Here is a 59,529-nt window from a genome sequence, read left to right on the forward strand (position 1 = left end):
CGCTGCCCATCACTCCACCCCTCACGCACTCTCTCTTTCACTTACACTGGCCTTCTTTACTCCACACTCCAAGCTCCATCCCCCATGTTTTGTTATTTATTAATGCATCAGAAACCACCCAAAACAACAACAGCACCCATATCTGTCTCTCACAATTCTCTGGGTTGCCTGGGCTCAGCTGAGCGGTTCAGCCGCTCCATGTTGTGTTGGCTCCAGTTATAAACGGGCTGGAATGGCTGAGATGGCTCACTCATGTGGCTGGCAGCTGAGAGCTTCTTACCTTTTGAATTATTTGCTGTGCAAGAGTAATGTTGAAGGAAAAAGTGTATCCAGAATCCAGCTCCCCAACAAATCAGGTTTTTCCAGTTTAATGTGTCCTTTGCAATTCTTGTCCCTGTGTACTTAAGTTATGTATAGTTGTTTAGTGCAAATCTCATTTTGAAGTGTGATTTTTTTTTAACTTGAGACCTCATAGACCTTCTTTTTTCTATGATGTTATATACACTTCATAGTAATTTTATTGCTACGTAATATTATATCAAATTCTGGATTTGATATATTCCACATTATACCAGCCCCATTGTAAACTTTGGTGTTTGATGTTGCCCCTGTTACCTATGTTCTAATCGTTTTAATTTTGCACCACCTGGGTTTGCAATTTAATCGCATCTTTTGTTTGTGAATTAAGTGTCAGGATATCTATATTTCTTGTATTTAGTCATTTTTGCTTTCTCCTTTAAAAATATATGATTTCTTAATTATGGATTTATGAATGCATTATCATCTTTCCACAATCCATCTGAGCCTCTGAATTCCTATGGACGGGTGCATGTGTATGTATGTGTGTGGTTTAGATGCTCAAGTCATACCCTGAGTGTCTGATTCATTGGGTGTGCAGTGGGACTGGAATGTCTTTTATTTTTAACAAGCCTACCAGGTGATTCTGAAACACTAACCACATGTGTATCCATATGTTTATTAATAAGTGCCAACGATGAACCTGGCTCTCTTTATATTTCAATATCAAAATAGGAATACTCAGGCCAGAGACTTGGAAATCATCTGATTCTTTCTCCCTTTCCCTAGCACATTCAGTCCACCAGCAGGTCATATTGGTTCGACTTTGAAGCTGTCTTCAGTCTGCCTGTTCCTGCCACCCCCTCCACCCATCTAAGCCAAGTCACCACCAGCTTGTGGGCACTGCTGGCCCTCAGCCTCCTCCCTGGGTCTCCCGCTCCCAGCCTTGCCCTCAGTAGGATATTAATTTCTGTGACTACAGAATGTTGTGTCTCTCATCTGCAGCTACATTCTTGGGGCTTGACAGACTGAAGTGTATAGGCCTTTAGTAGATGTTTCATAGATGAATGTTGATTAGAAATAACTCCAGTATTTAATAATAGGCAAATTATCATGCATATCAGGCCAGTGCTTCTTACACTTCAGTGTGCATACACATCACCCAAGGATCTTGTTAAGTACAGATTCTGATTCCATAATTCTGGGGTGAGGCCTGAGATTGCACATTACTAGCAAGCTCACAGGTGATGCTGATGTAGCTGGTCCACAGAACACAGGTTTTTAAGCATGTAGACATTTCTACCCGCTGGTATATTTAATGATTGTATAAACATAATTGTTTTGGCAGGAAGCAAAAATTTACTCAGAAGTTTTATCCATTGTTCAGTTATCTTTCTAGGGTATTTTCTGATAGCGTTACCTTGTTCAGGGCTGTCTTTTGGGTCTCGCTTTTCAAGTGAGTTGTGTTTTAAAGCTAAAGCTACTTCTCAGATTCAGTTTCCTACTGCTTTCCATGCCTTCAGTACTGCAGCACTGTCCACTAAGCCTGACACAGGGAAGGGGCTGTGCCCACCTGGGCATGTGGAGATGTCCTGAGTGCCTGGCTTGGGAGATCCCGGTCCCTGCTTGCCTGTAATCACTTTAGCAATTAGCTAATGTCTCTGAGACTTTGAGTCACCAGAGCCCATCTGTGTCCAGTGAGTTTCCGTGGGCAGCCTTGTTGTCTGGCCTCTGTCCTTTGCATCCACATTTGTTTGTCTCCTTCCTTGAGACGCAGGAGTGATGCCCAGCAGATCCAGTGTATCATGCCTTCCTTTGCCTCCGGGGTTGGGCACCGTGGCTTTGGCTGTGGTTGCTCATCCCTGTTTCCCTCCTGCCCGCCCTTCCTTCTGTCTGTCCAGTCATACATCCTTTCATTAACTAACATGTTCAACATGAACATGTTTAACATTAACCTACATGTCCACTGTGCTGAAATGTATAAAGCAAAAAGCTGTAGCTCCCCACCTAACACCAGTTTAGCTCTCAGGGGTGACCAAGCACTGTTAACAATTTGCTATCTTTTCTATGATCATGAATGAATGAATATAATTCATAAAATATTTTTTGTTTTTGCAGAAAAGCCACACCATACTCTCCATGTCGTTTTTCAGTCTGCTTTTCTGCCTTACTGCAGAGCAAGACAGTCTGCAGCCATCTGACCTCCAAGGTGGCCAGACTCAGGTCGGGGTAGGTGGGGTGGATTGTTTGAGGGTCCCTGGAACAGATAGGGAAAGTACCAAGGAAGCAGAATCAGGGGCACCAAGACTGGTTTCTGTCTCCCCAGGAGAGTGCCTGACCGTCCTGCATTTGGCAGTAGTCACCTTGGAGTCCTCTTCCTGTGTTGCCACACCCAAATTCCTTCCTCTCAGAAGTCAGTGCAGCCAGATTCCAGGGTGCTCTGAGCCCCCAGGGTGGGCCATGAGCTAGATGCCGGTGTTCTAAAGGTTAGACGGAGTTGAGGAGGCGTTGCTTAGCAAACGCATCTGCATTGGGCCGGAGGCTTCAGTGTTTAGTGAGCGGCATGTGAGTCACCTTGACGGGAACTTCCAAGGAAGCCAGTTTATTCTCCAGCTACTTTAATGGAAGTATGGTATTTAGGGTGAAGGAGAGGACTGTTCACCAGCCTCTGGGCTGGGCAGACATCAGGTGGAGTAATGGCCTCATCTCTAGTCTGTGCTTTCTGAGGACCAAGGCAGCCTGACTTGGGAAGAGAAGGGTCTGCCCTGAGGGCGGATGGAGTACAGTGAAGCTATGTAGCTGAAGAAGGGAGCTTTGTTTCAGAATCTATAAAGCATTGTAGTCAAGCATTGGGGTCAAGTAGAATGTACTTCCATTCACAGGTTGACCTTGGGCAAGTTACTCATGTTCTGAGTCACAGTTTCCTTAGCTTTATAAGAAGGCACTTTGAAATGTGATTTCTAAGGCTAACCCTTGTTTGAGCATTGCAGATCTGACTTTATGTCTGCTCTTTATTGTCTCCCAGTGACAGCGCTAGGAGCACTGAACCTGGCCAAGCTGAATGGTCTGGGGGAAGGCAGGAAAATGTACAGCCTGGGTTTTGCAAGTTGAAGGACTTGGCTTCCTTCTGGATTACCCATGGTTGTCAAATCAGGAAAAGCAATCAGACAGAAAATGTAGATTCTGTATCTTGTTCTAGAGGTTGGAGCAGAGCATAGGTTTCCTGAAGACATGTAGATCTTGACTTTCCCGAGTAGTAAGATTGTTTCAAGCTGACTTTGTGAACTTGTGTCCAACTTTTCTGAGCAATAACAAGTGAGTTTGTATTAAATAATAATAATAGCAATAATATGAAAGACTTACATAGCACTAACTGTGCCAGTGCATATTATGAACTCAATTAATCCTCAAAGGAAGTAATAGTATTATTAATATACCTATTTTACAGATGAAGAAACTGAGGTGGATAGAGGTTAAGAACTTGCCTTAGATCATCTGGCTAGATTACGATCTCTTCCTGCAGATTGAAAGCTGATGGAAAAATCAAACAAAGGAAATCCCTATGAAACAGTATCCACATTGAATTAATATAGAAGCACCCCCTCCAACTCCATCCAACCTCCTCCCTCCAATCCAGCCAAACAGTAGCAGAACAAGAATGATCTCTGGGAAGTGTGGTTAGCGCCATTGGAAATAACAAAAAACGCTTTCTGTAATCAAACAAAGTGATTGAAATTCTTTTCTGCAACTGGCTTTATCAGTTCAAGGACTAAGTCAAAAAAGATAAGTCTCTTCTCTTAATCTTTCACCCTATTTTTAATAGTGTTTATATAAATGCATCTTTTACTGTAAATCTTGGAGCCTTTTAGGAAGCTGACAGAATGTAAGTGATGAACAACTGGAATATATTTCATGTGCTCCTCTGCTTTGATCCTGACTAGAAATCTATGAATTTTTTTTTTCTCAAATCGTTCCCAGTTTAGAGATACCACTAACAGACTTCATAGATCAAATGCTTACTAAAGTTAAACTTTAAACTTTATGTACATTATCTTATTTAATTGTCATAAGAACACCATTTTACAGTTAAGGAAGTGAAGGTTGGGCGGAAAGAACTGACCTGCTGAAGTTCATACCCGGGTCTAGCTGCTTTTGACCTCTCTCTCCAGTGGTACCCTAGTCCAGGCACCATCCTTTCTCTCTAGCTGCTGCAGTAGCTTGTAGCGGGTCACTCTGCTTTCACTCGTGACATGTGTGTAGATTGCATCATTGGCCCCCATTCTTTACCATTCCCTGTATTCTTGCTCTTTGCCTGGACTTTGCAGTTGTTCTCACTAAAGGAGTGGAATATATATTTTTTCCCCATGACTTTGAGTTTGGTCATGTGACTGACTTTAACCAATGTAGTAAGGCAGGTCCTTAAACAATCTGTCTCCGCTTGACCTCTTGAGCTTTTGCTGTCACAAGAGAAGGATGTCAACAATAGTCTTGCTGGTCCCAGGAGAAGGATCCAGCCAGTCTCAGCCTAGATCAGTCTACTCTCAGATAATTCACAGATGCATCAGCCAAAGAATGGACTACAGATCCCTTTCAGGGGGTCTGTGAGTTACATTTGTTTTTATAATAACAGAAGACATTACGTGTCTTTCTCATAATGTTGAAATAGACACTGATTTTTTTTAAAAAGCAATGGCAGACTATATAAGAAAACCAAGACCAACTATATACTGATTACAGGACACATACTTTAGATTCAAAGATAAAATAAGTTGAAAGTAAAATGATATAAAAAATACATAATACACATTATGCAAACACAGCAACTATAAGAAAGCTGGACGGCCTGGGGTGTGTGCAGGAGGCAACCAATTGATGTGTTTCTCTCACATCGATATCTCTCTTTTTCTATCTCTTTCACTCTCTCTAAAAATCAATGGGAAAATATCCTCAAGTGAGGATTTAAAAAACACACACAAATAAACAAAAAAAGCTGCCGTGGTTATACTGATATCAGACAAATAGATTTTAAGACAAAAGTTACTAGAGATAAACAGGGATATTCTATAATGATGAAAGAAATCCATCAGGAAAATGTAACTATTATAAACAGATGTGCACTGAATAACAGAACCCCAAAATACATGAAGCAAAAACTGACAGAATTGCCCTAACTGGTCTGGCTCAGTCGGCCTGCGGACTGACGGGTCCCAGGTTCGATTCCGGTCCAGGGCATGTACCTTGGTTGCGGGCACATGCCCAGTAGTGGGTGTGCAGGAGGCAGCTGATCAATGTTTCTCTCTCATTGATGTTTCTAACTCTCTATCCCTCTCCTTTCCTCTCTGTAAAAAATCAATAATATATATATATATTTTAAAAACTGACAGAATTGAAGGGAGAAATAGGCAATTCAACAAAAATAGTTGGTAATTTCAACAGCCTAGTTTCAATAATGGATAGAAAACTAGGCAGAAGATGAACAAAGAGATAGAAGACTCGAGCAACATTATAAACAAACGAGACCTAATAGATACCTATAGACTGTTCTTCCCAACAGCAGCAAAATATACATTCTATACATGGCACAGTTTCCAGAATAAACTATGGTAGGCTATAAAATAAGTCTTAATAAATTTGAAAGAGTGGAGCCCTGGTCAGTTGCTCAGTGGTTAGAGCATCAGCCCACAGAACGAAGGATCTTGAGTTTGATTCTTGGTCAAGGGCACATACCTCAGTTTCGATTGTAATCCCTGGCCCTGGTTGAGGTGCATGCAGGAGGCAATCAGTCAATGTTTCTCTCTCTCTTTCTCTCCCCTCCTCCCTCCTTTCCACTCTGTCAATGGAAAAAATATCCTTAGGTGAGGCGTAAAAAGCAAAAAATTTAAAAGGGTGGAAGTAATAGAGTATGTTCTCTGGCCACAATAGAATGAGTTCAGAGACCAATAAAAAGGAAATTTGGAAAATTCACAAATATGGGAAAAGTAAATGACACTCTCAGATAACCAGTGGGTCAAAGAAGAAATCACAAGGACAAACAGAAAATACTTTGAAATGAATGAAAATGAAGACACAGCATACCAAAACTTGTGGGATACAGTGGCTTCAATATGGAAGTTTTGGAGTTCTGGCCAAGATGATGGCATAGGTAAATGCGGTACTCAGAATCTCCCACAACCACATCAAAATTACAACTAAATTACAGAACAACCATCATTCAGACACGTGAAATATAACTGAACAGAAGTCCTATAATTAAGGATAAAGAAGAAGCCATTGCCCTGGATGGTGTGGCTCAGTTGAGCATTGACCCATGAACCAAGATGTCCCCGGTTCAATTCCTGGTGAAGGCACATGTCTGGGTTGTGGGCTTGACCCCCACTTGGAGGCCTGCAAATGGTGGCCGATCATCTCATCAATGTTTCTCTCTATTCCTCTCCCTTAAAAAAAATCAATTAAAAAAATCCTCACCACGGATATGTTTGTTGATTTTAGAGAGAGATATGGGGGTGGGGGAGAGAAACATCAGTGTGAGAGAGAAACATTGATTGGTTGCCTTCCATACACACCCTGACTGGGGATCAAACCATCTAGGTATGTACTCTGATTGGGAATTGAACCTATAAGCTTTTGGTGTATGGGACAGTACTCCAACCAACTGAGCCACCCCGCTAGGGTGCCATTGAGGTTTTGTGGATGTTTGTTATGTAGTAGTAGCTAGCCCATGTACTGTCTGTGGTCATTTGTCCAAGTAGCATAGTGAACTTTTAAAAATACCTGTTGGGTTTATCAACAGATGAATGGATATATACCTCTCTCTCTCTCTCTCTCTCTCTCTCTCTCTCTCTCTCTCTATATATATATATATATATATATATATATATATATATATAACTAGAGGTCCGGTGCATGAATTCATGCACCAGTGGGGTCCCTCGGCCTGGCCTGCGGGACTGGCCAAAACCGGCCCTCCAACATCCCCCGAGGGGTTCCAGATTGCAAGAGGGCATAGGTCAGGCTGAGGGACCCCACCGGTGCACAATTGGGGCCGGGGAGGGACATGGGAGGTTGGCCAGCTGAGGAGGGACTGCGGAAGGGCTCCAGGGCATGTCCGGCCCATCTCGCTCAGTTTCGATGGCCCGAACCCCAGCAGCAAGCTAACCTACCAGTTGGAGTGTCTGTCCCCGAGGTCAGTGCATGTCATAGCGAGCAGTTGAGCAGCCTTAGCGTATCATTAGCATATTACGCTTTGATTGGTTAAATTAACGACCGGATGACCGGATACTTAGCGTATTAGGCTTTTATTATATAGGATAGAACAGTGGTCGGCAAACTAGGGCTCACGAGCCACATTCGGCTCTTTGGCCCCTTGAGTGTGGCCATAAAGTTTCAATCGCACTGTACCGCATGGGGTATTTTGTGGAAGAGCCACACTCAAGAGGCCGCACTTTGCCGACCACTGGGATAGAATGCTATTCAGCCATATAAAGGAAGGAAATCTTGCCATTTGCAACAACATGGATGGACCTTGAGGGCGTTATGCTAAGTGAAATAAGTCAGAGAAAGACAAATACTCTATGATCTCACTTATATGTGGGATCTAAAACAAGCTAACTAAATTTATAGAAAAAGAGATCAGATTTATGGTTACCAGGGGCAGGAGATGGGGGTTCAGGGGATTAGATGAGAGTGATCAAAAGGTACAAACTTCCAATTATAAGATAAATGCTGGGGATGTAATGTACAGCATAATGACTATAATTAACACTGCTGTATAGTGTATTTGAAAGTTGCTAAGAGTAAATCCTAAAAGTTACCATCACAAGAAAAATTTCTCTCTTTCCTACCTCTATTTCTTCCTTCCTTCCTTCCTTCCTTCCTTCCTTCCTCCCTTCTTTCCTCTCTTCCTTCCTTGTATCCACATGAGATGATGGATATTAACCAAATTTACTGTGGTAATAATTTCACAATATATGCAAATCAAGTCATTATGCTGTACACCTTAAGCTTATACAGTGCTGTATATTAATTAAATCTCAATAAAACTGAAAGAAGAAATAAAACTGACTCTACCCAACACCTTATTCTTGGATATATAGTATCCAGAACTGTGAGAAAACAAATTTCTGTTGTTTAAATTTTAAAAAATTATATATATGTATCTGTATCTATTGGATTATATCATTACTGTGTTTAAACTTTCAATGGTTTTCTGTTACACTTAGAGTGAAATCCAAACTCTTTCCCTGGCCTGTGAGTCCCTACAAGATCTAGCTCTTGTTGACATTCATGACCTCATTTCTTACCACTCTTCCTCAGTTCACTCTACTCTGGCCACATTGTCCTTCATATTATGCCAGATTGCTGCTGCCTCTGGGCCTTTGCCTTTGCAGCTATCTCTGATCTCTGTCAAAAGTGTTCTCCCAGATCTTTCCGTAGCCTGATTCTTCTTCAGTCAAGTCCTTGCTCAATGTTACCTCCTGAGATTGGCCTTCCCTGACCATCTCATCTTGAATAGTAGCCCAAGCCTCCTTACCTTGATTTGTTTTCTTTAGGGTACTTACACCTCCTATTATATGAATGCTCTAAGTTTGTATTTGTGTCTATCTGTCTCCCCCACTATAGTGTCAGCTCCATGAGGGTAGGGACTCTGTCTATCTTACTGAAAGCTGAATCTTTAGGGCCTGAAGCAGCGCCTGCGGCATAGTGGGAGTTGTGCTGTGTTAACACGTGTTGCGTAGATGCGTGCTGTGTGTGTGGAGTTTATATCCCTGGGAGTTCTCACTAGGCTATACGGTAAATCCCTTGTAGCCAGGGTTGTGTTTTACTAAACACCTCTGTGTTTGTGGAGGAATGGGGACAATGATTCCTGCCTGTGGACCTCATGGGGTTGTTTTGAAGTTCCAACAAGCTAATAGACCACGGAATGTGCTCTGAGGAACAAAAGCAGGACAAGTACTGGAGGTGGTTCTGATTTGGCCTTCTTTATAAAGCATATTTGGCTCCCTGCAGACTCTGAATTTTTCAGGCTCAGAGGAGCCAGGCTTTGTTTCCAGGTTCAGTCCTCCCTGTCTACAGCCTCATCTGTATGCCAGTGGTGGCCATTCCCTCTCTGGATACCCTTGGCATCTGTTGGTGGTGACCTCATAATGCCAGACAGGACCCTGGGTGCCGCAAACCCACCTGGGAGGACAAACCAAAGGTAAAGTTGGATGAGACAGCAACCCTCATGCTACTTCTGTGCCTGTGGGTGGTCTGTCAGGGAGTGATGGCTCCCCTTCTGTTTTGGTTGACCAGGCCACTTAATGATCTTTTCATTGAGCCTGAACTTCAGGAAGCTTCAGGAGCAAGAAAGCTGGATAAAGCCTGGGGCAACTCTGTGTGTATGGGTAGGGTGGGTATGTACCTTGCTGCTCTCAACACTGAATGTTAGTTAGATTAGAATTAGAGTTTCGGCTAAACCTAATTTAGGCTAAAGTTAATTAATTTAGGTGAAACATTCTCCCCAAAGGCAACCTGGTGTAGAAGAATGTGACCTGAGTTTGAACTAGCGCTAGCTGGATTTGAGCCACGCCTCTCCCACCCACCAAACTATGCCTGGCAGAGGGGTATTTTGCAACCCAAGTTAGTATCTTAAGTCTCTCTTTAGGTGCATGTCCCTCAGGAAGTGAAAAATGCATGCAGTCTCTAACCCATCAGTAGAAATAAGTGAATCTAAGAACTTCCTTGAATCCCAGATAAATCTAAGGGCTTCTTCCTTGAATCCCAGATAAATCTAAGAACTTCTTCCTTGAATCCCAGATAAATCTAAGAACTTCTTCCTTGAATCCCAGATAAATCTAAGAGCTTCTTCTTGAATCCCAGACACCTGGGGGAAGGGGTGTGAAAGAGAGGAGGGCTCCCTTGATGTCACGTGCCCCGGGCCTTACAGTGTCCCTCCACCGACCTTTAAGAGACACTGAACATCTGTCTTGTGCCAGGCGCTTTTTATTTCATCTCACTTAAGCCTCACATCTGTTCAGGAAAGGGGTTCTTGTCATCTTGTTATACTTGAGGAGACGTCCCTTTTCCCCTTACGACTTGCCTGGCACACTGTCAGTCCTTGGATTTCCGTGTATGTGGCAGGCATTGGTTCATTAGCCAACACTTTCAACATGGGACCGGTGTGCACGCAATGTGCTAGACAGGGATATAACAGTGAATGCAACCAGACTCGCTTCTGCCCTGGGGACAGGCATTAGTCAAAACCCACACAAACTTTGGGGAGATCACACATGTGGAAAGTGCTGAGAAGGAGAGGTACAAGAGGTCCTGATGGAGTGAGGTGGATGTGGTGGTTTGCTGGGATATGAACTTGGCCAGGCTGTGGGGGCGGTGACTAGAGTGCAGAGTACTGGAAAGACAGTTTGGCCCAGGGCTGCACAGGCCCCCTGGGTGGGCCAGAAGGCACCCGACTGTCTTTGCTGGCCTGGAAGGCATCGGACCTTCTCTGGAAGCTGTGCTGAGTTTCCACTGGCCCTGCAGCTTGCAGAGGCTTCTGTTCTCATTTCTAAGGTCTCATTTGCTCAGTACTTTGCATCTCATTTAGGACTGCGTGATTTCTTTAGGACTAACACTGTAGGCTCCTAACCTGGGACACTGGGCAATGATGTTGGGGTGTGATGCATGTGATGGGTATGGGGTGGGGGCACATGGAGAACTCACTGACATGGTCTTCCAGTGCTCTTGTCAGGGGCCCCTGGTTCACTCAAATTGGGGTGACTATAAAGTGGACCTTAAGCTTTGTGGCTTTGGGTACAGAGGACCAATTCCAGCTTGATCTTCTGACCGTTGAGCATGACCATTGCTTCCTAACCTGTGGTCCCCAGACTATGGGCATTCTTGTAGGCAGCAGCCACCTAACAGCTGCTGCTTACTGATAGCGACCATGTACCAGGCACCAACTCCCTCACCTCTTACTTTGTTGACGCTTCCTGAACAATTCAGTGACATGGAGTGATTGTGGATTGCCCAGAATGGCACAGCCATGCCTTTGGTCTCACACACTCCCAGTGCCTCGCCACTCCCTGCAGGAGCAGTCTTTTCTCCTCCCTCTGAACCTGGGGCCTTGTGGAGTAGAAGGTGGTGGAGGAGGGATGCAGTCTGACTCCTGAGGCTAAGCTCCAGGAGAGAATGGCCTTTTCCTCAATCTCTGCCTGTGTGTCTGTTTCCTCTGTCTTTCTCCTTCTCAGTCTCTGTTTGTTTCTGTCTGTCTGTCTGTCTGTATGTCTCTCTCTCAGGATGCTTGCCTGAGTGAGGCAGCATAGGGACCCACTTGTAGGTACTCTGACCCATAGCCCCAGCTTGGGTCCCAGCCGGAACTGACTGCTTCTGTGAGAGATCAGTCAATCCTTCACAAACCCAGGGTGATTCCAACTCCCAGCCTTCGAGTTTCTTCGATTGATGGTGAATGGAGCAGAGGCAAACTGTCCTTGCCAATCCCTGCTCAAACCATTATTTCATGGGCAAAATGTTGTTGTTTTAAAACACTACATTTGGGACAATTTGTTTTGCAGCCATTGTAACTGGAGCATGTGGACATTATCATCATCCTCCCTGGTTAGCACACTAGGCACAGAGAGGCTGGCAGTGTCTCTCAAGCATCAAGGTTGAAATCCAGGCTGGCCTGGCTCCTCCATGCAGTGCTAATTCCAGGCGCAGGGCATCTATCCAAGCGCCTGCATGAGCCCTTGCGTTGAATACTCCTCTGCCATCCTTGAATTGTTAGGGTTTTCCAAAGGCAGGAAGAAGGAGACTGTAGGGGAGCTAGGCTTCAGGATCATCGATTTTGGAGGGAAGGGGATGCCCACTCTCTGGGACCCTAGTCCGAAGTCCAAAAACACACAGTTCTCAGAAAAAAAGGTAACAGACTAGGAGAAAGTCAGGCATCTGATATGATATCAGTTAGTGGGGCAATGTTAGGCCCCATGTTGTGAGCTATTTCTCTATCTGTAAAGTGGACAAGGTATGGGATTTAACAGAGGGACACAGGGGGCACTTCCAGTGAGGAATGGGCTGAGCAAGGACATGGAGGTGGACTGTATAGGAGGGTCCGGAGAGCTGGCTGGGTAGCCATACCTGGTACAGGTACCTGAGTGGTGTGGGTGAAGAGGAGGCTGACAGATGGGCCGGGGTCTCAGAAGGGGCTGCGGGGTGGGATTAAGAAGATTCTGCTAAGGACTGGGCATTTGTATTGGAGAGATAGCTCGGACAGTAGGGAGTTTAATCAGTACCAAGTCTGGTGTCCTGGTCCAGCTCAGCCCCTCTTTCACTGGGTGACAGCGAACGAACCTTTCTTCCTTTCTGCACCTCAAGTTCACATGTGTGAAATGAATGTAGGTGTGTGTCCATGTTCCTCACAGTCCTCATGCTCTAGAACCCTGGGTTCCAGGTCCGCTCTGGGATGTTGCTCATTCTGGAGAGAGCTCCAGCTCCGGCATGTGTCTGCCCCAGGAACGCAGGTGCCTTGGCGGTCCTGCCCAGGTTTGGTGCATCCTTTCTGTGAGGACCTATTGTTGGAGGGGGCCCTTTAGGATACTGTTGATGAAGTGTCACAAACAGCCCACTAGTGGAGAGAATGCACTGCCTACAGCCGAGGAAGAGCTGAGAGTAAGGAAGCAGCCACTCTGTTCTCTCTGTGGCCTTCAGAGGGGCAAGCTGCTCCAGGACCAGGACCCCAGAAAAACTCCGCCTCCCGCTTGGCTGCCCAGCCCCACTCAAGTCAGAGCTGGCTGAGGATGCCTGAGAACACTTGCAGGAAGGCCCTGACTTCTCCAGCATGTTGGAGAAAAACACTTTCCATAGTGAAGGCAGAGCAGAAAGTGGAGGATGGAGATATGTTGGTCAGTCCTGAGGCTTTTGGGATTCTCTCCACACATTGCAAAAATAATCCATATGCACTATGAAAATCAGAAGGTACAGATAATAAAAATACTTAAAACCATCCATAACCCTACTGTTACTGAACTCCAGGGGTTTGCCACTTGGGGTGCTGTATTAGAAAATGAGACATGGTGGCTGCTAAGTAGTTTTATTTAATTGCAGTAAGTAAGTTAAAGAAGGAGATTCATACCCAAAACTATGCCTCCTGGGAAGGGAGGCCTACCCATTGCTTATATACGCTATTTGGTCAATTACATGTTGATTTCTTCTTTGTAGTTGGCCCTGTCTATCCAGTTCCCTTCCTGTCAGCTCATCATGTTTACTGCAGTATCTGCAAAATAGTGTGCTGCATTTTAACATTTAGTAAGAAATAACATTTACAACTGCCCAGACCTTGAGACCCATGTCCTATCTAACACTGCCATCCAGAGATAACTGCTAATTTGTTTGTAATATCCTTTATAGACCAGTCTCCCCTCCTTTCCCCTCCTCCGTTTCCTCCCTTTTACCATCCTCCCCCCCTTCTTCTTCTTCTACACACACACACACACACACACACACACACACACACACGTACGCGCCACCTTCCATGTCAGTTAACACAGATCCACCCTATCATTTTTAACTTCTCTATAGCTTTTCACTGGATGTGCACAGTACTAGTCTTGTTCCACTCATCCCTTTTCACTGTTACCAACAATGCTTTATTAAACCTGTATACCTCTCTTTGCTTTTTTGTCTAGTTGTTTCTTTAAGTTACATCACTTAGAAGGGTTAATCGCTGTGTCAATAATTATCCATGGATTCAGGCTTTTGATACTATTGTCCAGTTTTCTCTTATGGAGGCTATTCCAAAATACATTCCCTTCAGTCAGCAATGTTTGAGAGCATCAGACCCTCTGCCCCTCTCCCCTCCCCCCGGGGCATTTTCCTTTTTCATTTTCATCTGTCTGCTAGGTGAAAAATGATAATATTTCACTGGCTGGACTCACTCATTCTATAGAGTGTGTTAGCCTTTCCCATACAGCACATACTCATTCTTTCTGTTAGTGTTTATTGAGTACCTACTATGTGCCTGAGCCTCGTTGACACTGAGGATGCTTCATTTGTCTGTTCTATACTCACTGCTTCACCACGTGTGTTTTGCTGCCCAGACTTAGAGGATGATAGGAAGCAAGAGCTGTGAGGGACCGTAGAGATTGTCTCATTTTAAGGAAAGAAAATGGGGCCAGGCAGGCATGGGCTTGCCCATGGGCCACAACAGGCAGTGCGTTCCTGGTGGCATTGTAACTGAATTCAGGCAGAGATTCTGGTCCCTCCCCTTGCCTTGATTTTCTCACCCGGCTCCGGAGCACTGGTTGGTAGAGTTCAACTCTGGACCCACAGCACTGCCTTTCAGGATCACTCCACTGGGCACCCAGCAGGTGCTTAGGAAATATGTACATAACAGAGCACAGGAAATAGTACAAGGTGGTCAACATCCCAGGCAGACTTCTGTCAGTTACCCCTCTGGGAAGAAATATCTTTTCCCTTCCTCTCTCTCTCTTTCCCTCTTTCTTTCCTCCTTCCCTTCCTCCTTCCTTTCTTTTTTTAATAAAGAAGAACAATGAATGGTTGTTGGAATTGGTGGAGGAGGAGAGGTGGGGCTGCCTGAGGCTTGGGACAGCTTTGTATTGAGAGCTGTCAGGTCACTGTAGTTTCCTGCAGGTTCCTTCTCAGTCCTATTAGGAGCTGATAGAAATGGGCAGGAGTGTTGACAGAAGAGAGAGCTTTGTTTTAGTTGCGTGTCCTGTGTGCATCTAGACCAGCGGTTCTCAACCTGTGGGTCGCGACCCTTTTGGGGGTCGAATGACCCTTTCACAGGGTTCGCCTCAGACCATCGAAAAACACATATATAATTACATATTGTTTTTGTGAGTAATCACTATGCTTTAATTATGTTCAATTTGTAACAATGAAAATACATCCTGCATATCAGATATTTACATTATGATTCATAATAGTAGCAAAATTACAGTTATGAAGTAGCAACGAAAATAATTTTATGGTTGGGGGTCACCACAACATGAGGAACTGTATTAAAGGGTCGTGGCATTAGGAAGGTTGAGAACCACTGATCTAGACTGATCTCACATGATTCCAGGGGTCTCTCTTATCCCCTTTCCTCAGCCGCCCTCTGCTTTACCAAAATGTCTTTCCAGCGTTCACCTCCAGAGCCTCTTTAATGCTGCTCAGGCCTTTCATGGCACAGGGGTGGCTGGGTCCATGGACAAATGCGAGTGTGGTCTAGTTTCACTTGTGACACTGGGCAAGTCCTTGCCATGTGGCCCCGGGCACCACCCTATTCAGGCTACCTCTATTCTCAACAGCTTCTTAATTGATTTGCCTGCTTCCGATCTGTGCCCCCCACCCCCACAATGTAAATGCTTATCACTGATCACAGCTCTCCTTAAAAACCCCAAATCTTCCTGGCACCCTGAGAGAGAAAGAGAGAGAGAGAGAGAGAGCAAAGTCCCCACCATGGCTCCCAGAGGGGGTGGTCTGGTTCTCCCACCCTCTCTACATTTGCCTCATGCTTCATGCCAGCCATGCTGGCCTTCTTTAACCAGTTGTGTGGCTGTGGGCAAGCCCCCTTCCCTCTCTGAACCTGTTTCCTCCTCTGTGAAATAGACATGAGAATCACAACCATTCTGCTTGTTTTGAGATTTATGGCCACTTTTAAATGACCCTCCACTCTTCCAGGCCCTAATCCTCCAAAAGAAGTCACAAATTCAAAGATCCTGACTCTGAATAAGGCTTTCCATCTGCAATAGAACAGCCTGTTTTTATTCCAAGGTCTGTGATTACTGAAAAATGCTTTTCTCTCTAGTTATGTCTTAACCTAGGCCAACAGTGTCTACCAAGGGAGAACATTTTTTTATGCCAATTTCTAAATAGTTGCGCTGTGACATCCACTGTCAGTGGGCATGTTTGTGGAATTAGAAGCATCATGCCTTATCTCTGTCATCACGTCCTCTCTGGAAGAATGGCACATATGCATGAGTAACATGCTTTCTCACAAAGATTCCTCCTCATCTTGATTTCCACAGAAATACTGTTCTGGGAAGCACAGGTTTGCCCCTGGTGACTAATTTGTTGAGGGATGTTCTTGGGTAGTCCAGCAACCATTTTCTCAACATATTTTTATTGATAGGTATGTATGATAGGCAAGATGGTAGGTAAATACATAAAGGACTTTGATATATGGGATTGATACTAGGCACTTACAACGGAATGGGGAGACTGAGTACATTCACATTACATGTGAAATCTGCACTGTGCAAACCTGCGCTCACGCAGCAGAGGCTCAGAAAGTGGGGAGTTCTCAGAGGGCAGGGTAGTCAGAGAAACAGGGTGTCCCTGAGGAGGTCGATTTAGAATTCCCATCACACCAGTTAGGTTCAAAGGAGTTACTGTCCTTGCCTGGCACAGTCACACACACACACACACACACACACACACACACACACACACGGTGTTTGGCTAACTGAGTTGAAAAGACACATGGAACTCCATCCAGAAGGATTAATAAGATGGAGGTTGATTGGATGAGAAACAGTTTTCATTGGATGGACCTGGGGTGAGGACTGTCAGTATAACACAGAGTGAGTTGTACAATACTTCCCTGTTTGCAAAGCACTGCTCACGAGGGGTGGGGGCAACGTCTCCTCAGCTGGAGGCACTGGGGGTGGGAGCATGCCTTATTCATTGTGAGGAGTCTTCACAGGGACCCCACAGTAAATAGCACCTCCGCCCACCCCCGCCTGGCTTTTGCACACTTGAGAAATAAAACAAGATGAATGGGAATCAAACCATTCACTCTTTCCCCCCGCCCCCCCCCCCCCCCCCCCTTGAAGGCTACATGAGATTTTAGCTATTGTATGAGACCGAATGGTCCTGCTAAGTGTGTCCAGAATTCTGCATAGGACTGGGCAGGCCTCCCATGTGGGCTGGAAGAGTGTAGCCCTGGAGAAGTGGCCCAGGAAAACTGTTCCCTGCAGGCAGCTCTCTTTCTGCAGAGTGAGGGGCAGGCTGGGCTCTTCAGGCCCAAGGTTTCCTTCCAGAACTTACCCCTCAGGGTGTTTAGGGGAAACCCCTCCTCATCTGGCCATGGGATGGGGCCAATGTGTTTTACCCCCTAGAATTAAGCTCCGATGTGGCATGGATCATAAAACTTCAGAAAACCAGAGGATGTGATCTGAGAGATTAGCTACTGACCAGCCCTCATTTTACTTATGGAGAAATGGAGGCCCAGGGTCACTTAATCTTCATCTGCGTGGTCTGAAACTTTCATCTGTAATTAGTGTGGCAGATACTATTAATATTGTTTTAAAAAAAACCCAAAAAAACAAGACAACAGGCCTCAAGTGGTGTCACTTATGCTAAGTCCAACATTGCCAAACTGAGATTTAACCTAATTACAGTTTGACTCTCCCAGAGATGGAATCCTAAACCGGCCAGGAGTCCTCTGATCAGCACTAATTAGGTAATCTATCTGATAAACCGTCATCTCCTACAGGGAAAGTAACCTTGCAATAACCAAACCACTTTTTGCCTAGTATAACTCCTTGTTCCCGCTCCCTTCGGCCAATAAAGCCAATACGATCTTTAAAATGGACTCAGTTGAATTTTTCTAAACAAATCCAAAGGGCAAGAAAAAGACAACTCTTGCCCTCACCCCTTCGCAGTGTTGCAGGAAGTGGAATTCCCAGGCCCCATCCTAGAAGGCGCAGTCCACTAGAACCGCGGGCCCAGGGCTGCCTAAGGGTCTGCCTGGAGTCTTGGCATCGGACTGTAATTGTGGAATCAGGAAACAGGGTCCTTGGCTAACTCAGCTGTGTTCACATAATGAAAAGGAGAAGTGAAATGTCAGGAGGAAATACGCATTTAATAAATTTTAAAGAGCCCTGTTATTTTTTGAATCTCCACTTTTTTCTTCTGCCTTCATTCTAGCCACTGTAAATTACTCCAAAAAAACACACAACGATTTTAGAATAGAAAAGGAGCTAGGAGCCAGAGAAGCAGTCTTTAACATTTAACCTTCCTTTGGCACTATTTAGGATTTTAATTTTGAAGCATGGCAAGGAGGTAGAAATGATTTAGGGCCCCATATGAACAGAATCACTTTAAAATGAAGATATAACCCTCCATCCCCTTGAGATCTCTCCCTAAAACTACTTAAAAAACAAAGACCTCCCCGTGCTGATTAGAACAGACAGCATTTCTAATTCCTCAAGGATGGGAATATGAGCAAAAATATTCCAACGCAAGGACTTACTCGGATTCACTGGTAAATCCACCACATCAAGCCCCTGGGAGGGGAAAAAAAAAGCCCTGAAATTAACCTGCCTGGTGTATGGGAAATATCAGTTAAATGCTTTTGCAACTTCATCACCATCTACTCGGGAAAACACTGCGACTCAAGCCTCCCATTGCCTGAGAGTCTGCAGCTTCTGAACCAAGAAAGGAAGAAACCAACAGGGTTATTTACAAGTTCCTTCCTTCCAGTTTTAAGCCTCTGAAATAAACCTGCTGGTTACCGCTCAGGCCAACGCCTAGCGGGTTAACCCGGCTCTGTGGGGGTCGGCTCTGTCAACCTTCTGCGCCCCCCGGCGGGTTTCTGTGGTGGTGCAGCCCCGGTCACTCGCTGCAGAAAAGCGGCCCCTGGCAGACGACACCGCAGGCTGATGCTGTCCGCGCGCACCAGCCTCGGCGGCGCTCCTCGCTCGCCTCTGTCCCCATCCTGCAACCATCAGGCTGCGGGAGAGGGGATTTTTGTGGAGGCTCCAGAGTGCAAGAACTTAATATAGTGTCAGACGGCGCCAACACAGCCACCCCAACCTGGGCTGGGAGCGCACGCATATTTGGAGTCTTCCGCGGTGGTGCAACTCCGGGAGCCAACTTCAGGCCAGTCTGTGGATTCGGTGCAGGTACCTGGATCCCGCCCCTCAGTGGATGGGATGGCTGAGACTGATGGGCCATTTCAGATCCAAGTGAAAGTGGTGAAGTGCCTCGCTCTCCTGGTTCCTGTAGGCGCGCGGGGTGCCTCAAGATTGTAAAGTGGCAGAGCCCATGACTCTAGGGACCAAGATGCGTGTTGGAATGCCCGAGGGTGTTGGGTTGGGGAAGCGCCCTTCGGGAGGGGACTGGGTCGGGGAGGACCCCCGCGGGAGGGGTTTTGGGAACAGCGGTTGGGCGTCCTGGAGGCAGATACTGAGGCAGGGTTTCCTAGAAGGGACTGCTGGGCTGGGGTTCCACGGAAGCAGCTGCTGTGGAAATTCGGGGTTGGGGGGATGGTTAAGCGTCTTAGAAACAGGAGGTTGCAGGGGGGTCCTGAGCTGTGGTTTTCCAGGCAAGGGCTGCCGGGGATCTCCAGGGGAAGTAACGGGAGAAACGTTTACTAGGAAAGGTTTGGGGGTCTCGCGGGAAATGGCAGTGCTGAGAGTCCTGGGGGCGGGTAGCTAGTTTGGGGATCCCTGGGGAAGGTGGCTAGTTTAGGAGGCGTCCCAGTCCTGGGGCAAAGTGGCCGATTAGGACTCTCCCCTCTCCTCTGTCGAAGCGACTGAATCCCTCAAGGAACTGGCTGTCCGGTAGGTTTGCGCTCATTTCCAGCGGCTCAGAGGAGGTACCGCAAACGGGGATTTCTGGGGTGGCGGCTGAGCAATCCCGGGGCTGGCAGTTGTGCCCTGAGTCTCAGAGGATTTGGGGTTCTGGGAAGGGGACACCTTCGCTGCACGTGCGTCGGGAGAGAACCGTGGTGGTCTTTTCAAGGCTCTGGGGGTTTGTTTCAGGGTCCCACCCAGCAGATCTGCCCGCGGAGTCTCCGGGAGAGAAATCAGAGCCGCCCCCAGGTACGCCAGGAGGCTCCCCGTTGCGCCCTACCCCGTCGGGTCCCGCCCCGTCTCATCACGCCTTAAAAAGCACCAAACGCCAGGATCACGCAGCGGTGGCCACGGTCATGGAGGGTACCCTTGAGGCCAACTGGAGCGCCGAGGTGGTCAATGGGAGTGCGGCACCGCCAGGGGCAGAGGGCAACCGCACGCTCGGGCCGCAGCGCAACGAGGCCCTTGCGCGCGTGGAGGTGGCTGTGCTGTGCCTCATCCTCTTCCTGGCACTGAGCGGCAACGCCTGCGTCCTGCTGGCGCTGCGCACCACGCGCCACAAGCACTCGCGCCTCTTCTTCTTCATGAAGCACCTGAGCATTGCCGACTTGGTGGTGGCGGTGTTCCAGGTGCTGCCACAGCTGCTGTGGGACATCACCTTCCGCTTCTACGGCCCTGACCTGTTGTGCCGCCTGGTCAAGTACTTACAGGTTGTGGGCATGTTCGCCTCCACCTATCTGCTGCTGCTTATGTCGCTGGACCGCTGCCTGGCCATCTGCCAGCCGCTGCGCACCCTGCGCCGCCGCGCGGACCGCCTGGCCGTGCTCATCACGTGGGTGGGCTGCCTGGTGGCCAGCGCCCCGCAGGTGCACATATTCTCCATACGCGAGGTGGCTGATGGCGTCTTCGACTGCTGGGCCGGCTTCATCCAGCCCTGGGGGCCCAAGGCCTACGTCACGTGGATTACCCTCGCCGTGTACATCGTGCCGGTCATCGTGCTGACCGCCTGCTACAGCCTCATCTGCTTCAAGATCTGGCAGAATTTTCGGATCAAGACGGCAGCGGAGGGGGCGGCCAAGGGGCCCGAGGGCGCCATGGCGGGCAGTAGGGAGGGCGCGGCCCTGGCTCGAGTCAGCAGCGTCAAGCTCATCTCCAGGGCCAAGATCCGCACGGTCAAGATGACCTTCATCATCGTGCTGGCCTTCATCGTGTGCTGGACACCATTCTTCTTTGTGCAGATGTGGAGCGTCTGGGACGCCAATGCGCCCAAGGAAGGTAGCGCGGGGCGGGAGACCGGGAGGAGCAAGCATGCTGGCTGGGCAGGGCCCTGCTTCTGCTGCCTCCGCACATCCAGGGATCTGGGGGTTTGGGGGTGGGGTGGGAATCCTGCAGAGCTGGGTTTGATTTATGCATGGCTCCATCATCCACAGGCCAAGTGATTTTAGGTGTAACTTCCCTGAGCCCCGACTTCCTCTTTTGTAAAATGACAGTAATGATGAAAGTACCAGTTCTCACTCGGCAGTAGGGAATGAAATGAGAAAAATGCACATAAAATCCTTAGCACAGTCCTTGCGCTGCACATGGTAATGGTTCCTCATTACGGACCAGGAAACGGAGGTTCAAGTGACTGCGTTTAAGCATTGTTGGCGAGTGGTGGAGGTCACTCTTGAACCCCGGCCCAACTTCAAGATCCCTCCACTTTAAGTTCACTTTGCGTTGAACTTCCATTCTAAGTTCAAGTCAGCCTGAACCCACAGGTTCTGGTTCTGATAAGGGCAGTGGTAGATGGGTGACTGGATTGGTCCAACCAAGTGCTGAGAGGGTGCTGGGCGGGGCAACCTGGGAAGGTGGCGATGAGTCTCTGAGCTCTGGTTTGGTGGAGGTGGTAGAGAGGTAACACCTGGTGCTATAGGCAAGCGTGGGGGCTAGGGAATGTGCTTCTGCTGGGGCTGTGGGGGGAGAGAGGGGAGCAAGGATCCACATTTTCAAATTTGACGGGGAGATTTGGGTGATTTCTGTAGGTGGGGAACTTGCCCTCCAGTTAAAAAACTATGGAGGTCAGTGCTGAGGGTGTCCAAGCTTGGCTGGTGTTTGGGTGATTGGTAGAAGAGGAGGAGAGGAAAGAATGGGGTGACCTGTGGGGAGGGAGTTTGGGGAAGCAGAGAGCACTATGGGCTGGGGGGGAGGGGGGAGCGCTAGGGGCTGTCTCTGGGTGGCTAGGAGCTCCAGGCTGTCTCATTGCCCACAATTTGCAAAGTGTAGGAGGGGTAATCAGTGGTGGTGAATAAGTCACACCTTTTTGTTTGAGGGTAAGCACATAAAACTGCACTGGGATGCCCGGGACTCCAGTGTTTGTCAGGAGATACCAAGGGGTTTGCTTTTATCCTACCTGCCTTTGAGACAGCGCAAATGTCCCATTTCCTGATATAATCATTACTGCTTCCAAGAGTCTCAAACACAACCATCCGGTGCAAGCAGAAACCTCCCTTCATTCAGCTGGGTAACTTTGCTTTGCTCTCTCCCCAAAACCACAGACTCCTGGCTTTCCCAGCCCTCCCAGGTAGTCTAGCATTATTCCTGGGTCAGTTGTCTTCAATATTTATTGAGCACCTTTGTTATGCCATTCTAGCTGTGAGGGGTAAGGTTGCTGAGAGGACTCAGCAAAGCCAGCCTGGCTTCATCACCCAGTCCCTGGTCACACCTTATAGAGGGGATTCAGGGATCCAGAGAGGGGAAGGCACTTCCTCCAGGTCACACAGCAAGTCAGAGGCAGAGCAGCCATGAGAGCTGGGGTTTCCTATCCACCCCCCATTTCTTCCTGGGCTAGGGCTCTTATTCGGGAGTTAGGTTGGGCAGAAGCCAGCAGTGAGGTGTTGTAGGTAAAATGAGACACCAGGCCATCCATTCCTGGGCAGGCTCCTGGAGAGACCAGACCCAGGTCTTGAGGAGCTCAAACACCAGCCCTTGAGGAAGTGAGACTGACGCTCCCTTAGACTGCATATTGGGGAGACCTGGGATCTAGTGCTCCCTCCAACCCTTACTAGCTGTGGGGCTTTTGGTGAGGGATCCCCGCTTCCCCTTGACCCTTAGTATCTGACTTTTAGGTGAGGACATTTCAGCATTCATTTTTTTCATTCGGCAAATACTCTGACTCCTCTCTTTGTAGCCTCCTCACCACTCCCATTTATTTTCCTCCCTGGTGATTTTTCCCCCTCCTCCCTCCCTTCTATATGACTTCCTGTGTCCATCCCCTCACCTGCTCACCTCTTTCTCACTTTTCTCCCCAAAGATTGAGAGTATGTGTTCAGCAAATGTCATAATCACCCAGTGAAGTGTATATCTTTTCTACACTTTAAAAGTACCCCGAGTTGCCTTGACCAGAGTGTTCAGTGGTCAGAGTGTTAGCCCTCTCACCGAAGGGCCGCAGGTTCAATTCCTAGTCAAGGGCATGTATCTGGGTTGCAAGTTTGATCCTGGCCCCGTGTGGGAGGCAACCTGTCGATGCGTCTGTCTCTGTGTCTGTCTCTGTCTCTCTCTTTCTTCTTCTCCTCCTCCTCGTCCTTGTCTCCCTTTCTCCTTCCCTTCCACTCTCTCTAAAAAAAAGAAAAAGAAAAAAAAATGGAAAAAATATCCTAGGGTGAGGATTAATAACAACAACAAAAAGTACACCAGGCAATTTATTTGTCTGTCTTAAAAACAAGACACAGGAAAAGAGAAGAGAAAGTGCCCCTTGGGTAAAGTGAGGGTAGAGCCCTTCTGGTCCCCGGAGGGTATCCTGGGGCGAGGCCTTCATAGAGACGGGCTCATGCTCATGCTCCAGGAGCAGGGAAGGAAATGGACTCTCTGAATCGGAACCTCATGTCTTTCTTCCCTTTGCTCCTTTGCTTTTTCCTAGTTCAGGGTTGGGTCTCACATGAAAAGCCCAGGTCCCCTGGTCCTCCGGGGCATTCTGTCCTGGGTGCTGGAGAAGAGTACAAATGCAGACCACAGGGGATTCATGGCTACATGTCGCCAGCACCCCCCCCCCCCCCACCTCCAGCGTGTTGCCAGGAGCAGGTGCCAGCCCACGTGGGAGAGGACTCGGGCTCTGGCCGCCAGCCTGGCCAAGGCATGCAGGGTTCCGAGTGGACGTGGGCTCAGCCAGAATACACATCCTGTGCCCACTTGACATTAATCTGGATAATTGCAAGTAGCCGACTGGGCAAATGATGGTATTTACAGTTACCTTGGAGATATGACTCAGTCTAGAAATTGTCGGCAAGCGTTAAGGAAAGATTCAAAGAAAGATGCTCTCAAGTTACTCAGGAGATGTTGATCAGCAAAGTGGAATCAGTGCATAGCCCCCACTCTCCTGTCCAAGAGGAAGGTGATTTACAAGAGATGCAAAATACCTAGGTCAGGGCTCCTTGCTCTGCTTACTGCCTGGAAGTGGAGAATGGAGCTCTGGGAGCTTGTTGTGGACAGCGTGACATTCTTCAGGGAAACCCCTGGACGGACAGACTCAGACTGGGGCAGCAGGGGCCAGACGTGGGATCTCTTCTGCCAGTAGCTTCATCTGGAAAACAGAACCAGAAGCAGCTACAGAGCAGAACGGCTGGGGAAGTCATGCTGGCCGAGGCCTCTTGCAGGATATAGGTCCCTGCCTCCAGCAGGGCTCGCTCTCAGGTGTTCTCTCCAAACCCAGGTGCCCCTTTTACAATGCTCTCCCCTGACTGCCCTCTCCCCCAACGCTTACACCTTCATTCAAACCAGGGACTGCCTTTATGGGCTGAGAGCTCACCTTATTCCAGTGATGGCGAACCTTTTGAGCTCGGCGTGTCAGCATTTTGAAAAACCCTAATTTAACTCTGGTGCCGTGTCACATATAGAAATTTTTTTATATTTGCAACCATAGTAAAACAAAGACTTATATTTTTGATATTTATTTTGTATATTTAAATGCCATTTAACAAAGAAAAATCAACCAAAAAAATGAGTTCACATGTCACCTCTGACACGCGTGTCATAGGTTCGCCATCACTGCCTTATTCCAAAAATAATTTGAGGTGGGGCACTAAGATTCAGGTACTACAGCAAGATAAAGTAGACATAAGGAAACTTAGATAAGGGGACAAAAGAGTAAGACAATTATAATCACAGCAATAATAAAGTCTCTGTGTGGAGGTGAGCTGCACACAGGGCTTCATTCCCTAAGAGCCGAGCTAAGAGGAAAACTCAGTTTCAGTATTTCCACTGATTGGAAGTAAAAACAATGAGTGATAAGAGCGATAGTGGGCTGCCTCTGTCAAGCCTCCAGGTATTGGACAGGTCACATGGTGGTAATTTAATGAGCCTCCCCTCCCCTTTAAAGCAGCCACATGCCGGAGTGCTGACTAGGTGAGCCTGGGGACTGCAGGAGGAGGGCTGAGACCAGACACCCATCCATGCAGGTGTGACAAGCCCCACCTGTATCCTTCAGAATCAGATTCCACAGCCAAAGCCTTGGCACCAACCTTCCCCTTGAACTTGCTGAAGTTTGTTTTGCTGCTGATACCAAGAACTCCAGCCCTGAGGTAGTTCTGAGGGAGAAGATAGTGAGGGTGTGTCCCTTTTTCCAGGGGTTGGTGGATGCAGATTGGGTATGGTGAGCTGATTTTTAATCTCTGTCCCTAGTTCTCCCCTTCCAGTGTGTCCCTTGTGAAGTGCCCACTCCAGGAGGCATAGGTGAGAGAGAAGGGGGGCAGGTTGGCAGATGGGTTGGGATGTGCTGCCTGAACACACCAAGCAGTGGCCCCTGTCTAGTCTCCATTCTCAGAAGCTGGGAAGCTAGAGGAGAACCTTTTGAATTAAAGGAAAATCTCACTCACAGTTCATTCATAGATGAGCCATATTCATCTTTCAGAATAGTCCCCTTTTCTCTCGAACTTGCTGATTTCCACAGGAGCAAGAAATGCCCAGAGAACAGAGCAGGGCCTCCACTGCATCGGCCAGGACAGCGGGCGGGCACCATAGGGTCCTGGGCTCCACAGATGCAGGGAAAGGGCAACACAGCTAACCTGTGTTTGGAGGCTGCTGGCTGTTTTCTCCTGTGTGTCCTTGAGCAAGTGGTTTCATCTCTCTGAGCCTCCGCTTCCTCCTGTGCATAACAAAGGTAGCAAACCCGTGGAGTTAATACGAAGATGACATGCTGTGAAGGGTGGCACGTGGGGGCCACATGATCAGGGTCACTCTTCTCCCCTCCCCCATTCCACATGTTAAAGGTCTTGTTTGCATTCTCGGGGTTGACTGAGATGTGGGCATTTATTCCTGTGGGAGCAGATGGACATTTTTCTCTTGAGAGCCTGGGTGGAGGGGGAAGAGGTGCAAGCAGAGCCTGCTGGACAATAGGCGCTGTGTCTAGGCAGGTTGGTATGTGGAGGAGAGGCTAGTGAAGACTGGAGAGGGGAACTGTGAGCCTTGTCACAACAGGGACACTGCCTGTCCTGTTCACTGGTGTGTGCCTGGTGCCTAGCACAGGCTGGGCACCCATGGGGATCTCAACCAATGCTTGCTGAACAGATACGTGGGACATGGAGGAGGGAAGTGCAGGAGAAAGGACAGGGATGCGTGTGTAGAGCTGGACTTAGAGAAATAGGACTTTCTAAGCAGCCCTTCAGCAGCAGAACTGGCTACCTGGTGAAGAAGTAAATGCCCCATCTCCGGGGCAACCAAACACCTGTCAGGAGTGTGGTACCAGAAGGAAGGTTGAAATGCTCAGAGGCCTGGTTTTAAGTGTTTCCCATCTGATGATAGCTTCCCAGCCCCTCCCTGTTTTTGTGGAACCGAGGCCCCTCCAGTGTGGCCTGCCACCTTACAAGGACACTGTGCCCAAGGTGTGGGTGGGCAGCTTGGAGAGGGGCCTGCTCTTCAGGCGACCCCCTGGTACGGAAAGCGGTGGGAAAGGTTGGGCTGGAGGAGACTGGACAGGGAGGTCTTAGCTTGGCCCTTTTGGGTATAAATTGCAATTAGAGGGACAGGTAAGGACCATACTCTTGTCTGATTAAGCAATTGCAAGTTCTTTTACGTTCTTGGCTAGTGCTAATGTTTTCCCTTTGAGTTTCTGGCCAAAGGTGACTTTTCTTCTTTTTAAAGATTTGATTAATAGCAGCAAAAAATAAAAATCTGTTGGGGGAGGCTTTGCTACATATTTTTTCCCATTTGATGGGTGTCTGAGTGGGTTGGGGAGAGGGGGACAGGGGTGTGGGAGGAGATCAGCTCTCTGGAGGAACTCGGTGAGGCCTGGGGTCAGGGCTGGCCTGTCAGCTGCCTCAGGGGCTGGCCCGCCTGATGACCCCACCACCTTGTGCTAGCTGTTGGAAGCAAAGGCAAACCCATAGGCTCACTTCTGGGGGCTGGGTCGAGGCTGAATGGTGCTCTGCTGGACCCTATATGTTAGTCCCCACCAGCCAGAGTCCCTGGACCCTGAGATAGCACTGGGAAGTGATGAGAGTCCCTGTGGGGCATGCCTCCGGGTGGTCTGTGGCCTTTGCCATTCCTATGTGCACAATGGAGATGGTACCTCCCGACGGGACACGATGCCCTGTCTGGGTATCAGTTTCAGTGAGGTGAGGAGTTGGATTAGCTGATATCAGTACCACCCCTTGTTAAGTGCCAGACCCTGTATCTGGCCCCATCTTTCCTCACCCAAACACAACCAGGGAAGGGGGCATTATCCCCATTTTACAGATTAGGACACTGAGGCTCAGGGAGCACACTGAGTGACTGGTGGAGCTGGGATTGAACCCAGTCGCCTCATCTCAGACACTGCTAGATTGCACCGGGCCTGTCCCAGGCCAGCATTTTCAGTGTTCTATTTGCCTGAGTGTCGGGATCTGCTGGCACTTTTTTAAAAAGCTGATTCCTGGCTCTCTCCCAGGCGCACCATACCAGAGCCCTGCACCCACTCTGTGACCTGGGCTCCTTCCGGCAACACCCAGCCTCATGGCCACTATCGGCACTGCCCTCTCAGCACTCTGGGCTCGACGTCTGTCGCTTGGCTTCCCCCGCTGTCCACTGATCCCCATAGCTCAGCACACACCCCACGTCACACTTCCCGTTTCCTTTTCATTACCACCTTCTTGGTTGAGAGCAGAGGTTTTCAACTTTGGCCATTGACATTTTGGGCCAGATAATCTTTGTTTTAGTGTGGTGTCGGGAGGGGCTGCTGTCTCGTGCCCTGTAGTAGGTTTAGCAGCATCCCTGGCCCTACCCACTAGATGCTACTGCACCCCCCCCCCCCCCCCCAGTGTGACCACCAAAACCATCTCCAGACACTGCCCAGGTCCCCGAAGGGGCAGTCGTCTGGTTGAGAAGCAGTAGTTTAGAGCCACATGCAGGCCTGGCCTGAACTGACATCCAGCAGATGAGTGCACCTTGTCACCTTGCCTGGGCTCTGGCCCGTTGGCCTCGTGTCCCCTTCCAGGCCTGCCGACTGGCCCCTTCCCACAAGTCCTTTTGCTTGGCTCTCACGCTGACAGTTTCTCACCAAGGAGGGCCCACCCCTGTCTCTTCTGTGGAGACCCATCTTTCAGAGCCCAGTTCCAGTGTGGGCTGCTTTGTGCACACCTCCAGGGGGTGCCATTGACCTCAGGGTCTGTGAGAAGGATGCTCTCAGGAGCTGTGCAGGGACAACCCCAACACGGCACCTGGCAGCCTCTTCCAGGGCCCCTTTCATGAAACTCTCTCTGTCTCCCCAGCCAGGGGTCTCCTTCCTCCTCTGAACGCCAGTGCGTTCATTCTACCACCGGTTGTTCCGTGTCTCCCGAGGGTTCTGTCTGCACGGCCTTTGCCGGGGTCTGCCAGCCCTCGGTGAGGAGAGCTTGCAGGGAGCCCCCCTTAGGCCTTCACCTGCCCTCCCAAGGCCAACAGCTGCTGTATTCATAACCCTGTGACAGTCAGGCCAAGGTTGGCCCCAGAATTCTGGGTATACCTCGGACCTCTGGGAGGGACACCCCCAGTGTCCGCCAGGCTGGTGTTGGGTTCTTATGTCCCATGGGGTAGTCAGATGGAGTGGCAGCAGTGACCCCCAAACCTGCCTAGACCTCAGTTTTCTGGGGTTAAAAATAGAGTTTAGCCCTAGCTGGTTTGGCTCAGTGGATAGAGCATTGGCCTGCGGACTGAAGAGTCCCGGTCTCAATTCCAGTCAGGGGCACATGTCTGTGTTGCGGGCTCGATCCCCAGTGGGGGGCATGCAGGAGGCAGCCAATCAATGATTCCCTCTCATCATTGATGTTTCTATCTCTCTCTTCCTCTCTCTCTGAAATCAATAAAAATACTTTTTAAAAAAAGAATAGAGTTTAGGTTGGGAAGGGGGTGGAATATGCCAGTGGCATAGTGCCTACCATATAGTAAGTGCTCAATAAATGTTTGCTTTTATTTTATTTTATTTTACTTATTTTTAAACCTCACCCAAGGATATTTTTCCATTGATTTTTAGAGAAAGTGGAAGAGAGAGTGAAAAGCAGAGAGAAACATTGATGTGAGAGAAACACATCGATTGGTTGCCTCCTGCAGGAGCCATGACCCGGGCCTGGGCCAGAGAGAAACCTGCAACCCTAGTACATGCCTTTGACAGGAATCAAACCTGGGACCCTTCAGTCTGAGCCAAACTGGCTAGGACAATAAATGTTAGCTTTTAAAAAAGAAAGTTCAACCAAAGGACTTGTATGCATGCATATAAGCCTAACCAATGGACACAGACACTGGGGGGGTGGGGGTGAGGGCATGAGTGGGGGGTGGGGAGGCAATGGGGTGATAAGGACACATATGTAATACCTTAATCAATAAAGAAAAAAAAAAGAAAGTTCAAGATGGGCCAGGGTCCTGAGGTAAGTCAGTGCAGTGCAGTGAGGGGTGGGAATTGCTTGGACCTCAAGAGCAGCGTTGTAGCTGCGGGGCTGCAGTCTCAGTTGAGGAATGGTGGCCAGCCCAGGGGTGGTGGGAGCGAGAGTGTCTCGAGCTAAAGCAAAACTGGAGGAGACAGCAGGAGATGCGGTGGGGAGGTTCTAGCTCTGGGTTTTGGAAACAAGGGACCCTGGTGTGACAGGTGGACAGGAATGGGGTGTAACCAGGTGGTCTTCAGTGTCCCAGCCCCTGATTCCTGTGATCCTCCCTCCTGGGCACCGAGGGGTTAAGAACAGAGTGCTCCCCAGAAGCTGGCATTTTCTACCCATTTGCCAGATGCTCCAGTACCACGGTCTCTGCCCTCCAGGGCCCATGCCTCACACTGTTCATCCTGTTTCTCTTTCCCGCCACCTGACCCTGATATCTGGGTGTGAATTTAATTTTTCTAGAGGGAATTACACTTGAGTCCAGTCATCTTGTTAGGAGCCATCTCCTGTCATCAAGCTGGGAAACTGTCCTTTTGCCTTTCCGATGTGCTAGTGGAGGTGGCTGATGTATCAGGACTTCTGTCTGCTAATTTCATGCTTCAGTTCAAGTCTTTGCTCGCCAGGGACAGAGCCACGAATGAAAGCCACAGGTTATAAACATAAATAACAATGGTATGAAGGGATGATGCTGTAAGAGAAGTATTTATTTATCAAGTACTGTGAGTGCCCTAAGAAGGATTCATTGATTTTCTTTCTGGGGGAAAAATCAGGAGGACTTCAGAGAGGAAGCAACATTTGGAAAGGGTTTTGAAGGATGAGTAGGAGCTGACTATGTAAAGAAGCCATGTTGAGATCATTAGACAGTTAATTTATTTTTCGCCTAATAGAGGAATACTTCTCAAACGTCAGTGTGTACACAAATCATGTGGGGGATCTTGTTAAAATGCAAATTCTGATTCAGGAGGACTGGGTGGGGTTTGCATTTTTACAAGCATCCAGGTGGTGTCTATGCAATGCCCATGAGCTGGCCTATTGAGTAGTAAGTCTTTAATATCTTTTCTCTTTTACCAAAACATGCAATTTGCCTTTACACATATGGTCCAATGGGCTGCAGGGCCCTGTTGTCCCCTCGGGGTAGAGAAGGGCTGGTCGTTTGTCAAAGGCTCCTGCCCTTCTGTTTTCAGAATGTGGCTATTCCTCAGGTTCAGTCCAGAGAGCAGAACATGTCCCCTAGATTTGAGCAGTGATGTAATAGAAGCCCCTGTAACACTCTGTAGCCCACAAATTTGGCTGTTAATCCTGACCCTATAATACATAGGATGATCACACACTTGTGATTTTTAGAACAATTCCAATTTTTAGAACAATTCCAATGTTGTCAAGTTGTGGCCTTTTCAAAGAAGGCCCTCTGTGATACATATTGCTTTTCAGTCTTTACTAGTATATACCTGTACAGTAAAAAAAAAAAAAAAAAAAAAGGGTCTTCCTTAGACCACAACTCCCAAGTTCTACACAGCCCCATAGGAATAAAGGACTTAGACCCTAATTCCTGATTTCCTGGGTGGGCAGAGGGGTACTGACATGGGGGAGTGGGGAGGCCTTGAACCTAGTTGTTGGTTTCTGGAGTATAAAAGTTGATGAGCTTGATTTGATTCAGATGAGAGCAGAGATGTCGGCTGAGCCATGTCTTTGAATTGTACGTGAACCACCTCAGGGACAGCACAGCCCAGAGAGGCCTTGGGCAGCTGTGCGTCAGCTGTTCTGGGCTAATTTGGGCCTTCAGTGACAGGAGTGCTGGGAAATTTGAGTGGAGGAAGTGCTGGGATATCCAAACAGGGGAGTTCTCCTGGCTTGAGTAAAGCCGGGCCTGGTAGACGGATCTCGGGCAGACAGTCCTGGGGTGGCCCTCAGCCTCCCGCCTCTCCATGAATCACGGTGCCGAGTGGAAATGCAGAGTGATTTCTGTCTCCTGGAGTACAGTTACCCAGCATTAGATGTCTGCTTTTGGCACGTGGCCATTTCTGCTTACCTTCCCTGCTTGGAGCCTCTCCCTAAAGATCACCTGTGGTCCCCAGTCTTGGGTCCACCAGCTTCTCCCCCAAATGCTGCCACTCCCTGTGTAATAGAGTGCCTGTCTTGTACTTCTCTCTTTCCACTGGTGTTTGTAAATCCCTTGAGGGCAGGTTCCCCAGGCCTGACTCAGTGGCTGGCACCCAGAGTAGCATGAAAGGATATATGGATGTCTCATAATCTCCCTCTCCCTCCCCCTTCCTCTGTCTTCTTTCCCCTCCCCCTCCCCCTTTCTCCCCATCCCTCTTCTTCTCCTTTTCCCAGCTTGAGGTCCAGCAGGTATGATGACCAATCCCTGGACCAGTGCCTCCCACTTGCCCCCCCTTCGAGGCAGGAACCACAGAGCAGTGTGCAGGCACCAGGGCGAGTCGGGGAAAGGTGTTGTTTTTGTGGGGGGTCCATTGGAGAGTTGCTACCACCTTCCCTTTTGGGTTTCTGGCAGGGTAAGATTTTCCGAAAAGGATCATCTGAAGTTCCTTTGGTGTCATGTAACCCAGTCCAGGGCTCTGAGTCTTGATCATGTTTTTTTGTTTTTGTTTTTTTGTTTTTAATCCTTGAAGTCATGGCAAAAATAGCAAAGGACACTTTCTTTAATCAGCCTGGGATCAGGAGTCCCCAGACCTTGGGCTTTAAAAAACTATTCAGTTAATCATATCTCATAACCATTAATAATAATGATGCTAAGTACTTGAACAAACACTTTGCCATTTACAAAGCTCTTTCATATTTTTTTCTTCAGTTTTCCCAAAGTCCTTGTGAGTGTCCTCTGTCCTGTGTCCCATACCGGGCTGCCTCAGATTCCAAGACACAGCCCAGCCCAGGGAGCAGCCTCCCCCATTGTTTCACATGCATCGGCACTAACTCTGGTATTGATAAGAAAAGTAACATTTATTGAGCACGTACACATCATTGTAGTAGTAATGACAATTGCTAAGCTTTATTAAGTGTTTACTGGAGTTGAGTGCCAGGAGTCATGGTGAGCACTTGGAACCCTGTCTAATGAAAGTTGGCAAGGATTCTGTAAAGAAGTTATTTTTATTATTACTGTTTCACAGATGGGGAAACTGAGGTTAAGGGAGGTTAGGTAGTTTGTCCAAGAGCACACAGTTGCAAAGTGGCAGAGCGAGGATTTGTGCCAGGCCTGGGTAACTGGAAAGCAAAGATAGGTCCTCCTGTTAATGTGGGGAGCAGAGGGCTGAGCTTGCCCTGGCGGTCCGCCTCTCCCCTTTCTGAGCCCTTTTCTATGCTTTTTAACACTGGCCCCTGCTTTAGACATCAAGGATTGACTAACTTTTTCTGTAAAAGGCCAAATAGTAGATATTTTAGGCTGGGGTGAGGGTCAGGGGTATAAGGTCTCTGTAACAACCCTATGGAAGGGCAATGTTGTAGCCTAAACAAGATGTAGTAAGTGCAGACAGCAGTTGAGGTGCAGTCACTCGTCTGCTGGAACCATCCGTGGCTGCCCATTGCCTGTAGACTCCAGTGCAGACTCAGCCTGGATTCAAAGTCCTCCTCATCCCGGCTCTTTCCAGTCTCTTCTCCCATGAAACTGCTCTTCTCCAGCTCTGGCAGTCCCTGAATGCTCTCTCCGGAGCGTTCTCACCTGTGTGTCTTTTATTCCTGCTGCTTTTCCCCTTTGAAATGTCCACCATAGTCCCTGTTTTTTATTCCCAAGTAGCTCTCCTTCCTGCTATGATTTGAAATCTCACCACGGGGAGTACTCTCAGGTTTTGGGTGATTAGGATATGTGTCAACTAAAAGAAGTCCAAATGTGTCCTTAGCATTGGCAGCTTGATGTGAGCAGGATAAGCGTAGAGAGGCTTGCCTGTGGCCAGGCACGTTATTTGTGTCTGTGGCCACCAGGTGGGGGGCAGAGGTGCTGGCCATGGCCCCTCAGAATTTATCAGCTGTTTACTTTTGTGTTGTTTATGTAAGTTTTTAAAAAATAGGATAAATAAATTACAAAGATCCACATGTAAGAGTGAGGCAAGTAGCTTAAATGAAGGCAAGTAGCTTAAATCAACTAAGATTATACCGTTAACTACACAGCTAGGTAAATCCCGGTGCCTTTCTGTCTAAGCCTGAACTTCATCTATCCCATTGTATAGCCTCAGACGCCTACATTTTTCCCCTGGTGTCTGATAGATTATTTTCGATGCCTTTTAAAAGTTTCATTTTCATGTGTTGATTTTGTCTCTTTCATTTTGTATCTTTAATTATGATGTATTCTTAGTCTTGGTGATATTTCACCAGAATTTCTAAACTTAAATTCATCTTCTTGCCCATTCAAATCAAAGCAAATATTTTTTTCGTTCTCTTTTCTAGAAAGTGAAAAATTCAGTATCATTGGCTTTTCTCCTCTTCACTCTCTCTTTTAAATTATTTTAGTCTAAGGGTTTGATTTTCTTCTTTTGTTCCCTAAACTTTCTCTTTTGCAAGATTTTTATTTTTTATTTTTTTGGTCTGCCTTAGCTTGTTTTGGTTCCAGGTGCACCAAGTAATCAGACCAGTGCTTCTCACACTTGGGTGTGGGTCATACTCCCCTGGAGGGCTGTTTACGATCAACCACTCAACCATGCCCCCAGGATTCTGATTCCTTAGGTTTAGGGTGGGGCCTGGGGACCGGCTTTTCTAACAAGTTCCCGCTGATCTAGGGTACCCCACTTTGAGAACCACTGAATTTGTTTCATAAACAACCACCCTCCTCCCTTTAGTGCTAGGACACGTTGCAGACCAATAGCTCTATTCTGCATTGATGGTGGTATTGGTGTAAGAAATGTCCAGACCTGTAGAGACTTTTTATGAGTTCTTTTGAGTCAAACTGACTATAGTTGCTTGGAAGCAAAATCTCAACAGGTTGAGAAAGTGCTTTGGAAAATGGCAGTTTATTTCATACGTTAGCATCAAAGGAGGAGCCATAAGAGGGGTTACAGGAAATCCATTGGTGGTAGATTAAGGGGGTGAGAGAGGTAAAGTAGGGAAATCTCTGGGATTGCATGAAAAGCAAAATGGAGAGACATATACTTACTTTACATTGGTGGGTACAGGATAGTTACATTTACAACACACAGAGATGGTATTCAGGGAGCAATATGGCAATGAGGGGTTCCCTGGTCTCCCAGCAGTGGGTGTGCCCTGAGGGGGTCTGGGAAAGAACATTACTCATATTTCAAAGGCATGTTATCTTAGTTACAAAAAGACAATACACAGGCTCACTTGAGGTAAAGATTAACCTTTGTCAAGGAAGCTACAGGCCTAGGATGTCACTAGCTGCCATAACCAGCTTTTAGTTAGGAATTTTTATGATCAGACCATCCTATATAGTTCCGTTCAGTCTCGGAGTCTGTAAGGCCCGCCATGCAGGCCTCCCCTGAGCTTGTCAGGTTTCATCCATGGTGGCATCTAGATCTCGAAACTCCAGCATTCCCATGAAAAATCCTTTCCTGAATTTAGCTTTTGAGTCCTGGAGTTATTTTTTGAAAACTTTTCCCAGAAGAGACGGAAGACCAGAGGATTTTCCCAGCCTTTGCAGTTGCTTCACTCATGAGGATGTGGTTGTGAATAGAATCCTTGGAAATACGATTTTCCTTGGGTTTCTGGAGGTGCTGCCGGTCCTTCTCTGTTGATGGGAGATGTCTGAAGTTTGGCTGATTTAAGTCCATTGAAAGAAACCCAGATTTTTCTCTCCTCCTACTACGTAGAAGTATTTAGGGTTAGGACTTCTCTTTCTCTTTGAAGGTTAAATTTGTGACATTTTTGATAAGTAATGTCATGAAGTTGATTGCTGATCACTAATTCTGCCTGAAACTCAGTAAGTCTTCAGGATAATGGCTTGTACACAGGGCCTCATTTAATTTTAGTGTCACTTTTTGGGGGGGGGGGGGTAAATTTCATTGTCATGTCAAAGCAGTGCTCTTAGGGGCATCTTCACAGATAGCATCCACTTTCTGGCCACCATGCCCTTGCCTGTGTCATTCCCTCCTCCCTTCCCTGCCTGGAGCATTCATGAGCATCCTTCAGGTGTCAGCTCCAACGCTGGTTTCTCTGGGGCCCACTGTGATTCGCTCCTAGAGAGTTGCATCCCTCCTCAGTGTTCCCACCTCATGGTGCCACTCATTTTATTTTTGTGTTCCCAGTGCCTAGCCTGGTGCCTGGCACATGGCTGTGGTGGCAGCCAGCAATGTACTGGGCACTTAACTATGTTCTGGGGACTCATTAATCCTTACAGCATTCCTGTGGGGTTTGTGTACACTTGTCCCCACTTAGAGATTAGGAAACAGAAGTTTGGGGGGAGTTAAAATCATTTGTCCCTGATGGGGCTAGAATACAAACAAGGTCTAGCAGCTTCCAGACTCTGCGCTCTTGGACTCTGAGCTGTAGGCACTCCCACCTACTGGGTGAGTGGTGAACCAACAGGTGGCTGTGGGGCAGCTCCTGCTGGTGGAAGCATGCAGTGGGAGGTGTTTGATGAGAGAATGACCTGGAGCCTTCCAGGGCTGGCTGAGCCTGGGAGGGCTTGGGGGCAGTCTGAGTGCACAACCAGAGCAAGGATGTGGAAGGAAGACAGATTTTGTCTCTTTATTATATTTTTTTGTTAATCCTTACCCAAGGATATTTTTTCCATTGATTTTTTTTTTTTTTCTTAGAGAGAGTGGAAGGGAGCGGGGGGGGGGGGGGGGGGGAGACATAGAGAGAGAAATATGGATTGGTTGCCTCCCGCATGTGCCCGGACCAGGGCTGGGGAGCCTGCAACCGAGATACATGCCCTTGACTGGAATTGAATCTGAGACCCTTTAGTCCTCGGGCTGATGTTCTAACCACTGAGAAAGACTGGCTAGGGCCAGAGGATATTTTTTTCCCATTGATTTTTAGAGAATGGAAGGGAGGGAGGAAGAGAGGGAGAAAGAGAGAGAGAACCATTGATGTGAGAGAGACACATCGGGATTGAACCTGCAACCTAGCTACGTGCCCTTGACCGGGATTCGAACCTGTGACCCTTTAGTGAATGGGCCGACATTCTAACCCAGGGGTGGGCAAACTTTTTGACTCGAGGGCCACAATGGGTTCTTAAACTGGACCAGAGGGCCGGAACAAAAGCATGGATGGAGTGTTTGTGTGAACTAATATAAATTCAAAGTAAACATCATTACATAAAAGGGTACGGTCTTTTTTTTTTTTAGTTTTATTCATTTCAAACTGGCCGGATCTGGCCCGTGGGCGTAGTTTGCCCACGGCTGTTCTAACCACTGAGCATACCAGCCAGGGCCAGGCTTTTCTGTTTAGTACTCTGTCTGTGGCCCAGCTCCTGGTACTAGAAAAAAGCTGCTCTCAGGAAACCGTGGTTAGCACTCCAGTCCTGATGCCCTGTTCTCTTTTCTCTCTGCACCCCCAACCCCTGCAGCCTCGGCTTTCATCATCGCCATGCTCCTGGCCAGCCTCAACAGCTGCTGCAACCCCTGGATCTACATGCTCTTCACAGGCCACCTCTTCCACGAGCTTGTGCAGCGCGTCCTCTGTTGCTCCTCCAGCTACCGGAGGGGCTCTCGGCCTGGGGAGACAAGCGTGAGCAAAAAGAGCAACTCCTCCACCTTTGTCCTGAGCCGGCACAGCTCCAGCCAGAGGAGCTCCTCACAGCTCTCCTCCCTGTGACCAGCCTGGCTGACTGCCTCTTTCCATCAGGTTGTGTGACAGGACAGTCCGCTCCTTGGTGGCCGTGGCCATTGATGTATAGGTACCTTTCAGTTTGTACACCTCCGCACCTCGGGGCAGCTTGCGTGGGGAGGGATCCTGACACAGGAGGGGAAGTGGTCTGCACGGGGGAAGGTGATAGGGTGACTCAGTCACCAGACTGTCCTGGGAGCTCCCCTGGTTCCCACAGCTACTTCTGCTGCCCCCACCCCACTGCTGCCTGGCTGCTGGGCGGGTTGTTTGTGTTTCCCGGGCCTGTACTTTCACTCTAGTATCTCTTTTCTCCTTTACTCTGTGATCTTGTGAAAAGTAGTAAGTGTACAGTTGGTGACCAATTATATATGGAAGCCTAGTGTCCTGAACTTGGAGTAAGGAGTGGGAGCAGGGCCTCAGATGGGGTGGTGGTGCTCATAGCCTCCTGACCCCAGAGAGTGTGTGCCTCTGCGTGGCTGACCCAGCATCCTCTTGTCAGAGGATGGCCCTGGGAACAGGAGATTCCCCTACGAGGCAGTTTGGCACAAGCAGCCCATTAAAACTTGGGTTTAAAATGTTTAACAAGCTAATATTTAAGTAGCAAGTGGGAAAGAAAGAAGTAAAAGGGATCCAAATTGGAAAATAAGTAAATCTCTTTGTAGATGACATGATATTTTATTCATAGAAAATTCTAAGGAATGTGTACACATACACACACCCATTAAAATTAATGAGTTCAGCAAAATTTCAGAGTACAAGGTCATTATACAAAAATCAATTGTATTTCTTTTTGTTTCTTCCTTTTTTTTTTTTTTTTTTTGCTGGGTACAGTGAATATTATTGATGGTACATGACAAGGTAGGGCTCCCTAAGCCCCTCCCCTTCTTCAGGGGGTCTGGGTGGAAACTGTGGAGGTCAGAAGATTCTCAGTGTGTTGGGGGATTGATTTCGGGCAAGGACTCCCCAGCAGCTGAGGGCCTGTCTTCCTCTCGCTGGGGCTGGTGGTCCAGGGGGCTCTGACTCCTTGGAGGCCATGTGGGCCATACGTCCACCACCTATTGCTGTAGCCAAATTCATTGTCACAGCAGGAAATGAACTTGATGAAGTGGTCATTGAGGGCAATGCCAGCCCAGCATCGAAAATGGAGGAGTGGGTGTCACTGTTAAAGTCGAAGGAGACAACCTGGTCCTCAGTGTAGCCCAGGCTGCCCTTGAGGCTCCCTTTCATGCTTGCTTCACTACCTGCTTGATGTCATTGTATTTCTTTATACTAGCAATGAACAATATGCCAATAAAATTAAATAATTAAATTTATAATAGTATGAGAAAGAATACAAAATAGAGATAAATTCAATGAAAGAAATATAAGACTTATACCCTGGAAACTACAGGATATCATTGAAAGAAATTGAAGAAGACCTAAATAAATTGAGAGACATCCTTTGTCCTGGGTCTTAACAATACTATCCAAATTGGTCTACAGATTTAATGTTATTCCTCTCAAAATCCTAGCTGGCTCTTTGCATAAATTGATAAGCTGATCCTAAAATTCATATGAAAATGCTAGGAATCCCAAATAACCAATAAACCTTGAAAAAGAAGAGCAAAATCACTTCTTGCTTTCAAATGTACTAGAAAGCTACAGTAATCAGAACAGTCTGGTCCTGGCATAATGACAGACACATTGACCAATGGAGTAGAACAGAAAGTACAGATATAAATACTTAGATTTATGGTCAGTTGATTTTTGGCAAGTGTGACAAGAGAATTTAATAGGAATGATAGTCTTTTCAAAAAATGGTGCTGGGACAACTGGCTATCCACATGCAAGTGAATGAAGTTGGACCCCTACCTCACACTCTATATAAAAATTAACTCAAAATGCATTAAAGACCTAAACGTAAGAGCTAAAACTACAAAACTCTTAGAAGAAACATAGGCATCAATCTTTGTGACCTCGGATCAAGCAATGGTTTTTTAGATATGACACCCAAAGCACAAGGAAAGGAGAATTAGGTAAACTGGACCTCATAAAAATGGGCACAAAAGGTTTATGCTTCAAAGGACCCTATCAAGAAAGTGAAAAGACAGCTTGCTCACGGAATGAAAGAAAGGAAATATTTTCAAAATCATATACTTGTATCCAGAATACATCAAGAACTCTTACAACTTAATAATAAAAAGACAAATAAGCCAATGTCAAATATGGGCAAAACATGTATTTGAATTAACAAGTGAATAGTCATTTTTATATCTTCTCCAAAGAAAATAATGTAACTGGCCAGTAAGCGCATGAAAGGATGCTCAGAATTATAATTCATTAGGGAAATGCAAATCAAAACCACAGTGAAATACCACTTCACACCCACTAAGATGGCTGTAATCAAAGAGATGGGCAAGGATGTAAAGAAATTGGAATGCTTGTACATTGCTTGTGGTAAGAATGTAAAATAGTGCAGCCACTTTGGAAAATAATTTGGCAATTCCTCAAAAAGTTAAAACACCAGAAATGCCACTCCTAGGTATTTACTTAAGAGAAATTAAAGCATACACACAAAAACTGGTACATAAATGTTCATGGCACCATGATTTATAATAGCCAACAAATGGAAATAACCCAAATATCTATTAACTGATTAATGGATAAACAATGTATATCTCTATAATGACATGTTATTCAGAATAAAAAGAAATGAAGTACTGATACATACTATAATATGGATGAACCTTGAAAACATTATACTAAATGATAGAAGCCATTGCAAAAAGCCACATACTATATAATTCCATTTATGTGAAATATCCAGAAGAGGCAAATCTATAGAGACAGATTATGGAAGAGTGGTGGCCAGGAGCTGGACGCTGGGGTGAACGGGGAGTGACTGCTAATAGATACAAGGTTCCTTTTTTTGGGTGGTGAAAATGTTCTGGGATTAGTAGTGATGATGCACAATTTTGAGAATATTCTAAAAACCACTGAATTAAACACTTAAAAATATAAAAAATAAACAAAAATTTTCACCAGCTCAATTCAGCTTGAAGGATGAATTCCTTGGAATCTCTTACCTCCCAGCACTTTGTATCTCTATGTGACTCACCATTTCGGGAATCCCATGGTTTTCATACTTAGTTTTTCTGCAAGAGTTGGTGTTTCCAGTTTGGCCAGAGGACCAGCAGTGACGAGATGCCCACCCTACTCTAGCAGGGCACTGGGAGGCCTTGTGGCTGCAGGTGTTATATTTTATTTAGAAAGACAACTCACAGGGGTCTCAAAGGCTTTCCTAACATGTTCTCAAATGTCCTCTCAGCCTTGAGGTAGAACATAACGGTGTCCAGAAAGTACCTACAAGTTGTTAAATAAGTTATAGATCAGAGGTTTCTGACTGAGACTGCCCAGCTCAATGGCACTCTGGGGCACTGTGAATTTTTAAAATTTCCACAGATATTTTTGGACTCACTGTGGTACAGTAAGGGCATTTCCAAAAGGCTACTCTCTGCATACACACTTTCCTCTTCCCCCTTCACACTGCAGTCTACACACACAGGCACAGGGAGAAGAGAGGCAGGCCCTGACATGCCAGTGTTCAAGTCTCAGCATTTAGTTCCAGGTCTGCAGTACGAACTAGAGACGAAAGACAGTAAGCATCACCTTTGGACCCAGAGGCATTGCACAGTGTTGATGTGGCTGCTCTCAGAGTGTCAACTTGCTCTGTGGGAAGCAAACAGGATGCTGGTTCAGAGTCTCGGTGCTTATGGACAGGACCCTGGGGCACTGGTTGCACGTGCAGCAAGGGTGGGGTCTGTTGGCATTTGAGCCTCTCTGCTCACCAGCCAGAGATGCCCCCATCTCTGCTCTTCCCAGGGAAGTGGTGATTCCAGCAGCCTACAAAGCCACTGGGGATCAAGGAGACTGACTCAGTATATTATTCTGACTGGGGCACAGCCTGCCTGTGAACCCTGGAGTTGCAAGATTCTTGGGCACCAGAACCAACTGGGACATTTTGCTAGTTCTGTGCAAGCTCTGGATGGTACCTTGGGTCTCATATGGCACAGGCACTGTGTTTTGTAGCAAATCAGAAACATTTGATTTTAGCAGCACCCCTGGCTGTACACGTCTCCTTTCCAGGCTCATCTTGGAGAATATGTTCACTGTTTCTTAGCCTTTGCCCAACAGAAGCCGGGAGGGAAGAGCATGGGGTCCAGAATGCTACCTGGAGCTCAGTCGTTTCCTTCCTCCAGTTTACAAACCCAGCGTGTGGCTGGAGGTACCAGTAGATTGGAGCACACAGATTTTCTTCTGGAATGTGTCATTGTTCTGATGGTCAGATGTGGAATGTGAATACTTGAAGACTCTGAGCCTTATTTCTTTGGGCCCTGAAAAAAAAATCTGTCACACAATTGGTGTCCTCTCAGGATGGGTCTATGGATTGAGACTGCAGGAAGCTGCCTATTTAAATGAAGATCCTGGTTTCACAGTGCTTAACCTTTTGAATTTAATTGCAATGAAATATCACTTACTACAAAATGTGAATTACTTGATTTTGTTCTGCTATGGTGGCTCTCGTGTACTGTGTCAAATGGTGAGTGGTGTGGCCAGCAATGAGATGTCTGCTTCATTCGCTGCTTTAAAAAAAGGTGCATCTAATAAACTTGTTTTTTTCATACATTGTTTTGTCCTCTTTCTCACTCCCAAGAACAATGACCATATCTGATGCTTGCACACTTGAATTCCCTTGCAGAACTGTATGCTTACCTGCCTGATCATTACAGAGGTGCATCTGGGCTGTGGCGGGTGGCAGGGGTGTGTGTGTGGGGGGTGTCCTGGTTCCCTCGTCCTTGGGCACAGGTCCTCTCATGAATCAGAAAACATTCTACATCCCAGAAGCATACCTCTTGTATGATGTAGCCACCTCCACTGTGTGCCACAGTCTAATAGGATTCTACATTGTCACCTTGAAGGGACCCTAGCAAGTGTTTCCTCAAGTGGGATATAGGGGCCACCTATGAAGTCACAAATGGGTCTGTGTTCATTCCTGGCACCACTACTGAGGCACGCGCTGGAGCTGGGCCCCAAACCTTCAGTTTAACCAAGAGTGCCTCATTCCCTGGGTGCAGGATACAAGAGGGAGTGGATCTCCACCTCCCTCCTCTGGCCCATTCGCATCACCCCCTATTCCCCGGGATGCAGTTCCATGTCCTGCTTCTCAAGGGATTCCTGGAAGGAACAGAATTCCTGAGACATACATGCATCTAAGGGGGTGTCCTTTCTCCAGTTCCATGAACTTCACAGGTAATCGAGCACCTGCCATACTCTGCCCCAGTGAAAGAGCGCGAACTTGAAAAATTGGAGTCCTAGTCAAATCAGGTTTCAGCAAATGCCAAGAAGGTGACAAATCTTTGTGTAACCCAAGATTCCAAGTGTGAAACTACGGCCTCATGATTTCAAGAGGTGTTGGAAGGGCAGGCCCCTGGCTTCAGTATTTCTCAGCAGGAGGAGCCTGAGAATGTGCAGAGCCTTGTAGAGCAGAGAGGCGTGGGCTGGGAGCGCAGAGTGGATGCTGGCTACTGTGCATCTTTTGGCAAGTCTGCTGACCTCTTTGGGCTGTAACTTTCTTATTTGGAAAAAACTAAGGGATTGGTTATGTGTTTAAGAGCAAAATATATTAGTATCTGCAGCTTATTTTAAAATGCACAGAGAAAAAAAAAAATGCACAGAGAAAGAGGAGATTGGTGGACAGATAGAGAAGTGACAAAACAGGAGTAGTAAAATGCTCATTGTGGAGCCTAGGTGGTGGGCGGATAGTTGTTCACGACAAACCTTTCAACTTTTCCTCTGTGTTTGAAAACTTCAAAAGACACTAGAAAAAACAAAAATGGGTAAAATTTTAGAGCTGAAATGGGCATTATAGGTCATTTTGTAGATTGAGGCCAAAGAAGGCAACTAGGAGGAGAGGCAGGACTAGAAGGAGGCTGCCTGCGCCCTGTCTCCCAGTTCATGTGTGGTCCATCCCACCACGCTGCCCCATTGACCCATTGGTTCATGGCCAGGCACCAATGAGGTGATGCCTTTGAAAACTTGGAAAGTGCGGGGAAACCTTAATTTTATGAGACTTAAATGAGTCTTATTGCATTAAAAAGTCAAGTAGGATTGGGGGATACGGGCCTAACCAATTTCTTTTCTGCAGGACTTCTCAGAGCTTTTAATGTGTCAGTGTCTATTGAAAATCTTTTAAGAGAAATATATAGCATTTCCCAAACAAATTTAACAACAGAAGCCATCCCCTCTTTTTGGGCGGGACTAAGTTCTAGATAACACAGTTGGGAAAAGCATCCCTAAAGAATATAAGATTGCTGGTTTTATTGGGGGGATCGTAGGGGGTTGAGGAGGAGACATGCCTTTTCTATTGCTGCTTATTTACACCGTGAGTCCAGACGTGCACACATTAGACCTTATACCAGTGATGGCGAACCTATGACACACGTGTCAGAGGTGACATGCGAACTCATTTTTTTGGTTGATTTTTCTTTGTTAAATGGCATTTAAATATATAAAATAAATATCAAAAAATATAAGCCTTTGTTTTATTATGCTTGCAAATATCAAAAAATTTCTATATGTGGCACAGCACCAGAGTTAAGTTAGGGTTTTTCAAAATGCTGACACGCCAAGCTCAAAAGGTTTGCCATCACTGCCTTATACTCTCATCACACCTCTCAGGGCTGAAGGTGTGCATGTGCCAACTGACAGTGCCAGGGGCTCAGTGTCTGGGGAGCCACAGGGAAGGTTCCGAGAGGGTTGACCCCAGGCCCTCGCCTCAGTGGTGCCAGAGAGGGCCCCCTACCCCTTCCATCCAAGGGCCATTTTCTTCTGTTGTTGACCTCTAGCTGGCCTGGGAGGAACAGTCAGTGTGAACTAATCCAAGGAACACTGGGGAGCAGATGCCCAGCTACCAAGAAGAATTCCAATAGAAACCAAACTCTGCCCTGGTTGTTGGGTTTGGACAAGAGAAAGGGCCAAACAGCTTGTTCCCTGTCGGTTTCTCAGGGCAGCGAAATCTATTTTAGGAGCTAATCAGAACACACACGCACCTGACAGACACGCACAAAACACAGCATTCTCCGAATGCAGCCGGAACCCTTTATTGGAGCCACCCCCCAGTGCCCACAGTCCCTGGTGGCTTCCTGGGTGGCGCATGTGGACAGGTCGACCCTGGGTGGGAACAGACTGCTGGTTTGTGCTGTTACAGTACATGTGATCGCAAAGACTTGCAGTAGCTGCCTCTTAGCAAATGATCTTCCCACGTGCCCGGTCACAGGGGCATCATGGAGGGATGGGGGCAGAGTGCAAGGCCACTGTGCTTCTGGGGTGGGGCTCTCTTTTCTTTCTGGTGTCTCTAGACTCAGTGTTCCCGTCCTGGGGGGAAATAGCAGTCCTTACAGAGCAAGAGCTCGCCAGCAGTCCCCGGGGAGCAGTTCCGTGGGGCCAGCCTGCCCTAACTCCCCTGCCCTGCCACACCCCTTGCTTCACCTGGCTCTACACTTCCTTCCGCAGCAACACCTTGATGCTGCTGCACATCTGGCCCAGGGCGGCGAAGAGCGGGTTGCAGAAGGTGCGGATGCAGAGTGAGTAGATGTGGCTGATGCACTGGATCTCGATCAGGTAGCTCTTGATACACGGCACCACCGCCCAGATGTGGCAGAAGGAGATGCAGGCGAACAGGAAGCCCCAGAGCAGGGCCAGCGGCACGCCCAGCAGCGTGGACAGCAGGCGGTAGCACCAGTACTTGGAGACGGTGAAGGTGGTGTAGCTCACCTTCCACACGCCGTCGAAGCTGTAGGTGCCCACGGGCTCCGCGATCACGTCCTCGAAGTCCACCTGTGGGGGCAGGAAGGGGATCCTCAGTCATGGCACCCACCCGTTTCTCAAGCTTCGGTGTGTGAGCATCAAACTGCCCTGGAGGGCTCCTGACCCCGCAGGTCCCCATGGGGACTTGACCCCTCACCTTACGGGTGGGTAAGCCGGCCTGAGGAGCTGGGGGACTTGCTTCAAGCCAAAGGTAAGTCAGTGGCAGGCCTAGAGGCATGGCTCTCAAATTCTATTATTTTATGATCCTAGGGATTTGGACAGTCATAGTCACGCTGGAAAGATTTAGGGGTGCCTGCTGATAAGATGGTGGGCAGCAAAGGTTCCAGTGGACCCAAAGCTCATGGCAGGCAGTTGTACCACCGTGTTAAGTGCTCGGGTAAGGGAAGGGCAGGGGCTGTGTGCACCCACAGGAGGACATTGAACTCAGCCTGGGGAAGGGAAGGCTTCCTGGAGGAGGAGACATCTGTCTAGGCTGATAGCTGAAGGTAGCTGGGCGGAGGGAGGGATTGTGTGCTGAGAGAGTTTGGGGCAGAAGGAGCAGTGATTGCTGGAAGCGAGGAGCTGGTGGGACAGTGTGTGCTCTCAGGGAGATGCAGGTGCTTCCCGAGCCCAAGCCTAGACGACGGGAGTGAGGCTGGAGAGGCAGGCAGGACAGACATCCGTGCGATGAGCAGCCTCAGAAGGCTCTGCGCAGGGAGCAGCTCGTTCTGACACAGGTTGGGGTGGTGGGGAAGATGCATGTGAGACCAGCTGGGCGTGCTGGGGAGTCCAGGCAGGAACTGGCGCCTGGTTCGGGTGGTGGGGATGAGTTAGAGGTGCACAGATCTGAGAGCTATTCTAGGATCTGGCATGTGGCAAAGTGAGGCATGCCGTTCCGGCCAGTGAGGGAGTCTGGTATCTGAGAGGGGCCGAGCCTGCTGAGAAGCACCTTGAGGAGAAGGCAGGTTGTTTCCTTGACCTAGTCCTGCAGGGGCCTCACATGTCCTGCCCCCATTGCCCACAACGTCCCTCTGTGCAGCTGGAACATGGGTGCCCAGAGAACTCGACCCACACAGCCTCCTGAAGGGTGACTCAGGCCCTTGAGGGAAGTGGGAAGCTAATCTGTGGACTTAGAAAATGGTAGCTTCCAGCTAAGCCACTTAACTAGCCTTTCTTGAGTCCCTGCTGTGCATTAAGCTCTGTTCCAGCTGCTTTCTCATGTGTGATGCCATTTAGTGTCACTAAACTTTAGCTGTCTTGTCTGTAAAATGGGGTAGTGACCAGCTCGGGCCATTTTAATAAAGTTGGTTGAATGAAGGCACAGACTAATCAGACTAATGGGAGGGGTCCCTGGTGGGGGCTGTTGGGGCCTGAGCTCAAAGTTCAGTCTTCCAGGGTGGGCCCACTCCCCACTTTTGTTGGGGGGCGGGTTTCTCTCCTCTATGCACAATGGTGTTATTACAGTTAGTTTTCATTATAAAATAACATAGCCATGTTGCAGAAAATTAAGGGAATAGCAAAAACAAAACAAAAACCATCTCCAGAGTGGGAAGAGCCCTGACTGATGAAGTCACACTGCTAAGGTTCGAGTCCAGCTCTGGTACTAAAAATATTATTGCTTTGGTGCTATTCTTTCTAGTGTAACTTTTTTGGGGGAGGGAGTGGGTGTAACCATGCTGTACGTTCAAGGTTGAGTCCTGTTTTTCTCATATGACTGGATTCTGGGCTCCTGCACCATGTCTTCGATCTCTGGGTCCCCAGGGACAGCTCTGGCTGAGGCTCCATGTATGGAGGCATGTTAGCAGGGAGCAAAGTGTAGAGGGTGAGATTTCAGGCAGCAGTTCAATCTGGAAAAGCTCACTAGGGCAGTGGTCGGCAAACTGCGGATCTTTGGCCCCTTGAGTGTGGTTCTTCCACAAAATACCGACTTCTGCGCATGGGCCATGAAGTTTCAATCACACTGTACATGCGTGCCCGCACGTGGTATTTTGTGGAAGAGCCACACTCAAGGGGCCAAAGAGCCGCATGTGGCTCGTGAGCCACAGTTTGCCGACCACTGGACTAGGGAATCAGAAGGGCCTGCCCCGACCCTCTCTGCCTCATGTAGCTCCCTGGATAGAAGGGGAAGAGCATGCATATGGTCCTCACCTCCTGGAAGGATGGCACTTCTTCCTGGAGGGCTTCCAGGAGGTGGTGGCTGGCTGGAAATTTGGGGGGCCGTGGGGTTTGGAGGCAGAGATGGAAAAGTGGTGTGCTGGATATTTGGAAAAGAAAGCTCAAGTTGGTTGGAGAATGTCTCATGGCTTTGAAGAGTGGATGGGAAGTGCTGGCATCTACATCTGGTTTATATGGGCCAAAAATCCAGTTGCTGCTCCTTAGCTTTCAAACCCAAGGAGCTGGGGAGTAGAGGCCCGGGGGACCATTCCAGCCTTGCCCTGGGTTCTCCCACCATGGCTATCGAGGGGCAGCCAAACTCATGGGCCCTGGAACCTGCTGCCTGCGTCTCCTCCGCTGTGGCCAATGCCCAGTCCATGCCCTATGCCTCTTAGTGCCAGGCTGGCCTCTGGAGCATGCTGCAGCCCCAGGAACTTTGCCAGCAGAGGGAGGCATTTGGGCACAGACGTGCCTCCCTGCCTGTGTCCCCACCAACCCTCCCTCCTTCTTTCCCTCTCCCACTGAGCACCTGTGGCCTCTCCAGCCTTCTTGTGGCTGCTCCTTAGGAGGGCGCCTCCCTACTCACAGATTACCCAGCCCTGACTCTCACCTCCCAGGGGGGCAGACAGGCCAGAGGAGGCAGGGCCCAGACTGAATCTAGGCATCCTGATTCTAATCTGAGCACTTCACACTGCCCCAGCCAGGGCCAGACCCCGGGGTAGATGCTGCTGTCGGGGAGGGTGACTGCCCCTCTGAGGTCTGGTCCTTGTCAGTAAAGACCTGCCCAAGGCAGCGCCCCGGGCCCTTCTTCCCAGCTCCCTAACCTGCTCCTAGCAGTCAGCAAGGCCCCCGCCCCCCTGCAGCCCAGCCTGATTTGTTCACTTATCCCAGCATATTCCTCCACACGACACATTTGATTGTTTGTGTCTGGCCTCTAAGAGGCAACAGAGTGGGAAGAGCCCTGACTGATGAAGCCACACTGCTAAGGTTCGAGTCCAGCTCTGCTCCTTATGGCTCCGTGACCTTCAGCAAGTGGCGTAGCTTTTCGTTGCCTCATTTTCCTAGGCTTACGAAGCTTATTGGAGGATTCAGTACGTTAAAAGATGTAAATACTGAGCATTGCCTGGCACCGAACACTGATTAGGAACTGTTAGCTGTTGGTGGTTGTCACAGCATGCTTTCAACAGGAGACGAGAGTCCCAAATCTGGGTGTGCACCCCAGTGTAGTTGCTGATCTGATGAGTGACTTTGGCAACTTAACCTCTTTGAACTTCATTTTCTCATCGTAAAATGGGTTTACTACTTCTTACAACCTTGTTATGAGGAATAGAAATAATTTCTCATCCATCCATTCAACTCAACAAGTATTTATTCAACACCTACTCTGCGCTAGGCACGCCGCCTCTTGGCCAGTTCTGAGCACGACACCTGGCATGTGGTAGGTGCTAGTGGTAGTCATTATTTGTTCAGTTGCTCGGAACTTCCTATGAAAATATATTTAAGGGAATCTGTTGACACCCCGGATCATAAGTGCACTTCTTCAGCCTACCTAGCCATAAATGTGTGTGTGTGTGTGTGTGTATGTGTGTATGTGTGTATATGTGTATGTGTGTATATGTGTATGTGTGTATATGAGTGTGTGTGTGTGTGTATATGAGTGTATGTGTGTATATATGTGTGTATTTGTATATATGTGTGTATGTGTGTGTATATGTGCGTATGTGTGCACATGTGTGTATGTGTGTGTATATGTGTGTGTGGATGAGTGTGTATATGTGCGTATGTGTGTACATGTGTGTGTGTGTGTGTGTGTGTGTGTGTACACGCATGCACACACCTCAGTCTACGCTGATAAAATGGACGGGTCCTCTTTTCCCTCATTTCCTACTTACAGTAATAATCCTACCCCCAAGGACCTCTCTGTTGTGTCCTTTAATTATCATTCATTTTGTTGCAGAAGCCATTGGTGCTGACATTTGTATTTTCAGTAATTGCCCTTGGGCACTACGCATGGGGCAACTGATCTGTGAATCAGAAAACGTGCCCTGAGAGGGATGGGCTGGGCTGGGAGGAGGCAGCTGTTCCCCTAACTGGGATTAAGCATGGGGATAGCGTGCTAGTTTGGGGAGGTATTTATAAGACCCGGCGCAGGCAGCTCTAGGCAGTCATGCCAGTGTATCAGAAGCACACGGTGACTTCATTTCTTAATCCATTTTCAGAAGCTGGAGGGGAGATGGCTGTTTGGGAGGGTGGTGGGGCGGGGGCTGGATCCATGGGCAGCTCAGTGTGCAGCTGGAGGGAGGGGTTGGAGGCGGAGGCGGGGAATGTGGCCGCTCGTTCAGTTGGTGCCCCCTTCTCTGGCATATTTATTTTTGGAACAGCAAGAGGGCCAGTTGATTAATCGGAACCAGCCAGAGCAGCCCCCGCAGTCTCAGAGGGCAGGGAGGGTGCCAGGCAGCAGGACCAGGCGCTGCTGGAGGATGCGGGGGAGGCCAGCAGCCACCTCCTGTCAAAAATACCTCCCCCACATGCCCACATGATTCAGTCCTTGGGCATCCAGGGCCCTGGACACTCTGGAGAGGGTATTTGGGGAATAGCTCTAGGCGGGAGGGTAGACGTCTGGTCCCAACTGAGTGACCACTGTGTGATTTGGGGCCTGGTGCTTTCCCTCTCGGGCCTCTGGGACTTTTTGTTTTTATTTTTTTAACTCTATCAGAGGATTAGGTCAAGACCCTTATAACACAGACTTAGTTTTGGAGTCAGAAGTCCCAGGGGGTGGCTTAGCTTTGTTGGGTCGTAGTTAGTTCGCTTATTACCTTGCTCCATAAAGGGTGGTCCTCGGTCAGTGCCCCTCCATGCCAGGCAGGTGCAGAAGTGGAGAGTGAGCATTTAGAAATATTCACAGCCACTTGACCCAGTAGTTTTATGTCTATTGACTCTAATCATACTAAAAATTGGAGCTTACATTGTGGATGCCTTTTATTGATTTGATTTCTCTAGTAATTAGTTTTTATTACATTTTACAAAAGTATTGGTGTATAAACAGATTGGAAAAATAGTAATAAAAGGGACCCTCTACTGAGATAGTTTAAGAAACACTGGCCTATAAAGTAGGAAGCTAACATGAGGTGATTGCAGCAAAACAGTTGAAAAATGGCAAAGCTTTGCTTTTTGTGTAACTGGTAATAACATTAATATAATTCTGTACAATCTGGGATAACCATAGCCACACCCATAATTTGGCCCTGTCGATGCTGGTTTCTGGCCAGAGATCATATCTAGTGTTTCACCCAGCATATAAGGGGCGAGCAGGGGTGGAGCCCACGTTGGCCTGAAATCAAGTCCTGAATTCCCTCTGCCCTGTCCCTGGCCACGGTCATCGCAGGGCCCGGTACCCCAGCAGGAGATGAGGCACAGATAGCGGCACAGGCCAGTTTGAGGGCGGGAGGCGGGGTCAGGGGTTCCTTGGAGCTTGAGGGCCAGAGCACCCTACAGGATGGATCTGGGTCGCCTGGGCTGGGTCTTACAGAGACTTGGGTTCATGTAAAAGAGCTGTGAAGAGAGTGAGATGACAGAAGGCTCCAGGGCGAGAGGAAGGACCTGTCGGAAGAACCCGCAACGGGTCTCCTGAGCCCTGTCCTTTCCCTCCTGCCCCGTCAGGCTCTGCCTTCAGGAAGTCGGTGCAGGTGGGAAGGAGACCAGTAGAAATAGCCCTGTGCTGAGTTCTAGGCATGCCTGGCACCAGATTTTGGTGGGGGGTGAGCTAGTCTTCAAAGATGCCCCCCGATTAGTCATGCCTCTCAGCGTTTATGCTCTCGCATCGTCTCATCCTCATTGAGTCTGGGCTTGCCCTGCAACTTGCTTTAACCACCAGAACGAGGGAGAAGGGATGCTGTGCCATTTCCAGAGCTAAGCCTTAGGAAGGCGTGGCAGCCTCTGCTTTGGGGAGCTCTAAGCCACATTAGAAGTTCACTTTTATACCCTAATCTAGAGACCAGTCCATTGCCACACCCTGCTCTGGAGACTGGTGGAGAGACCACTTAAAGGGAGAGGCCCAAAACGACATGGAGATAGAGGCCCAGCCATCCCAGCATCGGAGCTGAGCCCCGCCTCCCAGCCATACCCGCCAAGGCACCAGGCATGTGAATGAGCCATCTTGGATGTTCCAGCTCAGTCGAGGCCCGAGGTGGTTGCAGCCCCAGCTGTTATCTGACTGCAGCTACAGGAGCTGCCGCCAGTGAGCCCTGCAGGCTGCCCAGTTGAGCCTGGTCAACACACAGGACAGTGAGAGATCATCAGGTGGTGGTTGCTTTAAGCTTCAAGTTTTGGGATGATTTGTTACACAGCAATACATAGCTGATACAGTGTGTCTTTAGGGAAATCTGGTGGTAACTCTGGACTCCAAGTTTGTCTTCTATAGGATAAAGGGGACTTATTTGCACTTGAAAGTGCAAAACATTCACTGATCCTGGTTAATAAGAATTTCTGGTGGCAGGTCCAAGAAATCTGCATTTTAGAAGCTCCCCAGGGACGTGGGCCATATTTTGAAGAACTCTAGCTAGTTGATATCCAGAAGTTCCCGTAACTCTAACTTATAAAAACCTCAGTGTAAGGTAGTCCAGAGTGGCCCTTCCTAGTGGTACCTGACAGAGGGCAAGGCATTTCTGAAAGGCATTGCCATGTGGAACGACTGGCAGATTGGGTGACCTCCCACAATCCAACTTCAACCTGCCCCTTTGCCTTCTCGCCCTCCAATTCCCTTTCAGATGCTTTGTCTTAGTCCCCCTTTCTCCCGCAGTCAGAGCAGCAAAGAGGTTTCATCTGTGAGCCAGCTCGGCCTGGCTGATGGTCCAGGGCTTCCTGGGGCAGTGCCGTGACCCGATACTCCTGTCCTGTCTGCCTGGACCGGGTGGGGGGGGGGGGGGGGGGCTCTGACTCTGCCCTACATTCTTCTCAATAATTGTGGCCTTTGCTTATTTTGTTTCCTCCTCTGGGAAAGCCTGTTCTCCCCTTTCCACACTTAAAATTGTTCCCTTTTAAAATATCTGGCTCCTGATTTTCCCAGATGAGAGTGATGTCTTCTCCTTAACACCCCCCCGCCCCCGCCCGGGGCACTTCAGCTGGCCTGAATTTATGGCATGTAGCAGCTCCCTGAACACTTGTTAGTTTTATCTCCTCTTGCCGGTTGGGTTGGCTTCTTCTTGAGAAGAAGGAGGAAGTGCAGGTCAGTTTGCTGTCTCTGTAACAGCGTGTCCAGGGGCCCACATAGGGAGCAGAGCTGGTAGAGCTGGCCCTCTGGGTGTTTGCAGCAAAGGCTGTGGCTTGTGTGTTTTCCTGCAGGCAGGTGTGGGTTGGGGGTGGGATGGAATCTAGAGTGTTGGGCTGGGACCGTGTCTGTCCCTGCCCTGTTTGAAGGGCCGACTTTTAGTGCCTAAGGAGAGAGCGGGTGGGGCCAGAAACTGAAGGGCCTGCATGGCCCTCTGGGCTCAAGTGTCACTGAGACAGCACCTGGAGTCTCGTTGTTAGGCAGGGAGAGAGCCGACCCTGGGCCCTCAGAAATAACTCGGGAGGACTCAGGGTGGGGCTGGGGCCTGCAGGAATGCATGGGGAGAGGGCTGGAGGCTGTGCAACGTGGGTCTGAAGGGAAAGGTGTCCTCACTGGCGGGGCTGGAGCCCCGAGGACCACTGGTGCACATTCACCCCCGACACCCCCTAGAGCCGGGCATGGGGTCTGAGACAGCACAGTGCCTGGCACATGGCAGGCACTCAGCAGTGATCCGTGGAGTCAGTGCTCCACGAATGGTGGTGATGGTGGGAGCAGAGGGAATGGGTGTGTTTCCCCAGCTCCTCAGCCCTGGGCCCGGCCCAGAATCTTGGAGAACACAGTTCAAGTCTGTTGTGCTGTACAGGTCTCCCCTCTGTCTTAGCACCTGTTTCCCACCTGGGTTCAAGGGCAGCCCCAGGCCTTGCTCAGGAAGTTTGGGGAGGTTGGAGCTCTGGAAAGACTAAAGGGAGTGCCTCCCCTCTGCCGGGGGTCAGATCCATGGCACATTGGATCTATCTCCCTCTTCAGGACCAGAGAGGGAAAGGAGTTTTCCCAGAATCACACAGCAAGTTAGTGTCAGGACTGCGACCAGAACTTAGGTCTCTGTACCCAGTCTCATTTCAGCACCTTCCTGTATCACTCATCCTAGGCCATGTGGAACCATTACCACTCATGAAAACACCCCTAGCAGGTGCCTTCCGAGCCTTCATCTCAGCCTGTCTCCCTCACCCCTCACCCCCTTTTCTTTCTTCCTCCTTCCATCTGGTCTTCTCCCCAGGTGATGAAAAACGCCCACGTGATCCACGCTCTCCTCTCTCCCTCCCTCCTCTCTGAATTCCCTCACAGACCATTACACCACCCTGAAGTCTGATTGAAGTCTATTTTGTGGTATTTGTCTGACTTGATTTTAAGATCCCTGTTCTAAATTTCAAAACGTTTTCATTTTTTACTCATGAAAAAACAAAAGAAAAGTTAAATAACTAGCCAAACCAGGGAATGGCCAATACCTCTACCAAATAATTAACAAGATTATTATCTCTTATGGGAGAAACATTTTTCTGGGGCTCAGCCCCAGGGGAGGCGGCATGAGCAGCTGCATCTGTGGGCCCCCCATCCCTCCTTTGGTTTATAATCTGGGCCCAGAGCCTGGCAGGCCCACTCCCGGCTCAGTAGGGCCCGACAGTCTCCATTTGTCTCCTACTGCGGGTCTCCTTTGGAAACCACATTCTCTCTTGGGGTCCTATTCTCCATTCCCAGCAGAGGGGCCGCCAGAGGGGAGCCTGGGAGCAAAACCTGGCGCTGGCTCAGTTCTCTTGTCCTGCAAGCTCCTCTGGGCTCCCACTCAGCTCACACTCATTACATCCTTGCTTTGTGCTGGGGACTGTGCCAGGCACTCTCAAGCCCCTTGTTACGCTTAATCCTCACGGTATATTTCTATTGCACAGAGCTGCTCTGAGATTCATGTACCTGGTGGATATTATGATATTATGTTCATTTCACAGAGGAAACGCAGACTCCGAAAACCTAGGTGACTTGTCCAGCGTCCTCATTTTTAGGTAGAAGAGCCTGGGTTTGAAACCAGATCTGTTAAAGTCAAGTGTGGGACTGTTCCCTCTAGACCACACTGAGCAAACCGTGACAAACACTATTTGCTATTTACCTAGCGCCTTTTAGTTTGCAAAATTTACCCCCTAATGCTCCCTTTGCAGCCTTTTCACCGTGTGCTGTAATTATCCTATCTCCTCCATCAATGACATACATATATAAATGCAATGCTAGCATAGCATGTGCTGTTCTGGAGTAAACGCCCTGAGTGAAGAGCCAGCCACCAACTGCCTGGAGGAGTTGAGGAAGGCTTCTGGTGGAGGTGACGGTTGAGTTGGGTCTTGAAGGCTGAGCAGGGCCTTCACCGTGTGGAGGTGAGGAGCTGGGTGCTCCTGGCACAGACACAGGAGTGTGTCCTGGTGGGTGTGGTCAGCTCCTGGCATGTGGGCTGGAAGGTGGGAAAAGGTTGGGATCAAGATGGTGCTGGGGTTTGAAAGCCATGGGGAGAAGTTAGACTCAGCATGGGCAGTGCCCACTGAAGGATGGCAGGGCAGGGGTGCTCAGGACGGTTCTTAGCCACACCTGTCATTCAGTGGCCATGAGCTTTGGGCCAGTACACCCGGCTGTGGCCAGTACAACTTAAGAATTCTAAGGTTTGTATAATTTTAATTAAAATGTAAAAACTGATATTCGGTTCTAGGATTGGCAAACTTTTAAAAATGTTTGGAACAATTTGGGCATGTGAATTTATTTGGGCATTTCAACTGTACATTTTATGCAATTAAATACAGAGCAAGGATTCCTGATAAAAATTTGGAGTCTGAATTGAGATACACCCCGAGTCTAAGATACACACTGGATTTTGAAGCCAAAGAAAGACTGGGCAGTAGTTCATTGATCATTGTTTTGTATTGGTTACATATTACAATGATACTATTTTGGATATACTGGGTTAAATCAAAGTATGAAAATTAATATCCCTTTTAAATCATAGGTATGAAAATTAGTATCTCTTTTTCCTTTTTAAAATCATGGCTGCTAGGAAATATACAGTTACATGGGGTGAATGTATAATGGGTCACATTGTTTCTATTGGAAAGTGCTTGTCTGAGGTCTGATGCCTTCAGTAGGATCAGGAGGCCCAGGCCCCTTCCAACAGCCCTAACAGTGACTCTGATGCTGGTGGCTGGGCCCCTGCTCCCAGCGGGTCAGCTGTAGGAAGATCCCTGTGGGTACCAAGCGGAGGTTGGAGTGAGGGTGTGGGCCTGGAGGCGGCCGGGCGAGGAAAAGGGCCTGATTCTGGCAGTGGCCGTGGGTGAGGCTGACTCCCTAAGGCTGCCCACCTGTCCCCCATCTGAGCATTCCCTTTCAGGAGCCTGGGTGCTCTCTGAGAGGCCTCTGCCCTGGCCTGGTCCCTGGACCAGGGGTCAGGTCGGGGGCTGGCAGGAGTGCTGGGCATGGCCCCATACCTGGGGGGTGGACATTGGGCAGTGCCACAGGGTGGGGGTGGTGAGTGCCCCTGGGAGGGCCACCAGTCCTGGCAGAAGCTGCCCTCCAGGGATTAGCCCCGAGTCCACTGTGGAGACCGCAGAAATACCCCCTGTCCTGGAGGAGAGCCCACGTTGGCCACCTCGTCTTCATCCTGGGACGAGGGCCAGGAGCCAGTGGGAAGCGCTTCAGGGTAGTAGGGCTCTGTGACATGCTCCCCGCCCAGTCAACGCCTGGGTCACCCGGGTGTGGCTCACTCTTGCTCTTGTTTATGTAAAGGTCCTTTGGGGGGTGTACAGGCTGGGTTTTCAGGGGGGAATTGGAGAAGACAGAGGGACCAGGCCTCTTTCCAGGGAAGCTGACTGTGTGGAGCAGAGCCCTCCCGTCCAGCACCCACTGCTCTGCACACCCCACACCCTCTGGGCGGGCGGCGCCGGGGCAGGCCCGAGCCTACCTTCACTATGTCCTCGTTAATGTTCTTGGGGTCTCGGTTCACCAGGTCGATCTCCTTGCAGTGGATGTCCTTGACGATCTGGGCCTCCAGGTCCGTGTTCTCTTCGGCCATCATCGTGGGGCTGGGAGACCCGGGGGGAAAGACGCGGGGCAGGGACACCAGTTCAGTGTCCCCAGGCTTGTGCCCCAGCCGGCTAAATAGGCCCCACCCAGCATGCCAGCTGACAGCTGTCCCACATAGCTCCAGCCTGCCTCTCACCAAAGCCTCGGTGGCAGGCCTCCAAGCTAAAATTAAGATCGGCGCTCTGCTGGGTGGCCCAGAGCTCCTTAAAGGGGGCTGCTGCGGCACTGGGCCTCACAGGGCAGAGGGCCTGGCACCCCTGCTGCCCCCGCCCACAGCTCCAGCTGGGCTGTTGGTTGAGGTCCTGGAATTTGCCCCACAGTGTCACCACCGTGTCAGCGTTTGAGCTCCTAGGGGAGTGGTGGGGCCCTGGCTCTGCCTCTTGCCGGCCGTGTGAGGTGGACACACCTCCCCTCTCTGGGCCACCATGTGCCCACCTGTAAAATGGGCCCCTGATAATAATCGGGCCCTGTTTGCCTTTGTTGGGAGGAGGAGGCCAGCTCATGTGTGGGAAAGGGCTTCACAAAGGAACTGAAATGCTGGCTCGGAGGGATTCGTGTTAGAGTAGTTCTTACCTGGCCCTGCTACTTGGTGGCCTGGAGTAGAGAGTTTCCTCCTTCTGGGGTTTTCCCTGGACAGGGAGTTGATGGACTGTGACATGGGGGTGGGACAGGGAAGGAGACCACCGATGGGGATGCCCACCCTCCTCTGTCTTCTTGACGCCACATGGCAAGGTCCATGTTTACGCTGCTCTTTGTCCTACCCATAGTGATAGCTTCCTCATGGACCGCGGGCATCGCTGGGTCCACCTCTCTTAGGTGCCTGCTCAGTTTTTATGTGTCCTCTTCCAACTCAGCCATCACTCGAAGCCTCCGCAGCATGAAGAATGAAGACTCTGTGTCCCCAGGGACCAGGGTCTATACATCCACTCATCCATCCATCTACTCACTCATTCGGGATTTGCTAACAGTGGGGCTAAGCAGACCCATCAGTCCCTGTCCCTGCCTTGAAGAACTCAGTTTAGGGGAACATACCTATAAAAAATAAATTATAATACAGTGCTACAGATCAGAGGCATTTTTACAAAGAACTTGCCTTAGAAGTCCAGAGGAGGCAATGGCTCACTCTGAGGGCATCAGGGAAGGCTTCCTGGAGGAAGTAGGCTTTGGAATAAGGTGTTAAGAACAAGCAAGAGATCACCACATAGAACATTTCACATAGGAGGGCTATAGATATGAGAACTAGTGTGAACTAGAAAGCTGAGGAGGTTGCAGTGGCTGGAGCATGGGTCGTCTGGGGTGTAGGGTAGGAGATCAGGCTCTACTGGGGCTGGGGTATGAAGGATCCTGAATGTCATACTAAAGAGTATGGATTTTATCTAGAGGTGCTGGGAAGCCATTGGAGACTTCAGAGCAGCAGAGGGTCTTTATCAGATTTGTGTGTGAGGAACATCACTGGCGATTGGAACTGGGTGAGGTTTGAGGCAGGAAGACTGAACAAAAAGCTGGAGGCAATAAGGGCTCTCTCATAACTGTGATTGGCTACTTACTAATAATAAAGATGCAAAACAGTAGTGGCTTGTACACGGTAGGGGCTTTTTCCTTCTCTCTCACGTAGTACAAACGGGTAGTTCAGAACTTCGGTGGTGGCCACATGGTGTCATGAGGCCCAGACCTCCATCTTTCTGCCCTGCTATTCTCAAAGCCACCTCAGGGCACAGGCTAACTGCTGCTCTTCCAGCCGTTGCATCTGAGTCTAGACAAGAATAAAGGAAAGCACAGGGAAGGAAAAGGCATCTGCCACCTGAATCGGCTGCAACAGAAAGCTTTCCCACTAAACAACTTCTGTTTATTTCTCGTTGGTCACCCCCCTTGGCAAAGGAGGCTAGAAATGTAGACTTTAAGCTGAGCACATGGTCAGCCCCCACAGTGTCACTAGGGATAAATGATTGACAACTAGAAAACTCTGCAGCTAAATCTCTTAGGAACTGCCTGGGTTTTTGTTTTTGTTTGTTTTATCCTCCTGTCTGGGGCCCAGGTCCTAGGAATATGCGCTTCCTCCTGCAAAGCGATTGGGACAAAGCAAGAAAGTTGTTGCTTGTGTTCATGTGGGACATGGCAGGGATCTGCACTTGGGCGCGAGCTACGCCCACTGCTGGACCAGTCGTGTGGTGAAAACTGGGGCAGCAGGATAGCCACAGGGTTGGAGGAGCCACGTGGAAGAGACGCATCCTAAAGGAGAAGGGATGGTAGCAGATGACGGTAATGATTACGGAAAATGGTATTTTTCAAAGATGGCTGCATCTGTATTCTTAGAATGGGGCTGGCTGTATCTGTGTTCTTACAATGGGACTGACACTCCTTCCACCAGGAGATGGGTCTGTGTTCCTCCCTTGAATCTGGACTGGGGTTTGGATTACTCTGGCTTGCAGGGTGCTGCAGAGCTGACTCGATGTGACGTTGGGCCAGGCCATGGAAGGATACAGCCTCCTGGCTCTGTCCTCTCAGGATTCTTGCCCTTGGAACTCAGCTGCCATATTGTGAGGAAGCCCAAACTAGCCCATGTGATGAGACCACAGGAAAGGCACTGAGGTCCCCTGCTGTCAGCCAAAATCAGCCTTGAAACGTGTGAGTGAATGAGGCTTTGGATGACTCCAGTGCTGTCTCCGAGTCACCCCTAAACCTTCACACCTTCCAGCTGCAGCCCAGACATCATGGAACAGAGCCACGCTATCTTCTTTGTGCCTTTTAAAAATTTTAAAAATATGTATACCAGTGTCCCTAAGCATTAGACTTTTTTTAATGTCACTAATTTGGGGGTAGCTTGATTCCTGGTCATAGTAACTGGGAGCATGAGTGATAATAGAAGTCATAGCAACTACCGTTTGTTGAGTTCACTGAGTGCTGGTGTTATGCTAACACCCCATGGAGTGTGTAAGTTGGTTCA

The 59,529-nt window shown here is 48.7% G+C and overlaps 2 protein-coding genes across 2 annotated transcripts; one reads left to right on the forward strand and one right to left on the reverse strand.

Annotated features, from left to right (window-relative positions):
* The first annotated feature begins 20,123 nt into the window (after nt 1-20,123).
* Nucleotides 20,124-37,530, forward strand: OXTR (oxytocin receptor). The gene is made up of 2 exons (XM_070391540.1): nt 20,124-21,128; nt 37,173-37,530. The coding sequence occupies exons 1-2, from the start codon at nt 20,210-20,212 to the stop codon at nt 37,418-37,420; spliced, it is 1,167 nt and encodes a 388-aa protein (XP_070247641.1). The 5' UTR covers nt 20,124-20,209; the 3' UTR covers nt 37,421-37,530.
* A 7,024-nt stretch (nt 37,531-44,554) lies between these two features.
* On the reverse strand, nt 44,555-56,661 carry CAV3 (caveolin 3). The gene is made up of 2 exons (XM_070391541.1): nt 56,464-56,661; nt 44,555-45,307 (listed from the first exon to the last, which is right to left on the reverse strand). The coding sequence occupies exons 1-2, from the start codon at nt 56,575-56,577 to the stop codon at nt 44,966-44,968; spliced, it is 456 nt and encodes a 151-aa protein (XP_070247642.1). The 5' UTR covers nt 56,578-56,661; the 3' UTR covers nt 44,555-44,965.
* Nucleotides 56,662-59,529: the final 2,868 nt, after the last annotated feature.

The sequence above is a fragment of the Myotis yumanensis genome, unplaced genomic scaffold (genome assembly GCF_028538775.1).
Source record: "Myotis yumanensis isolate MYYU_CA2020_CCGP unplaced genomic scaffold, mMyoYum1.0.hap1 SCAF_14, whole genome shotgun sequence".
NCBI lineage: Eukaryota > Metazoa > Chordata > Mammalia > Chiroptera > Vespertilionidae > Myotis > Myotis yumanensis.

Bases quoted from the DNA above. Each gene is read 5' to 3' on its own strand.
- OXTR (XM_070391540.1), top strand. From the start codon at position 20,210: ATGGAGGGTACCCTTGAGGCCAACTGGAGCGCCGAGGTGGTCAATGGG. The intron at 21,129-37,172 runs GTAGCGCGGGGC...CAACCCCTGCAG, and splicing joins CGCCAATGCGCCCAAGGAAG to CCTCGGCTTTCATCATCGCC.
- CAV3 (XM_070391541.1), bottom strand. From the start codon at position 56,577: ATGATGGCCGAAGAGAACACGGACCTGGAGGCCCAGATCGTCAAGGAC. The intron at 45,308-56,463 runs GTAGGCTCGGGC...CTGCCCCCACAG, and splicing joins TTAACGAGGACATAGTGAAG to GTGGACTTCGAGGACGTGAT.